This window comes from Manacus vitellinus, unplaced genomic scaffold (genome assembly GCF_001715985.3).
Source record: "Manacus vitellinus isolate BGI_N305 unplaced genomic scaffold, ASM171598v3 scaffold_3_pilon, whole genome shotgun sequence".
Classification (NCBI taxonomy): domain Eukaryota; kingdom Metazoa; phylum Chordata; class Aves; order Passeriformes; family Pipridae; genus Manacus; species Manacus vitellinus.
Genome location: NW_021940535.1, coordinates 42,743,232 through 42,815,320, shown reverse-complemented (window position 1 = coordinate 42,815,320; position 72,089 = coordinate 42,743,232). Strand labels below are relative to the sequence as shown.

At 38.5% G+C, this 72,089-nt stretch overlaps 2 protein-coding genes across 4 annotated transcripts in view; both read right to left on the bottom strand.

Moving 5' to 3' along the window:
• Positions 1-3,767, bottom strand: part of GJD4 (gap junction protein delta 4) — a 4,497-nt gene extending 730 nt beyond the window's left edge. The window contains exons 1-2 of the mRNA XM_008932878.2: positions 3,653-3,767; positions 1-470 (exon numbers count right to left, since the gene is read on the bottom strand). The exon at positions 1-470 is cut by the window's left edge and continues 730 nt beyond it. Coding sequence (XP_008931126.2) covers positions 1-470; positions 3,653-3,716 — 534 coding nt within the window. The 5' untranslated portion in view covers positions 3,717-3,767. The remainder of the gene's footprint in view (positions 471-3,652) is intronic.
• A 14,385-nt stretch (positions 3,768-18,152) lies between these two features.
• CCNY (cyclin Y) lies at positions 18,153-66,793 on the bottom strand. Of its 3 annotated transcripts, XM_018075823.2 has the most exons (10): positions 66,718-66,787; positions 62,184-62,192; positions 60,993-61,027; positions 50,485-50,585; positions 47,313-47,348; positions 43,451-43,508; positions 43,227-43,346; positions 31,506-31,672; positions 26,811-26,973; positions 18,153-20,900 (listed from the first exon to the last, which is right to left on the bottom strand). In XM_018075823.2, exons 1-10 carry the CDS (start codon positions 66,782-66,784, stop codon positions 20,784-20,786), a joined length of 873 nt encoding a protein of 290 aa, XP_017931312.1. In that variant the 5' UTR covers positions 66,785-66,787; the 3' UTR covers positions 18,153-20,783. The 3 variants fall into 3 exon arrangements, with proteins under 3 accessions (XP_017931312.1, XP_008931125.1, XP_017931313.1); XM_008932877.3 differs by lacking the exon at positions 62,184-62,192 and having other exon boundaries at positions 66,718-66,793; XM_018075824.2 differs by lacking the exons at positions 60,993-61,027; positions 62,184-62,192 and having other exon boundaries at positions 66,718-66,793.
• Positions 66,794-72,089: the final 5,296 nt, after the last annotated feature.

Below are 72,089 nucleotides of genomic sequence, written 5' to 3'. Positions count from 1 at the left end.
GAATCCAAAAAGAAAATACTGCGCAGCTGCAAAGGCAGCCTCAAGTAGGGTCCTAAAACAGAGATGAACAGTATATGCCCCAGAAAAATTAAGGACACTTAGGTTCTCTTCATCACACTCTACTCTATTGACAACAGCATTTCTACAGAGCTCCTTCATGTCTTTGGGGCTTGATAAACTCTTATTTCCTTTGCATCCATGCACCAGACAGTGCATTCTTACAAGGTACATAGCTACCTTGTGCAAAACATAAATGCTGAATGCAGCATAAGGTAGCAGGATGGACACAGTCTGAATGAGCCAGAATCTGAAGTGAGATACGGGAGAGAACAAGTCATAGCAAACGTTGGAGCATCCTGGTTGCAAGGTGTTGCAGACAAAGCGCTCCTGCTCATCTTGGTAGAGGGGATAGCCTGCCAACACTACCACTGCCATTCGCAGCAGAATTATTAACATTAGCCAGATCTTTCCTAGAAGAGAAGAAAAGGTATGAAAAAGAGTCAGAGCACTGAAAAGGAAGGCAGGTAATGTAGTGATGCTCTTTCTATACACAAGATATTTGAAGAAATAGCCTCTGTAATCAGTCTCCCATCTTAGTAGATCCTCTTTGGCTTTTTTTTGACTGAGACTGAAAAACATGTGAAAATGTGTAGCTGACACATTCAATAATCTTCATCTTGACTTCACAACGTAGGAGTTTAACATACAATAAGCCATGTCAACCAAAACCTAATGAAAACACTCTGAATATGTCCAAATCTGATAAAAAAAAAATTAAAATTGAGTTAACAATTTCACTTAAAGTTTTTCACTTGCTGTTGGGTTCCTACCCCTGCACTTGAATCTTTTCCTATTTCAATAATATAGGTCAGCTAAGACAGTGTGAAACTCATCTAGATACAAAAGACTGTTCTTGGTCTTGGCCATGAAATTGCATGTAAAGTTTACTACGGTCAACAAAATCTCTCTGTTGTGTCTAGAATGATATTCACTAGCAAGCTAATAATAAGTTATTATTATTTTTATTATTAGTAAACTCATGCAAAATGTTCTACAAATGTACATTTGTGTGTGCACGTATACCCCAGTCATCTCCCTCTATTGCTTCTTTGGTTGCCCCATCTTCATCACGTCTTCCAACCTTCATTCACCTTGGTGTGCAGCTTTTCTCCATTCAGACCCAAAGCTCCCTTCTGTCTTGATATTGACACCAAGTGAAGTCTCACAAGTTCAGCATTTTCATACATTGCTTACTTCCCCTTTTCCTGAATTCTCTCATGTAATTGCTGTGGTAGGGCTTGGTCTCACCCAGCTTGGGTTGGAAAGATCAGGCCTTATCCTTATTCCATTACACTAAGAGCAGTGAAGGATCAGGCGTTGGTACAGTACTTATCATACCTTTTGAACGAGACCGTATTATTCATGACAGTTTCTTGGAGGATATTTGGATGGGGAAGGTCTTTTTTAAATTTTTTTTTGTAAACTTACAAACACTGCTATATTACTGACAAAGTTATTTAATTTAAAAAAAGAGAAGGGGAGGGAAGGGGAGAGGACAGAAAAAGGAAAGGAAAAGGAAAAGGGAAAGGGAAAGGGAAAGGGAAAGGGAAAGGGAAAGGGAAAGGGAAAGGGAAAGGGAAAGGAACAAAAATCCATGTCAGGGGGGTTGGAACTAGATGATCTTTAAGGTCCTTTCCAGCCCAAACCATTTTATGATTCAATGAAAATCTAAATTCTTTTCCTGGGCAGGATAGGAAGGCATAAATATATACTGTTGTATTGTCAAAGCCTAAAAATACATTCTGTACAAACACATAGAAAAATTCAACATCTGAAGTTAAGTTTAAGTTTCCTCTTGAGTCCTGTCACTAGTTACCTACATACTTTTGAAAAAGGAAAAAGGTCCACTTGGGAAAAAAAAGAGGGAAAAAAAACAACAGAGTGATAAGATTAAGTCTGTACTTTAAAGAATGGTTAAGACAACATTTGTAACCACAGGCAGACAAACAGCAAATTCAGTGACTAAAGAGAAGCATATTATATGGAATTAATGGCTGAGAAATGCACTGAAAACCTCAAGTCATTAATAGTGAATGCACATCTCGCATGTACACAAGGTTTTGAAGGCAGTCTCTGAAATAGCACCAAATACACACTATAAAGACTTTTTAAAAATCCAGATCACAAAGCCTTTTACCTATAAAATATAGAATTATTTGTAGGTATTGTCTTGAAGAATTTTCTTTTGTATTTCCCATGCAGTTATTTCCCAATAGTTGGTGTAAACTTTAAATATTCAGATATATCCACAAAATTGTGTGATATCTATTATTGTACTGAACATATAGTTCAAGTGCCCCACAAAAACCATTTGTGGCCAGTAGACTAATTATGGTCTAGAACAGTAAGACTGTAATGGAAAACCAGCTGGAAAAAAGGTTAAGGATATATAAGGTTTATGAGGGATCATCAGAGAAACCTGACGCGCTTGGCAAAATAATATATTATCTAACCATAAATAAATTGAGGCCTTTCCATTTTATCTTTAATTACATGAGCCTTAGTGGTGGTTTTGCCATGTTTCCAGCTTCCTGAGTTTTGCTGGCAGGATGTGCTGTTGCTCACTTTTCGACATAGTGTGGGTCAATAGGAAACACCAGCTCTCCAGAATCAGGAAGCCATGTTTCATCCTTAGGCAGCACTTTTTCCCTATGAGGACCTCAAAGTGTTTGAAGCACATTAGTTAATTAAGCTCAAAATACTACATGCTATTTCACTATCAATTTTTAATTAGAACATGTACAAGAGGGAGTGCTGCTTAAGAAAAATCAATGGCTCCTTAGGAAGTAGTTTAGTATGACATGCATTTGAGAGATAACCCCTCCACCCATCACCTTCCCTAAAGACTCAATCTTGATTAAACATACAAGAACAAGCCCCTCCGCTGGCCCTGTGGGGACTTAGTTGGATGTTCCCTGCAATGCACAACACAAACTACAACTACTGGCTACAGCTGGAGGCTGAGGGTCTTTGAAAGGCCCTTGAAAGTTTTTCTCTGGCACATACTTTGCTCAAAGTAGCCCATTAAAGAGGAACAGCACCCTACTTATATAAGAAGGGTAAAAAAAACCAAACAGTCAACTGTTAGCTGAGGAAAAAAAACAACTGTATTTTGCTTTGTTTTGCCTTTTTTTAAAATGCATATCATCTTTATTTGTTTATAAAGAGTAAAGTGTTGGTAATTAACCACAACAGTAGTAAACCACAAACCTCTCTCTGTAGAAGAGAGGAGGTTTTTTCCCTTCTTTCAATTATTTTAATCCATCACTAAAGCTATTGCATATATTTTACCATTCACTGGTATAAGGTGTTACTTCTGTCTGTTTTCACCATGATCCCTACTTCCTGATGACTGGAAGCTCTGGTATCAAGAAGATGTCAGAATATTTTGCATAAAGTTCAGGAAATATCTATCAGAGAGGGAGCAGTAACAAGAAAAGAAATACATTAACCTCTTAGGTATCGATAACAACTTACTCTAAGAATCAAAGAACCATAGCTAGAAATTAAAGTTGATTATCAGTAGGACACTTGGGTGGCTTCAGGATATGAAGCAGCAAAAGAAAGAAGATATCTCTTTTAAAGTACTTACCTACAACAGTCACATTATAGTTAAATGTGACAATCAAAAATCCCAGCGAGTCCCAGCGCTCCATGTTCGAACAGGCTCAAAACACTCCCAGCTCCTGATGTCCTAACAATTTTGTCATTTCCAAAGGAGGCTAGAACTAGACAGGAAAGAAATAGGGGGAGGAAAAGAAGAAGAAGGAAAAAAAAAAAAGGAAGGAATTTTTGTTAAGGATCAAAGATGGAAATCAGAAACCCAGCCACAACAATGTATCGATGAAGGATTATTTTGATGATTTGAACAGGACTGTTAGATTTGAATGTTGGAATAAATCTTCTTAAGGTTTTAACAGTTTGTCTTGCAAAAGCTCTAGCTTGTCAGATCCAATTGCTCCTACCTCTTGTGTGGATCCTCTGTCCAGACAACTGCAAGTAGACAAACAACAACAGGAGTGATCTCTGCCATTGTAGACTATTCTTACCCTCCCGGGGCATACCAGCCTCCTGGCATTGCTGAGATATTTCAGTGGTGAAAGACAGGGAGAGAGGAAAAAATAGCATAGACCAGGAAATAACGGAGACCTCTCTGTCTCCCCACAAGAACTGTCGATGAATAATGGAAGGAAAGGGGGTAGAAAAGGGTGAGCATCCCTGTGTTTGAAAGGCAATTTCAGTTCACTGGAAGCTATCCCATTGCAATTCCCCAAAACCATTTTGTTTCTAAATCACAGCCTTCCTGACAGAACACCATGGCCCTGTCAATCACAGCCACACCAAATTTTCCTCTGTGTGCTGAGCTAGGCAACAGGCTGAGCCTCCCTGCTGGCACGACATAATACAGGGGAAGCTTTAAACAAATAAACCCAAGGGTGTGGCTGGTTTTCAAGATGCCTCAAGTTGCTTACTTTTAATTTATATCAGTTCTTTCTGCTGAAACTGCTTGGTACTCTGGACATCACTCAAAAGATCCTAGGGCTACCTGACCAGCATTCTGAAACCCCAGCAGACCCTCAGCAGTGATGGAGTGAGCTTCCCCCTTGGAGCAGGATGCCTGCGGGGTCAGCAGTCCTTGAGTGCAAGGTGCAACTCCACAGCATGTCCTTGACACTTTGTGACTCTGCTGTACACCAGGGAAAAAGCAGGGATGAAATAAGACTCTCAGCTTTTCTTTACTCACCCCACTGCACCAAATTCCCTTGGGGAAAGTTATCTACCACCATCTTCCACTAGCTATGGGATTGTTCCACTAACTATGGGATGTTACTCTGTCCTTTTTACTCTGTGCTGTGAGAGGGGCAAACATAATGTGGACACTTAGTCAGGAAATAGTATCAGTCACTAGAAAAACAGCTGAAGAAGGAGTCTGTGTGTGATACAGCAAGGGAGAAAAGTGATGTCATGACATGCTGACACCTGTAGGGTGCCGATAGCTCAGGCACAGGCAAGGTGAGTTGGCTCAGAGCAAGGTGGATGGTGATACTGCATGACTTATGGGCTCTGTGACTAGGCTAAGCTTTATAACTGATCACATCTTACCTGGATAAAAGGTAAAACTAATAGTTTAATGAAGTAAAATATATCTGTACAAAGACCTTCTCCCCAGCTCTCTGCTTCACAGACCTTGCAAAGCCTTGGCAGAACACACTGAGGATCCTTTCTGTAGTAAGCCCCGTCCCAAGGAAACCCTAGAAGTGGGATGTGAAAGGATGGCCCTTAAAAACACTTTATCCATTATCTATGTAAAGAGATTTTTAATTGCAGTAGTAAAAAAAAAAAAGTTTTCTTGGTTTCAGAATTGATTTATGCAAAATATTTACCAACCAACCATTTCTTCTGTTACCAAGTTTTATTTATGGTGTTTGATGATGGCTTTAGCTTCACTTCCCCTCACACACACCCCCAACTCACCCTTTTTTTTATTTTTTCCTTTTTTTTGCGTTCCCTCCTGAGATACGTGTGTGTGAGGAGTATGGGAAGAAGGGAAAGCTGTAGGAAAGGAAAGAGAAAAGACGCAAACGGACAAGATATAAATTATCCTGAGATACGAAGGTATTCCTGGTTAAACATCCTTTGTCAAAAATAAAGTCAGGAATGCCAAGATGGTGGCAGGATATGAATGCTCAGCAGCTGCATCCACACAATAGACTATAAATTGTCTCTGACAATATTGCCAGTTAAAATATCCTTGCTCGTTGTTGCTGTGAGACCTCTACCATTTGTGTAACAGGCATAACAGCTAGGAATTTAAGCCTCCAAACTGTTGCTTGTGGAACTATACCAGTCAAAAACATCTGATATCCCATGGCATGGATGTCCTGAGGTAGGATGGCCCATTTTCTTCTAAAAGAAAGCAAGAACCTTTCAGACTCACAGTGCAGCCCTAGCTTAGGTCAGAAAGCCTGAATTCTATTTTAGCTTTTCCAGACAACTTTAGCCTTTTTCTTTTAGCTTTTCTAGATAGCTCATATCTTACTTGAATCCAAAATTTCTCCTTTCTATGGTGTGTCCTCTACCCAAGTCCCTGTCATCAGTCCCAACTTGGGGCTCCAGGCAGATGTGGTTGTTATAAAATGTTTGGTCTCCACAAAACAACAGGCTTTAGTTTCTTCATCCTTTGGCTCAGCACTATCTTTCAGTTCCCATCTGAAGATATTCACCATACAATTCCCCTTGTTTATTATTTATCTGTAGCTGTTCCCTGTAGTCCATTTGTCTGTAAAGACTGTAAGGAAATAGGGAGAGCAATATTACAGACATGGATGAAATAGCAGAGGGACTCCAGCTCCACAGTGCCACCAGTTGGTTTGGCACCATCTTCCACATCAGAGGACAGGCACGTGTTGCACAGCCCCATCCCTCCACCCATGCTCCAATACTAGAATCTCACAGACAACTCTTCCCAGGCTTTAAAGTTGTCAAATGTGTGAACTTCCACCGGATTCTAATTAAACAAGAGAGGCAGGTAGAAAACACTGAAATGGTTTTGGGTAAAGTTAATTTTTGAAACCCAGCAGTATCTTATCATATCTGAATTTAGGAGGAGCCCTAAAAGCCACTGGAAAGATTTCAGAGACCAACAACGAAACATAAGAAGATGCAATTAAATCTATTTTAAAATTCACAACTGCTGTCCACATTTCTGACCCCTTACCACAGATCTAAGGCTTGATCCTGCAAAAATTTAACAGGTGTGATTCTATCATTGTGAACGACCCACTGAAACATTCTGAACTGCTGGAACTGCACCTCACTGCAGTGTGGACCTCTGTCACACCCCTAAGCTTAGGCCTGCCTTACTTGGCACAAAGCCCAGCAAAGACATTTCAGCTAGACTTTGGCTCAGAATGATATCCAGAGGTAAGGTACAACCAGCTTGAAGCCTCTTCAGGGCTTCCCAATCCAGGATCAAATCAGTCACCTGAAGGATTCCACAATCTACATCACACATCAAAAAAACCCCAGAAACTAGAGGTAGTCCTCTGGCATAGCAAATCCCAACCACATCTGTCTTATCCAGTCAATACCTACAATAATGACACAAGTGGGAGTTACTAAGGGAGACTGCACCCTACAAAGCAACTGACAATGAAGCAACCTCCCTCTTCCAGTTTAATTAATGTTGAGGCAAAACGGGCCACCATAGCAGCTTCCCTTATACAGAAAGGGATCTGACATTTTAGTCCAGGTTCTTTAGCAGATTATTATTTAAGAAATAAAAAACATAGATGCATATCTAATATTTTAGAGTCTATTTTTAAAATCTATTTAGAATTTTTCTAACTAGAAGAATTAGTGATGTACTAGTAAATGATGTATTATTGACAAATCTTGTAGTAAAACTAGGTCTTCTGAAGGTGATCTGTAAATTTGTTGTGGGGGGAATCTATTTGCAAGGGACAGTAAACAGTAAATGGCAATTTATCTTGATGGCCTTATTTTTAAAATTAGAGAAATATGGTAGAAAGGGGAGAGAAAGAAACAAGCTGGACATGAAGGATAGAGAAGTAGTAGGAAAAGCTGTCCAGAATAAATGCTCTTTTTAAGACACACGATACATACACCTGTCAATCTTCAGAGCACACAAATAGTGAAGGAGCCAGCACAGCACAGAAAGCCCCTGCTTTACACAGGCACACAGAGGACTGCACACTTGCATTCCCTGGGACCTCTGTCCAGCTGCCCCTCGGATATCCCTGCAGGAGTAGGTTTGAAAGCATCATCTCTCCAAAACAGCCATGGTAGCTACACAGAGATGGAGAAAGCAAGAAAACTATAACTCCAGTTGTAGGGCTCTAGAGCCTACACACACTGAGGTAGGGGAGAGGTGAGTGTTTTCCATCATGAACTCTTCAGTGGAGAGCTTAAACAACATGCTCCTACTCCCTCCACTGCTCCACTTCTAACCCCTCAGTCCCCGGAGGTGGCGCAGCTCAGGGCAAGGAAAGGAAACTTCCAATGAACTCCCATTCCTCTTCCCCTTCCCTTTCTGTCTGCCTTCCACTCCCAGGAAGGAGCTACAAACACACATGCTCAGATATATATAAATGCCTATGGGTTTATATGCTTGTGTCTGAAACAGTCCAGAAAGACCTCCAGAACAGTGAAGTTCAGCTCATTTTAAACTGCTCATATTGATTGGATTCAATCTTGTGACTTCCACAGTAGCTCAGTCAACTCAGATACATAAGCCTGGTACTTGTAGTGCCTCACATGTGTCGTGATGTCTCATTCTTCCTCTACTAATTTAGTCAGTCTAAAAAAAGACTATGTTTTACTGCATGCTCTTAAGGATTTAGTAAGATTCTCTTACTTTGTCTCAACCAGAGCCCCTTACTATAAATATTTGAAGGTTCAGAAAGGTTTCTAAAGGGAATCTGCTTCTAAGATGACAACAAATGGAAAAAGCAGGCTTTCTTCAGACTTTGGTTCAGCAACATCAAAGCTATTCAGTCAAGAATTTTGAACATTTCAAGACTGCTCCAAAGGAAAATTAAGTAATGGGAAATATTTTCTCATTCAGGAGCTCAGGGCCAATTTCTTCAAAAGTATTTTATTTACTAAGTAGTAAAAGTACAAAGTGAGTCCATGGGATTTTCAAAAGCATATTATTAATATCTGCTTAACTCCCACTGAAATAGGTAGCTACATGAATACATTACATTATTACTGAAATTTGCTCTGCTGTAACTGAAAAAAAATCTTGCATAACAGAGGTTCCAGCTATTTTTTAAATTTTGCACTTAGCATTTGACACTGAGTTTTACACCTACCTTTTTTCACAGTGCAAATGCAAATCTGAAGGTTTGGAAAATTTAAGGATCATATATTTTATGACAGTGCTGGTGATTTCACGTTGAATTAGTGCCCAACATCTGGTTCTTCTTCATTGAGTTCTTCCCTCAATCAGGTCCACACATAGCAATGTTGAGGCAATAAGCACAGTGTGCCGAGATCATGGAAATTGTTTAAACAAGAAAAATGCCTTAAGTAATTGGGAAACAAATTTCATAATAAACAGAGGATGGCCATTATATCTTTGGCTCACCATGCTTTAAATTTAATACTTACGTGCTATTGCTTCTAAGTATGAATATTGCTAGGGCTGTGGAGAGCAAATAGATCCCTGTTCGCAACATAGACAACAAAAGGGGTTACTGTGTCGGTTCTGGATTTCAGCAAATAAATCTGTCATCTTAGATTTAACCTACAGGCAGCTACTGTGGAATTAAAATAAGAGTTCTTTACACCTTCTTGTATTTCATGGCTGATCATTTTAAGAAACAAACCCCATACTGTTGTCTATTGTTACTGAACACAGACACTGCTTTTTCTTTCACCATGGACAGATGCATTGTAACTACATGGTCATTAAACCAAGTCCTGGGCACCATGGGGAAAAGGCTAAACTAACATAGAAATGAAAGAAGGGAGTTGAGAAGAGAAATGGTATTTTTTTTTCCACTTTATTTCACATACAGTTTAAACTTCAGGAACCACTGCAGGCAGTACCAACCGTGGATTTCTTCCCTCATGTGAAGAAATGTCATTTTCAAGTCAAATTCAGGAGTCAAAAGGTATATTCTTTTAAATCTCACTTGCATATTGAAAATATGGCTTTAAATAAATAAAAAAAGCTGCATCTTGTGCATAATAAAGTCCTCATCCAGAAGAGTATTTCTGTCTAAAAAGAATGTGTACTTTTATCATACTGTTTCATAATGAGAAACTTTGATCTTCAGCTGTGTTTAACGAACAACGAAGCGAAAATCTATTATTCCTCATAGTTGCTACTCACAAGTTACTAGAGGAAAAAAAAATATTTTTGCATCAATATCATGGTGTACAACTTATGTATGTGCATCTGGTTATAGGATATCATTTATAGGACAATACATAATTCAGTTTTTACACCTCATCTTGATTTTATGAGGTTTGCTTTGACCTTAAATCATGACCTGTTAACAGTCTGTTTATTAAAGTTTAATGTGACTCTGTAAAAAGTCCTTTAAACAAAGTTCACATAGGCAAACCTTCACAACATAAGGAAAAAACACCCGAACTTTTATTTCAGGATTTGAATTTTGCACCCCCCCTTCCAAACCTTTGCTTTACAATTACAGCCCTACAATGCCAGCTGCCTACAGTTTCCATGATTTCTGCTTTGTTTTCTTCCAAGAGCATTTTTTAATAATCATTGCTAAAAAGCTCGAAACACAGTTGGCAGTACACAAGGAATTCCTTTGTTAAATTGCAATAGTATTCATACTCCATGTATTCTACCAACCAGGATTTTTCATTTTAAAGAGAAGAGCAACATAAACTTCAGCTTCATAGCTCAGTCCTTAATAAAATGAATAGGACTTCAATACATGACTCTCATCCATGCATTTGAAAATTTTTACCATAATCTCAAAATATGGACCCTGAAGGATTTATTCTGATGGTTTAGAGAGCAAAAGAAAACAGATAAGAGTGGAGTTCCCCACAGGACCCATCCCCAAGGCAGGCTGCAGCTGGGAACCCACCAGTACTCCTTGCTGCTCTGGAGCAGCTCCCAACATTGTCCAGATGCAGGGAAATCTCACGTGATAAATACAGATATCAGCAAATGTCATACTGGGGTCAAAGGGCAGAAAGCACAGGGAGAATCTGGTAGGAAGGCGAACCACTGCATAAATGTTCAAGAACACCAATTCAGATCCTGTTTGTTTTTAAACAGTTTGAGTCTGTTTTCCATGAAACAGGAGGGATTACTGATTATGCTCCATTTACTTACTCACCACTCATACAGCACTGTAGTCTTTCTGTTGCCTGTGCTGCTGGCACAAAGACTAAACTACCTCACATTTCTAAACTTGCTCTTCTTAAGCTTTGTTCCAAAGGTAGTTCCCCCCAAGACCTGAGAAACATCTCCAGCCAACCAGGTTTTGCCTCAGCAAAATCTTTCAGATCACCTGGGTAAAGTGAGCCCACTCCAAGATATCAGATAGTTTCCACTGAAAATTCTTTCAGTACCAATAACAGAAATGAATTTTCATTACTATGGTAAGGGAAGAATGCAGCACACAAAGACAAAATAGGACCATTAGCTCAGTCTTTCTGCCTCCTCTGCATTATGACAGATACTTTGCCATTTCAATTGAATCTACAAAATTGCTACCAATTACTGTGTTCCTGACACTATTCAAAACTGTACTAATTCTTTTAACTGGCCACAGATATTTATGGATATATTCTCTGTGACCTACATTGTGCCTCCTAACTGCTGGTACTATTTCAGTTTCTCTATTTTTTTCCTTATTTGTTACATTTTGCTGCTTTTTTTTTTTGCTACCTTCATCCCCCTTTATGGGAAAAAAATATTTAAGACATCCTAAAACTCTTATGAAACACCTGAAAAAACAATTGTTTAAGTACATTAACCCACACAATTTGCCAATGATGTTTTCATTTCTGGGGAATCAATCCTATAAATCCCAAAGGGAATCATGGTATGTGATATAGCTGCATTCCTGAATATAACTGTATTCTCTTATGCACACGACAAATGAAGTTATGTCATGTTTATGTATATCTACAATGACTGAACTTCCCTTCAATAACAAAATCAATTTATATGCAAAAATATAGATTTTGAAATGTTATAGCACCTTACATCTTTGAAAATCAGCATGAGTTTTTCAGGACATGTTTAATCTGCATTCCCCCATAGCAATACTGTGGTTTCTCCACACTTAGTCAGGAAGATAAAGGGTTTGACTTTATTGTTACAGCTACTCATATATTGACTCACCCTCCCTTCAGTGGTTTGTGGCAGAATCCCCTAGATGCCTATTTCTGATCTGCAGGAATTCCTGCCCCAGGTTGCAATGCTCGGAAGTAGGCAATGGCAATTTTTGGTTCAAGTAAGGTGCCCCCTTACCCTTCTTTCCTATGTTCAGCAATTATATGATTCATCCCTCAGGTTTAAAGGTTTCAACTCCTCTAACACTGATGAAACAACCCTGAGTACCTAACAGTGCCTTGGGTGAGCTCGTGTTTTGGGTCAGCTCTGCCTCTGCTCTTGGGGCAGGTGGTTGTTACACAGTTGTAAATGATGAGACTTCCATCTTCTCTGGTCACTGATTTAATACACAAAGCCAACTATATGCACTGTTGAACTATCTGCAGATTAATCAAAGAAACCAGGTCAGGCTGGATGGGGCCTTGAGCAACCTGGACTAGTGGAAGGTGCCCCTGCACATGGCAGGGGTTTTGGAGCTAGATGACCTTTAAAGTTCCTTTCCAATCCAAACCATTCTATGATTCTGTGATTCTATGAAAACCCACTGGCTACCAAGCCTGCTCTGCTCTGAAAAGCAAAAGAAAAGATTTTGCAATTTCTGATGTAGCCTCCAAATTCCATGTTACCAATCTAACACTAAGAGCAGCATTGCTGCTAATGCAAAAGTCAGCTACTGAAGCAGGGAGGAGACTCAATTAGGTCTGCATAAAAATGCCAAGAGCTCTGGCCAGCATGCAGGTCCTGAGACCTGGCACAGCCCATGGTGACAGGTACAGCACAGGAGGAGGCCAGGCAAGATGGGGAGGCCAATGCATCAGATGGATGCAGAGCTGCAAATCTGTGTTAGGTTAGAGATGCACTGGGGCTGCCCAACCATACAGACCCAATTTCACTTCACTGTGTTGTGTACAGAAACTGGTAACACAAACCAGCACGGATCTGCAGAATTTGGTGATTTCAATGCCCAGGAGTGGCAGCTCAGCCTTCAGGCTGCAAGGACGAGGGTAAGAAACCTGTGTTGTGGCCACCATGGGAACCTTGGCCTCCTCACCTGCTTCCTCGGCCTCGGTGCTGCCTCAACCCTTTTCCCCCACTGCCCTGCATTACCATGTTATATTGCATTTCAGCCCAACTTCCCTGCAAGTGTATCTCAGGTCTTATAAAGTGTTGACAGGGTTCAAATCCTGAGCAATCCTGCATTCAGGATAACACAGGACATTTGGCAACAGATGCTGAAACTTTTTGTAAGGACACTTTATGAAGAAAAAAAGTTGAGGGAGACAGAGTCTGCTGAAGAAAACAAAGTCACAGTTTTCTTCTGTTCCCTGTGCCCTCAATCCTCTGAATCTCTGAGTTTATACTGAAAGTATTGGAAACTTGTAAAATTTCTTACAAATATCGGCAATTTGTAAAATGTTCATTGTTCATGTAACACGATGAAGGGCAGGGCCAAAACCTGCAATCTTGTATCATTGAATTTACCTATTCTTAGTAATTCACAGAATCCAGATAAATGCATTCCTCAGGGGGACAAACAACAGGTTCAAATGACATTTAAAATAATTGGTTTTTCTATTAGGAAATGCCGCAGAAATTCCTTATCTGATAAAATTAAAACCAAAAATAAATGCTCGCGTGCACACTCCCATACTTAATTGTCATGGAAAATTTAGCTCAAGCCTGAAATTACAAAAAAAAAAATCCAAAATGGAAAAATTAAGATGCTGATTTTCAATCTATGTATTTCACAGAAGATTTAAAACTGACTTCTTGCCCTGGTTTCTTTGTCTAGAAGAAAGTTGCTTTTTAAAAGTTAAAATGAAAATATTGCAGCTGGGTATCAGACATCTAAGCACACAGATCCAGCTAACACGTGGTTTAGCTATCTGCCTGCTTTAAGGGGCAGAACAACTTTGTTCTGCCACATGCCAGCGAAAGAGAGCAGAACAAAAAAAGCCTTTCTGATGTACCGCAATGACAGGTCACCACAGAAAAGCAATGATTTCATGGTCTAGATTTCTCATAGGTCAGAAACACTGACAGTGTTTTCACTGAGATTCATTATTAAATGGGGAAGCAGAAGAATCAGGCCAGTCCTTTGTTCACTGAAGCTCAGTGTCAGGGTGACATGACCGTAATTTCTCTACATGAATTCAGTACTGTGCCTTTATGCTTTGTAATATTTATTTCTGAATAAATACTTCAGCTGAAGGAATAATTGATCCAAAGTCTTAAATTCAAGCAGAACTGGGCAAACACTTTACCTGACAGTATTCAGAAGGATCAAGATACACCCAACTATTTTCCTAGGTTACAAGAACCATTCCTCTAGTTTCTCAAAGGACAGATTTAGAATGGGTGCCCTATAAAAGACTGCTAGAGTACACATTCAAACTGTGGACTCACTCCTATGGTAAAATGTAAGATACAAACCTGTTGTCAGTAATAAGCAAGTTAAATATTTAATAGTACAAATGCTGGTGGTGATTGAGACATTTAAACCATTTTCACTTCTGTGCAAAGCAACTACATAAATAAGTTGGAAGATAATTTTCCCTCTCTGTTCGAAACTATGCTATGGATAATGCAGAATTACTTAACTACAGTGGACTTGGGTTTGGGTTGTTTTTATTTGGGGAGGTATTGTCTACAATTTTTCTCACCCTCCCACCCTGTGACTTCAAAAGTGTCACTGACAGGTATTGGAAAGTGTCACAAACAGGAGAGTCTCTTTACCCCTCTCTTTACCCAACATTCATAGCAAAGAAGCCCCACAGCAGCACCACGTTACACTCCGCAGCTTTTGTTCTTAACAGGAGCTCTTTTACCTTGTCTTTATTTTTTTTTGGTAAAGTCTACTGCAAATATTACTGATCATATTCTAGTAGTTGACAAAGTGTACTAAGCTTTTGCCTACGCAGGATGACCTTTTCCTGTGAAGCCACAAAAGGAACAGGATCCTTTTATGTAAGTAAGGTGACTGCCAATACTTTCCAAACACTGCTAGATCATGTATCAACACCAAGATAGTTCTGCCTTCTAATGCATGATGTTCATGCATGTCCATCATGTTATCTGGTGTATGCATTTTACAAGTTCTTCTGTGCCATTTTGCTCAGTACAGTCTAGTCTTCCTCCTCCTAGGATCTATGGCAAAACAATCTGCATATCCTGTCCCATTGAAGGAAGACAATAATTCCTTAAGCTCTTTACCCAAGAAATTAAACATCATCACACTACTTTAGGTACATTTCCCCATCTTTATTTCCTGGATTATTTTAAAACAATGCACACCTAGTTGTGCCTCATAACCCTTCTAGCACATCAATCCCCATCTTTTTGGCCTTTCCTTTTTCTACAGAAGAATGCTTCACTTGCCTGAAATACGTGAACAAAAGTATGTGGCCACAAGATGATCTGTATTGTTTCAATATAAGACAGCAAGTGTACCACAGCTGCCAGTTCCCAAGATACTGTTTCCATGGAGAATAATTTGTATTACCATCTAAAATAAAGGCACAGGAAAACCCAGAGGCAGTGAAGCAAGAAAACATGCAGGGAAGAATTAGCTCTAGATTTAAGCATACCGTGGAATTCTTAGGTGAAGGTGATGTCTTACTCTAATGCCTGTTTAGTTAAGCCCTCATGAGTAAGTCTTCATCTGCTTTTTGAGGATTCACTTCACTGCCAGTGAATTCAAAGGGGTGGCAGTGCTAGTTCCAGAGATTTTCCAGCTTCAAAGTTCTACTGCGTTAGTTACCACAGCATCCCAGCCTGTGTCAGACATGCAAGGAAAAAAGGTCTGAAACTAAATTATGTAAGTACATTAAGTAAATTATGCAAGTACATTGTGAAATTGTATTTCACAATATACAATTTCTGCCATTTTGTTGTCATTTGCTGCTCTCCATCTTATAGAGACCATTGACACCTTCCTAAACCATCTATGTATAGGGACCATTGACATCTTCCCAAAAGATACTGCCCAGAGCCTTGAGTGAGCTTTACAAACTCTTTACAGCGATTCTGGACAACTCATACAGGAAACACAGGTATACTGTACCTATCACCACACCAAGGAGCTTGCTTAGAATATCATCACCCAAGAATATCTCCAGCTGTAACAGTTAATAGTCTCTGCTGATAATGCTGAAACATATGGTATAAAGGGCATGAAAAAACAACTCTCTTCTTTCACAATAAATTGCATCAGACCAACTATTCTAGAAGGAACAAAAGAATTGCAGTCTACCTGTACTGCTCTGTCACCTGCCTTTCTTCAATCTGCTATCCTGTTGGCCTCTTTCTTTAATGGGAAAAGCCCAATGATCCAGGCCAGGTAACAGAAGTAAACTCAAGCAAGGCTTTCTTGGCTGTAATCATCATATCATACAAAGGTTTGAGTTGGAAGGGACCTTACAGATCATCTAGTTCCAATTCCCCCACCAAGGGCAGGGACATCTTCCACTAGATCCGGCTGCTCAGGGCTTCATCCAATCTGGCCTTGAAAACTGCTGGGGATGGGGCATCCACAACTTCTCTGGGCAACCTGTTCTAGTATCTCACTGCCCTCAATGCATTCAGTCATTTTCAAGCAGTGGTTCTGCAATTCATCAGTTACTTTTTGTGGATTCTTGTAAGAAGATCCAGAAAAGCAGGTTCACACACACAATTAAACAATCCTTTTCAGCATCTAATCTATGTCTGCTATTGATTCCTTACAATCAGCAGCTTTTCTTCTAAATCTTGTTTCCCTTTTTAAAGCACTTTCTCCAAACACTGGTTGCCACGTATTTTCAATCATTACCTTTAGCTTATGCAAATCAAAGTCTCATCAGTTCTGTGGTTTCTTCAAGGTGGAGTTCAGTTGAAGAGAAAAAAAGAAAAAACCCTCAGCAGAAAGACATAAAGACACTTACTGCACTTTGGGTATAGATACATTCCCACGTGCATCTATGTTGCACTCACATATGTATGTTTGTGTTTATATTTGAGTTGGTTCCTCAGAACCTGTTAGAGACACTAAATGACAACTCCACTCCAGAGTAGGCAAATGTTGTCAACAACTGTCAATTCAAGTGAAAAAAATAAAATTCTGATTACAGAAAAATGCGTTTGAAACAGAAGTGAGGAAAGTGCTAAAAGCTAGGTTGAGTGAATTCCATATGAAGACCTAGCAGGAGCAGAGAGCAATATGAGTCTGCAGTGGATGTGCAGCACTTCAATTAGGAGTTTAAACATGTCATTGCAAAATGCAGTGTTCATTACCAACCAAGGATGACTGTAAATAATTTGCTGCTTCAGCTGTTAAGATTTGAGGGGTTTTTTTCTGCCCTTTCAGTTCCTACACCCCTTCCCACATACTGCTATTTTTATATATAGCCAACACTACCAGATGTCATTTTCTCATCTGCCACCATTACGCCATCACCCTTTTCTGATGAGGTTTTTGCTACTTCTAATCTTTATATTATAGTTAAGGTTTCTGTCATTAGGAAAGCTGGTAAGTAGAGAAAGAGGTGTTAAAAAACAAAGTCTTAGTTCAGCCTCCATAAATGTAAACAGTAACTAAGCCATATATGCTGATCTCTCTCTCTCAAAAAAAAAAACCAAACCCAAACCCAAACAAAAAACAATTACTGAAAAGGATACCATTACTTTGCTATCAGGATTTTGTATGTTTTTAGCAAAAGAAAACGTATATCATTTGAAAGACTGATTGGGTTTGTGGCAGGTGATCTGACTGTTTTATTCTTGTATTTTATCCCATGACTCCAGTGCTCTCAAGTCCCAGGGAACAGTGTCTGTCAGAATGATATATATCACTGACAAACAATAAAATATAAACAGTAAATCAAATATAAACAAGTCTGCAGATGGAAAGAGGAATTAGGGAAACATCTCTGGGCTGCATACAGATGCAATATTGATCCAATTACCAATGCATAAATGACCAAACAAGTGGCCCACTGGCTCAACATATAAAAATAATTCATTAAGACAATGATACTTGAAGGGACAGGTTTATTATATCTCCCACACCTTTTCATTTCTGAGCCGGTGACCAAAGCAATAATGAAAACCTTTATCCAGAAAACATTTACAGCAAAACACAATGTATTTGTGCTGTTAATTAAAATGCTATATTGTTCTCCTCCCTTCTCACATCCAGGGTGATTCTCATACTTTGCAATGGCATTTCCCACACAGTAATGCTTAAAAAACTACACTAAACACAACATAATCCTAAATAATAATTCTTTTTTAATAACCTGGTATAGAATACCTTGCAAACAAAAGACACTCATTCAGATTTAATGACAGGTACTGTATTTTTGGCAACCCTGGAACAAACCAAAGAAAAAGCAAAGAATTATTCTATAACCATGAGGGAAAGAAACATCCATCTAAATGTAGAGGATTCATATGGCAAAACTAAAGAAAAAATCCACACTTACAGCAGATTTTTTTTTTAATTCTTAGTGCAAGAAACATAACCAAGTTAATCACAGAGTCAGTACTAATTAAGAATATGGAAAATTCTCCTATACAGAGGTAGAGTCCAGTGCACAAGGCTAAAACGATATTCAATAGTCTAAACAAGACTGAGCCAGGTTTTACGGAATCCACTTTTTAAAGTATCAGACTGTATGTACATACATACAATAAATAGACTATACAATCTTTAAAGTAGTTTAATAAACTTCACAAAAATTATAGTAGATGCATTGATATCTTTACATAATCCAAAGTTCGTATCTCTATCACCCAGAAATGGATAAAACCAATATTCCTGATATCAAGTTAAATGGAAAATAGTTTAGCAAAGTGTTGATAAATCAAAATATTTTACACATTTTTAAAGCCTAAATTTATGCTTATAAAGGATGAATTTCAAATGCTCTGAAAATGTTCCTTTTGATACTATCTGTAAAGAGGTTTCAAATGCTGTAATTTGTTATAAACACTTGCCTTACATTCCATGTTCAAGGGAAAAATGGACTTGGATACTCACAGTTCTGATGCATTGGCACAACAAGAAGTGACGAGAATTAGATTATTTTAAAGGCCCAAAGGACACCAGGAGAATTTATGGATGAAACCTTCATGTCTCAAACTACATAAATCACATTAGAGAGTTAACAGAAAACTGTTTGGTTTTACTACTTCAAACCTGTCGGTGCCTTTCCGCCCGGAGGCACCTGATTAGCATCGCTCTGGGAGTCAAATGTGCATCTCTGGGCCCCCAGGTTTGCTACAAGCCCATAGGGCTTAACAAAACAAACATGGAATCTTTTATGGGTTACAACAGTAGTGCATAAATCAGGGACGTCTGTTGCCATTCATTTCAGTGATAGTCACAAGGAAAGGATTTCAGGGAACTGAGAGCTTTCCGCTGTATCTTTCTGAACTGTGCAAAAAAAATTGGGAAAAAAAAAAAAATCACCCTGGGGCATTACGAAGCAAATATGCTTCTACTGACAAGTTATTTTCTACAAAAGGTTCTTTCAATTGCCAAGGGGGCAACAGCCACAGTAAAGAGGGAAATAGTAACAACAGTAAGAGCTTAATAATCAGAGTTGGAAATTATGTTCACAGTTCGGTTACTTTTAATTTCTATAAGCACCTACGCTGAAAAACATGAGGGCTTGTATTTTAGCTTCCAAATCAAATCTCCTTGTGACAAATACCTTGTTAAGATTTCCATTCTGCTCTTCTACAGGCCTTCTCATTAGAACAATTTTTTTTATTATTTTTTATTTTATACAAACAGACTCACTTTGATTTAAAGTAAACATATAAAAATCGAGAATATTGCTTGCAACAATGGACCTGGAGGTGAAGGAATGAACTAGTCAGGCCATACAAAAAAAAAAATCTCCCTCAAAATGAATGAATTCTGCTAAACTTCTAATGCTATGAAAATCTGCAAAAAGGATCACAAGATCTGTTGCAAATTTCAGAGATTTGGCCCAAGTCTTATCATCATCATCATCTCAAGACTTTAACAACTGTATCTTTATATTACGGAAAAATAAATGATTCCAAGAACTCAGGAAGGCACACACACCCAAGTATACTATAAATAAAATACATCATGAAATTACCAAGATCTTCTGATCCCTGTACACACTTTTGGTTCAGCACTATGGTCAAGTTCTCTCTTTTGAAATACAATAAAAGGCATACAAGAAATGTAACATATGCATAATAATTAAGAAGAATAATGCTAATAAGACAGCTTACAGAGAAAAGTGCAGTGAAAAAAACCCAATGCTATTTATCCAGGGGCTTGTGCTACTGTAAATACAGACTTTGTATTTCCTGCTGTGCAAGGGGAAGAATTTATCCTGGGAAGCAGCGATGAGGAATGCAAAAAAACCCAACAACAACAACAACAAAAAAGATATTAAGAGAAATCTTTAAGATGGAAATCTCCCAACTTCTTCTCCTCTAGTGCACAGTCTTCTGACTACATGGTTTATTTTCATGCTGCCATTTCCCTTCATGAGTACAGTATAATAGAAAATGGTACAGTTCTTAAATATTTTTCTGCCTCTACTTCATTTTTTTGTTTCTTCTTTCAAGCACCTGATTTGCTGTTTCCTCATAAAAAGTGTAAAGCTGTTAGTGAAAGTGAGAAAAAAACTGTTGCTCATCATCTCTCCCAAACACGGATTTCTCCACTTCTCCTTCCTGTAGGTTTTTCACTCGTGTGCTACACAATGGGGAGGCACTGTAAAGGCAGCTTGACAGATTTAAAAATAAAAAAATCGAAAGTCTTTTTTCTTTATCCCCCCGCCCCCAGCCCACTCTGAAAAAAATGGATGGATGAAACAGTACGTCCGTAGGAATATTCCAGTCTCCTCTGTTAGGAGATAATCGCAGGGGACCATCTAACCACAGTCAGATTGTCAGCACTGACCGACCGTTTCTTTGCAGCTTTCCTGAAGTCCTTGTATTTATCTTCACACAAGCGAGAAATGGCCTGTAAGAGACGAAAAAACCCTCAGTTGCATCGCCCACAGCTGTACAGGTAAAGTAAGGCTAAATGCAGATTCCTACATACAGGTAGAATTAAAAGAAGTCAATTCATTAAGCAAAACACATGAAGGAGTTTCTCCCCAAACCCTCACTCTCAGTTCATTAGTCTTAAAAGAAAGACTTGCATTGCCCTACACTTTCGAAGGACTCAGAGAGCATATCCCAAGCCTTTTCTTTTCAGGTTAACCATCACAAATCTCACTGAGGGAGCTGACAGTGCTTATCCATTGCTACAGGGCAACTGATATATAGCACTTCATTGGTGAAAAATTGCAGAAAAATTAATAAAACAATTGTAGAATATGTAAGCATATTTGGAGAATTTATAAAGAGGATGGCTCTTAATTTTTTTATTTTCTAAAAAGTTTCATAGTGATTTTTTTTTTCTCTATTGAGAAATGCTCTGGCAGAACACTTGCCCTGCTTTGTTTCCAGAGCTAATATTTATTTGCCTTTCGGAAGCAGGTGGTGATTTCTGTGTGATCAGGCTATCCTACATAGTGCCAGAGGAAAATGTAACTCATATTTGGAATACTTTAATTTGCATTACAAATACACAGCAATTTTAAAGCCTTTTAAAGAAAGAGACAAACATTATTCAAGCACTGACTCCTTTTATACTATACTGGATTTAATGTTTTATGTTTCTCCTACTGTTTTTAGTGAAGTCTAAAACAAGTATTTATGATGGACCTCACATGCATAAATATACTGTGCCCTAAAACAGCCTGTCTATTAGAGTTCATATGGCTGGGACAGGCTATGGTTGGCATCAATAGAGATGTCATCTCTGGTGATCAAACACATAGAACTGCAGAAAAAGCTCACTGCAAGGAGTACTCAAGGTCAAATTAAAAAATAAGATGAACTAAAGCAGTATTTTTATTTACTCAGGAATGGTTTCAAGTGGTATCTCAAGATGTTTAATAAAAAGTACTGTACAAACAAAACCAGTACAAGTGTTTGATTATAAAACAAGGCATTACAAATAATTAAACAGCCTGACTCTATGGATCATCATTTTCTTTCTTGATCTTTACTTCTACAGCACAGTGAGTTGTAGCAGTGAAGAGTCCTTTAATTTTAATAGTCCTGCAAAAACCAGAGGCAGGTATGACAGAAGCACACAATTCACATCTGAGAGCAAGGTCACCTAATGCTTTGGTCAAGCCAGCCAGAAAACATCATTAAATTAAAAAATAAAACAAAACTAAAGAAACAAACAAAAACTCCAAAACCACACACACAAAAAACTCCAAACCCCAAACCAAAAAAACTACCACCACCACTAAGAGACCAGTTTCTACTTTTCAGTTGAAAACTGAATTTCCTTTTATTAAGACTACTCTTGAACACAGTTTTCTTTATGGTGCACATGAAGAGAACAAGAGAATAAAATAACACAAATACTCCTATTGCTTTTTAGGCCATAATTTAACTCACTTAAAACTGCTTAATAACATTTTATTTAATTTAACCAGGAACTTAATGGACTAAGAGTTTATGCAATTCAATCAGATTTAAAATTCAATAGGTCAAAAGTGTTTATTCATGAAATAATGTCCCAAGGTATGGTTTGACAGACAGGTACACTGAGGTGGAACTCAGCTTCTTTTTGCTGCCAAATCAGACTACTACTTTAGGCATCAAACAGTCAGAGAAGGTAATCACTTCAAAATTGCCTGCTTCACAGGAAAATTTCTGTTCTGGGACTTGGTCAGACAAAACGAAATTTTGCTTGGAAGTGGCATTTAATATTTTGCATCTCTAGGTTATGCTGATTAATTGTATGGATAAGAAACACAGTGACTCCCACTTAAAGCACTTCTGAACCTAAAGGTGCCTTTTCATTTGCAAGTAATTTACAGAATTGACATTTGGAGGCTATTGGGCAAGGTAGTTAATCAACTTTAGAGTAACATATGGGGAAACAAGACAAAAGCAGAAAACTGTAAATATTTATTATTGTCTTTCAGTTAAAATATATCCAGATAGTTTATAAACACCTTTCTGTCATCTGATTTCTGCTGCTTTTATTGCTAGGAAAAAAATATTTTTTGACAGTTGCAAGGGACCATTTCTCATATGAAATCAAAACATTATTTAAAACAGCAACATTATTCCATCAAGTGAAATTTTGTTGGAATTGACTGAAATATATGTAATCAGCTAGAATGAATACATATATATTCTTCCATTATATACATGTACACAGAACTAAACTCAGTTCCTCCACTGAGTTATGTGAATCTAGATGAGAATTTGTCACTGGAGAAGGGGACAAGCAAGGTGAAAGAAGGTGGGAGAATGGCAGTAGTAGCAGTGGTAGTAGTTGTAGCAATTAGTAGTAGTGTAAATATGGGCTGCATGCCTGTTTGTGTAGGGTAGGAAAGCAGCATGGCTGGCTGTGGCTTCACTACCAGGAATGCACAAAGGCACACAGCTGTGAGTGCTGCACAGCCTCCACTAATTGACAAACCAGAGAAAACAGCAGGGACAGGCAGCACCACGTCTGGAAAAGTTGTATATGAAAAAAATGTATTGTTATGATGATGGTTCTTCTTAATTTACAGAGCATGAAAGAAAAAGCAATTGGTTATTCTTAACAAAAGAGAAGGCAAGTTTTGCTCTGTTTTGCTTTCCCTTTGCTTCTTGGATAAGAGGGATCTGAACATACAAAACACACAAGACTGCAATCAGTCACTGTGACACTGCGAAGCTGAAGATATAAAGACACTTCTCTCCTTGTAACTTACATATTTTTCTCCCTTTTTTGTGTCTGTTTGATCTATAGAACTGTATCTCCTAGGGCCAAGACAATATAGCATGTATTTCAAAGGGTTTGAACTATGTGCTCAAGTACCATCCTAACAAATAAATAGCTCAGACAACATACAGTTAAACTGGGAGGGCACTAATAAATGCTCTTACAAAATCCAGCCTTGAAACAAGCACAGTGCTAAGATCACAAGCAGTAGTAGGGTAGGCACGTTTTGTGTACTTACCCCAAAGAGGATAATCTGACTCATATTTAGTTCAGCACATGGGATAATAACCAAGTGTGAGAGTAGGAAATTACAAAATAGTGGATTAAGGTTGGACATCCAAAACCTTCTTGGCAGAAAAATCTCCCATATTAGCAAATAGTCCTCAGGAGAAGCAAAGGAAGCCTTGACATTTGACATAATTAAAAGGAAGAAGAAAACACACTACAACATATGCCAGTTGGAACAAACTGCATTGGCAGGTGGACAGATTAGATGATGTAATAAAAGGTTATTTGCCATTTTTAACTTGCTTGATTCCATACAACAGGAAAAAACCCAAGAAGGGTCGTAAAAATGGTTTCTGACTACTAGGTGGACTGGTGTAACAACTCCAGGACGCTTTAGTCCACAGACTAATGAAAGGTAAGAAAAAAATTACTGTCATTTAGTCATTTAAAAGACAAAGCTGCTTCTTAAGCGACAACTATAAGAACATAAATAAGGAAAAGCATCCACTGCAGATGCTTGAGAAAGCAATGTAATTTTTAACAAGTATTGTAATGTCTCATAACACCTCTAAGCTGATGGATCTTTTCCAACATTTCCATTTGATGAGGAACAGTATTCACTAGCACTGCCCTTGGTCTTCTGAAGGCGTTTGTTGGTTTTTTTTATCACAGATGTGTTTGCATGTTTATCACTCATGATGTCTGCAGAAATTGTAATGCAGATTCTGCCATGTCAGATCTAATACTCTTGCTTTAGATACATAAAATAGCTTTAAAATGCAAAAGTAGCAAAAAAAGCATAATAATATTACCATTTCTCCATGCAAGACCTTTTGTGATCTCCCATGCCAGTAAATAAGTTGCTTTAAATCTTAGGACTAGCAAAGGTCTTTTCAGTTTACCAGACAGGGCAAATCCTTCCACTGCATGTGTACATTTGCTACAAGGCTGCTGTCTTTCATCACAGACTGCAGCTTTTCCCTCAGTATCAAAAATATCACAGCCTGTGTGGTACTGCATCTACTCCACTTGACAATCCAAGCAACTGTTTTAAAAACAGAGAACTCTGGTCTGAACAGCACACAAGAGACCTAGAGAAGTGCTGCAAATGCATTTTGATAACTCTTGGCAAGCTAAATGCTTAACTGTGTTCAGGGAACTAGGCTATAAATTATGCTGTCAAGTAGTTTCAAGGGCACACTAATGACAACCAAGTACTGCCAGGGAACAAGGCAGTTCCCTCCCTTCTGGCCACAGAACAGAGGCAAGGAGGTGGCAGACCAAGTTGGTTTTACAGCAGATACTCTTTCTCTGCCCTGAAGACATTCTCTGATTAGCAGGGTTATTTACAGCCAACTTCTGAAGGCAGCACAGAGCATCCTCAACATGGGGAAATTAATAATAATAGAGGTTTATTGAAAAAATATTCCATTAATTCTTTTTAAATATGCCTTTTCTTTAGTTAGTACAGAAGAATCACCAGTATTCTCTGGGTATTTACATTCATTTCCTATTTTTCTTTTCTTCTAAGGTTTTAGGAGCTATCACTGTCACCTTCATTGGTAACTTGCTATTATACACTGTATGTGATATAGACTGACAGTGTTAAGAAACTGTGTGCTAAATCAAAAAGTAATTAATTTAATTTTAAGATATGAAATGGCATTTATTATCAAGACCCCCATGCCTTAGTAAATCACCTCTCCTCTTTTTCATTTAAGATTACAATCCAAATTATTTTTTTTTAATATTCTCTTTAATTTAAACAAAATCTGATGCAAATTTAGATCACACTCCATACACAGAATTAAGTTACATTCTTATTGGAGCTACCTGTGAAATTAAGAAAGAATATTTAGAAAGAATCAGAAATCTAGTGAAATTTGCTTTGATTCTGTCTCCAACACTTCTTGTTCCCACTGAAGTCACAAACAAGACAATTAACATTCCCACGCACCATTTCCCCCCACAAAAATGTGCACAGTACTGCCTGCTTGTTTTATAGGAGCACTAGGAATTTCAGAGCATGCAAAGCTCACTCTAAACCACAGGTAAACAACCTCTAGTGCAAAGATGTTATGTAATTAAAGACGTGTTATGTTAAAAGCAGCCAGCATCTAATGAAAATCTTCAAAATTAGTAACGAAATGTGCACACACTCATGCAATAATGCACTTGAGAAACACACCAGAAAAATCAGGAAAAGTATATTCCAGTCTTGCAAAGGGCCCACAATTAGCTGATGATTTAAATTCCTCCTGTGTCTGTGGGTATTCTGTATAGTGCCCAGCATTTCACACGCCTAGACCAACATAGTGCTTTTGGCATATGGTATATTCAGGTCTCATAAGCATTCATGATTTATTCACTAAAGGCATGTGCTCATTTCTCTTCTGCCATTACTGAGAGAAACACCACAGGAGATAACAGGCTTGGATCCACATGAAGTGAATCAGTAGCAGATAACAAGAACATGGAATAGCTATTTGCAGCAACACTTGTTAATATTCTGTCCTTTAAGGTGGATATTCGATTTTAAGAAACCAAATGAACACACAAAACTAGACTGTGAATGGTTATGATAAAACTTGTGGGTACTTTCACAAGGCCAATACAGACAACTGCAATTGAAAAAGAAATGGAAAGCAAGACAAGGTATGAAGCAAATTCAGTCAAGTGCTGTTCCCACAGCCAGCAATACTCAAGACACTAATAAAACCATGATGAAAATAGGGCACAAAATACTCTAATATGTCATGGTAGTATCTGGGAAAAGATGGAAGAAGGGAGAAACAACGCAGAAGTTCCAAATCCCCCTATATATTTAACACTGAGCATCTTAAAAAGAAAGTGTCTTACCTCAAGTTTATATGCCCTGTCTCTGCTGAGGGGCTCCAAAGGAAAACTCAGGTTATTTGCTTCTGCCAGGGAACGCAAATCAAAATAATACTTGGCATAAACACTGGAGGGAACATTAATATTGAACTGTAACAGTTCAAGAAACTGGCGTTCCAGCTCATTCCTGTAGAAAGAAGATAAATGTGAAGACATGTTTCAGACTAAGCATTCAGAATGTAATTTTACTTTAAATTGCAAATAGTATAAACCAAGTTCATTTCTTATTCTTGCCAGATGCAATTATCCCAGCCTAAGGTTTGACCTACCCTACCAAGTTCTATTGGCGTATGTATGCCAGTGAGGAATAGGAGAGATGCTGCACCTTGCAGCTGCTACTGTGATGCCAATCAAGTCCAGGCACAGAGTTTTGCTAGTGGAAGGGGCACCTTTATCAGTTTAGCTAATACAGTTTGGGAAAGAAAATCTAGCAGGAAAAAAAAGTTCTCGTAGTTTCTGCTGTACCTCCACTAGGTGGGTCTGCACACACAGCTATGCCAAAACAACACATACACATGCCCTAAATTTGTCAGACATGTCTTATAAATGCTGCACATTTTTCTAACACCTAAATTACTGGAGAACTTATTTATTCCCTTCAGCCTTTCATAATCAATCACTTAGAATTAGCCACAAGAAACCTGAATTATTCAGCATACTCTTTTTATGAATTTTTCCCTTAGATGCAGAACCAAAATTCACAGTGGTGATTATTTCTTTTCCAGTACCTAAAACAAATGTGTTTGTCAAAATACCTTATAGGAAGAGAGGTTTTACTTGAGCTCCCACTCTGTAAAGCTTTTGTATAGCAATATGTTATTACCTACACCGGTACCTTAAAAAGTATGTTGAGAAATAAGTCAACCAACAAAATTAAGGAATGGAAATTTTCATCAATTGTACAGTAACTAGATATCCTACATAATATTTATGCAGTGACATATGATACATTTAAATCAGTGACTTCAAGATATGAGAAATAAAAAAGATAAATGGGCGCTGAAAGATGTTTGCTGAAGAGCAGAGTGACTGCACAGCTCTGTTACCAGCAGGCATTGACTCTGATATTGCTTTTAAGTTACATTTTGACTGCTGTGTAAGTGTGCAAGGAATGTGCAATAGAGGTTGCACAGCTGGCAATAGAAGAGGAAGGATCTGAGGATAAAAAGTACTGGCACAGTAGTTTTTCAATATTGAATGATTTTTCTTCTTCTCCCTCTTTACTCTTATATCACTCTTACATCATAATCATTGTCCTTCTTTATCCTCACTCTCTCTCTGCCAAAATTCTATGTTTACATAATGATAAATATTAATTAACATTAAAAGACTAACTAAAAGCTAGATAGGGACTCTTTGGCATGAATTCACATTGCTGAAGATTGCAGCTTTTAAAAAATCCAAATAAAAAAATTACATTTTAAGATGTCTATGAACAAATACAGAATATTATCTTTTATACTGCCAAGATGGTATTTTCTGCAAGTTAAGCCTAAGGGTCTACATTAATGGATAACACAAAGCCTATTTTAATGGCGAAAGACATTGGCTGCACCTCTTTTGAAGAGCACCCTCAAATCTGTAAGGAAAATATATAGCCTCAGATTCTTACTATCCCCTAACTCCCAGATCTGAAAGTCAGTAGATTAACTCCAGTTGAGAAAGGAAAAAAAACCACAAATATTTTTTATTTGAACTAATGTAATTTAACTAACTACCATATCCTTCTTCCACCATACACCTACCTGAGACTGCTTTAGCATGTGCTTTCTTGGGGCACTCCTCAAATTCACACAGAAATTCAATGTAAAGTTACATACAGGACTACAGATGCCCACTGCATTTCAGTACTCCCAAGTTCTCTACTAGCTTTTAGGCACAGTCCACTGTACTGATGCTGACCTATAAAACACTGAAAGGTCTGCAACATGTTTTGCAAGATACACTTATGCTGAATGATTCACAGCAGCTGAAGATCTTGATGTAGAGCTCTTCTTCTGCCTTAATAGTACAATGAAAGGCCCCCTCTTGCTTAGAGCTAGACATTTCAAAATCATCATACTGTACTGTACCAACTACCTGAAAAATAAGAAAGAAGGAAAAAATCCAGCACACCACAGATGGGCAGGGGGAAAAACTGGAAAAACTGGCAGCAGAAATATAAACACCAAGTCAAGAAGCACCAACATCTTTGCTGGGGGAGTCACAAGGAGACCTAAACATAATGCCCATGAACCAGATCACCAAGTACCATATAGAGAGCTCAGGCTCCCCCAAGGCTTCTGGTTCTGCAGTTTGTGAGAACCCCAAAATCTTTAAGAAAAGGTTAAGAAGCTAAAAACCTTAAGGACAAGGACTTTGGCTTAGGTGCAGCACAGAAAGAGGGTCGATGTTAATATGGGTCTGCCACGTGAGTAATGGTGTTATATAGCTCCAGTGCAACTTATAACAGTAGCACCATCACATGTGTTTGTCAAAAACAATAACCTCTTTTTCTGTTTCCTTTCACACCACCACAGTATGACTCATCACCTGCCTTCAAGAAAAGTCCTGAGAATCAGCAATTTCAAAACTCACACTTATAACCATTCTGATTAATACTGTCATATGGCACAGTCTAACCTGCCACTCTGCTTCAAGCTTTTCAGCACTTCAGGTCATGTCCCAGCTTCATAAATACTTTAAAAGCAATGAGATTGCCTTGGAGGAAGAGCGAATGGAGGGAGACTCTTACTGCTATTAAGAACTCAAAAGCATGAAAAGGACCAAGGGAAAAAGTAATTTAGAAAAATCATTTAGGAAACAAACAGTCAAGGAAGCATTATCAAATTATTCTACATGGAATAATACACACAGAAATGCAAAGGGCCTGATTTTGGTTTTTGTCCCTATTATCTCCCTCTCCCCCTTTTATTCTGTAAACCTCACTCTGTATGGGCTATGTCAGAAAAGAAGCATCATCAATCATTCTTAAAGTAGCTTACATGTTTTAAAAGATACTGAAATGGCATTACGTGGTATTTCCTACCTCTATCTGGAAATAAGCTTTCCCCCAAACTAATGAAAGTATCTACAGCATACCACAGTAATGCAAGTGTTTTGCATTGTGTTTTTCATTTTGACTCGGGGAAAAAAACCACCCACCTTATTACAAATCTCTTGTTAATACAAGATTTAGAGATAACTTTCCTAATGCTTGAGCAATGACAGCTACTCAGAATTTATAAGACTTATCTAGCAGTGCATGAGCATGCTTAATTTAAAACCATCATCTGACTCCTAACATTCAACCTTTCCCTTACAGATCATTTTTAGACCAGCTATAAAACTGACATACAGCAAAATATTAAGAAATTAAATTAGGGCTGCTGTAGCAGAAACACTTGGCCTTTCACTGCTCTGAGATTGCAAACCGAGATTCAAAAAACATTCTGTCAGCATAAACATTTCTTCTCATGTACTTCCCTCCTTACCCTCCTCCCAGAGGGGTTATCCACAACAACCTCTCTCCATTGGCTGTGATCCTGACTGAAGTGAGCTAAAGCACAGACAAGTCTCTATAGTTTTCATTACAGATACTTAGCTCTGCTTCAAAGAGCTCTGAAACACGTAGATACTGTACTAAAACATATTTTTAATAATTTTATTATTACTGGTTCTAATGAAAAAGGGGTGCACCAGTAGACTGGAAACATCACTCTCTGAATACACAAGCTGCAGTCGAGGGATCAGCCACCCCCAGCACCATCCCAGTGCCAATTCCAGCTGCAGCCCTTCCAGCACTGTTCTCACACACAAACAGCTCAGGTGAGGGCATCTCAGAAAATGTGCACAGCCTGTCACTCAGCCCTGAATGTGCACATGATTCAGACCCATGGCCCTTCAGCCAACATATATAACACCTGCTAACCCACCAAACCAAAAAAGCACTAGACTATTTACTGAAGACTCATTCTAGTATTTGTGAACATTATGATATTAATTGTATTTGTTCTTATTACAGTTATTTTTCTATTGCTGTTGGAATGTACCCTCAATAAGTCTGGAATATCCAGTCACATGTCAGAATTCTCTATGCTGTTAAAGAACACACTTAAGAATGCCATCTATTTAAAAAATGGAAAAATGGAATTTTTTCCCATTTGCAACTTAATGTATTTCTAACACCTTGGAAACTAATCCAGCAGAATACAGGAGGGAAAAAACCTCAAAACCCAAAAGCATCAATTTTGAAGAACGGCAATAAATAAGTGGATTATCTAAGGGTCATTAGGATCACAATTTTTTTCCTGCTTTACATGTTTGTCTATTGTCTGTATGGAAAATTAGCATGACCATAAATGATGCTGAAGTGAATAAATGCAGGCCTATTGGACGTGGGGATTTTTGTCAAATCATACATTTAAATATTCTGCAAATCTGTCTTCATTACTGTGCATGAGCATCCAGTGGTAAAATACACTTCAGCCAGAAAACACAAATAATTCACGTCTTTCATGTAAGCAGCTGCCAAGCAGACCTCATGCCATCTATCAGCATTTACCATGTTTAGATCAACACAAATATACAAACTTCATATAATTTATGAAAGAACTTCCTGTCACCCTCATACACATAGATCTTGGCATTCATTGACAAAGATAAACAAACTGCACTCACATGTCTTCGACCGTGATATCTTTCAGGATCTGGCAGTAATCCACATTCCACACTGCCTGGTCGTCCCAAACTTTGGATGCCAGCAGAATTGCCCCCAGTACAATTCGCTTCCAGTTTGCTGGACAAATATCTATCTCTGCATAAGTTAAAAGTCTTTCAAGATATACCTGTGGAAACACATTAAAATCAAGACTTGATCTACTTTGATATTAAGTATAAATGGATAAGAAAACTATTCTCACAAACCCATAGTGGTAATTTTAAGACAGTAATCCAGTCTCAAGAAGATTCTTTTATTATAAAAGTTGTAAGTTTGAATGTATACATTATGACAAGCTCACAACTGGATGTGATAAATCCATTTTAGTTGGCCTTTGCTTTCTGATGCTATTAACCATTTCAAAAGGCCAGGTGTCAGACTCCCGAATACAGCATTTCTTCTTTAGCTGTGACTTGCTCCTGCCTGCCACCCTAATGCTGAAGAAAACCTTACCATTATCTTATAATACTGTAAAACAAAATATCACTAATCGTTCAAAAATTTCTTTTTCTTCGCAAGGAAGGCAAAACAGAATTTAAGCACAAAATTACAAGTTCTAAACTATGTGTCAAGCCCATTACTAAAAATGGAGGTTTGTCTTTTTATTTAGAGCATGACTCTGAGAAGTACAAAATTTGGTACTGGGAGACCACATAAACACAATGCTCAGTAAAAAGGTGGCACATGGATCTCCCCAGAGTCTGCACTACCTGAAGGTTCTGTGTAAAAGGTTGCCTTTTGTTTTCCAGGCAGCCTGTGTAAGCAACCCCCTTACACTCTATATTGCACCAAATAACTTGTAATCTTTCCAAGCAAAACTGCTCCTTGAATTACAAACAAACAGTATTCCTTGGAAAGCAAAAAACTTCTTTAAAGCAAAACACTGTGCTAACACAGGCAGCGTCATAAGCAGAAAGCCTATGGAAGCCATAATATCATGCCACTCAAATTAGGAAATAAAATTAATTTGCTTCACAATAGTGCAGATTTTGACTTCTTACTGTAAATGCAAAACCTTTTAAATTTCAACTTTTCACATCCAGTTTTAGTAGATTTTTTTAATGAATATTCCACAACTACAGATACAAAAAACGTACAAAAATCAGAAAATAACATCCTTTCTTACATGCAGCTCTAGCTTAGAAAGAGAGAGAAAATAAGAAAAAAAAAAGAAAAAAGAAAACGAAGTAAGGATTTTGTGTGGGCTCAAATTCAAAGGCATTTAGCGAAAAAAAGTAAACAGATGAGAATTATATTGCAAAGAAAGACATAGAATCACAGAATGGTTTGACTTGGAAGGGACCTTTAAAGGTCATCTATTTCCTATTCCCTGCTGTGGGGAGGGACACCTTCCACTAAACCAGGTTGCTCAGAGCCCCATCCAGCCTGGCCTTGAACCCTTCCAGGGATGGGGCATCCACAGCTTCTCTGGGCAACCTGTTACAGTGTCTCACCACCCTCACAGTAAAGATTTTCTTCAACAAGGCCAAGTGACGGGTCCTCCACTTTGGTCACAACAACTCCCTGCAGCACTACAGGCTGGGCACAGAGCAGCTGGAAAGCAGCCAAGTAGAAAGGGACCTGGGAGTTTGGATTGACAGGAAGTTGAACATGAGCCAGCAGTGTGCCCAGATGGCCAAGAAGGCCAATGGCATCCTGGCCTGGATCAGTGTGGCCAACAGGTCCAGGGAAGTGATTCTTCCCCTGTACTCAGCACTGGTGAGGCCACACCTGGAGTGCTGCGTCCAGTTCTGGGCCCCCCAGCTCAGGAAGGACATTGAGGTGCTGGAGCAGGTCCAGAGAAGAGCAACAAGGCTGGTGAAGGGACTTGAGCACAAGTCCTATGAGGAGAGGCTGAGGGAGCTGGGGTTGTTCAGCCTGGAGAAGAGGAGGCTCAGGGGAGACCTCATCACTCTCTACAACTCCCTGAAAGGAGGTTGTAGCCCAGGTGGGGGTTGGTCTCTTCTCCCAGGCAGCATCAGTAAGACAAGAGGGCATGGTCTTAAGCTGTGCCAGGGGAGGTTTAGGTTAGATATTAGGAAGAAATTCTTTACAGAGAGGGTAATCAGGCATTGGAATGGACTGCCCAGGAAAGTGGTGGATTCTCCATCCCTGGAGGTTTTTAAGATGAGCTGGATGTGGCACTTAGTGCCATGGTCTAGTAACCACAGTGGTAGTGGATCAAGGGTTGGACTTGATGATCTCAGAGGTCCCTTCCAACCCGGCTGATTCTATGGTTCTAACCCTACCCTCTTTCAGTTTAAAGCTATTTATAGCCCTTGTAGTATCACTACAAGCCCTCATAAAATATCCCTCTCCAGCTTTCCTGTAAACCCTCTTTAAGTACTGGAGGTGCTATAAGGTCTCCCTGGAGCCTTCTTTTCTCCAGGCTGAACAACACCAACTCTCTCAGCCCGTCTTCACAAGGAGAGGTGCTTCAGCCCTCTGATCATCATCATTACCCTTCTCTGGATTCATTCCAGCAGATCTATGCCCTTCTTCTGTTGGATACCCTGGAGCTGGATGCAACACTCCAGGTAGGGTCTCACCAGAGCAGAGCAGAGGGGCAGAATAACCTCCCTTGCCCTGCTGGTCACACCTCTTTTGATGCAGCCCAGGGCACATTTGGCTTTTAGGGCTGTGAGTGCACATTGCTGGGTCATGTTGAGCTTCTCCTCAAGCAACACCCCCCCAAGTACTTCTCCTCAAGACTGCTCTCCATCAGTTCTGTGCCCAGACTGTATTTGTGCTTAGGATTGCCCTGACTCAGATGCAGGACCTTGCACTGGCCCTTGTTGAATGTATTTGCACAGGCTCACATCTCAAGCCTGTCAAGGTTCCTCAGGATGGCAGATGAACTTACACCTCAGTAAAAAGGGAGCATGAACTTGCCACTATTTTCGCATCAGTGCATACTTGAGAAATTAGCTTTAAAAACTAAATAGGAGCTTGATAAGACACTATTCCTACACCCCCTTCATTACCATATTGATGTATCTTCCAATAGCATGTTGAGGGATGTGAATAATTGCTCTTGCTTCCTTGGTGAGAACTTGGGCTTAACTCCAGATATACTGTTTGCTGCAATGAGGCTCTGTATCATCCTTGGATAAAACTGAAGATGATGAATAGCTCTCCAGCAGAAAGGCACTTAGCGTAACTTTCAACTCCTTTCTTGTAATTACTAAAAGAGCATTTTCTTTTGTTCACTTGCTGCAGCCTCCTTGACTCAGGTTTTAAATGCATGTGTTCAAGTAAGAGAAGATAGAAAAAGCTAAGACTTCTTCTTGCAGCAAACCTTCAGAAAAGTTTATCAACGTCCTCAGCTAATGTGGGAATTCACTGTAATCTAGGACTTGTGACAGCATCAGTGCTATCTTTGAGACATTAGTGTATTTCTTCAACTTTCAAACAAGCTCACTCAGCCCCACACAGAGTCTTTGTTCTAGCTCTCTCTAGCTGTAGTTTGGAGAGAACCCACCGACTGCAGACAGGGATATTTAGGCTGGTACATACTTGAGCTCTCACCCTGCTGATGTAGAGCAACCTTGTAACAGCAGCATACACACAGCCAGGTGAGCTCTGTCTCTGATGCAGATGTGCCAAAGTTCATTATTCCTGACAAATGGAGCTCGACTGCTGGTTTCATCTCGGAGCATTTCAACACACGAGGCCCTAGTGGGATGTAGTATCAGCCCAAGCACCACTGATGGGATATCAGAGTAGGACAGGCAGAGTCTGCCATGCACTCACTACTGAAGGGGATGCTTCTGGTGCTGCAAAGATGTGCTGAATCAGTACAGACTTTTGGAGAAGGGCCAGGTGGCTCTCAGCCTGTTTGAAGAGGAAGGCTGGTGGGGTGGTTAGTCACTACGCTACTCATCCCAAACAAACTCGTGGCTGGTGGGAGAACACCACCTGCTTTTGCTGGCAAAAGCCAGCCAGTCTTCCCACACATGCAGGCAGACATGCTCCATCTCATTTAAAAAAAAAAAAAAAAATCACTGAAAATGTTGGCCCTGTAATGGTAAATGTGAGATGTGGAAATACCATTTGTAATGCAATTATGTCTACACATTGAATAGTGTCTTAAACACAGGGGTCATTTTCTTAAATATGGGGTTTGTGTCAGACTGGGATTCTGAGTGTACTATGTGGTTCAGTGTATTTGCCTGTTGTAATGAATTTCACCTGCTTAATTTTCAAAAGTGAAACACTTTCTACATTCCTTTAGAACTAGATGCCATGAAGTCATATAATAATGTAAATTTTAAAAGATCACAGTAGAAAAGAATATTACAACTTGCATCCCAGAATGCTACAAAAAATTTACTTATATGTCAAAAGACAAAAAAATGCAGAAGAAACAGTGTGAGAAACACTTTTTTTTTCTTTTTTTTTTTTTTTAAACAAAGTCTGAGGACCTCCTGTCTTCTGGATTATTTTGGCAGACATTCCTTTACAGAACTAGAACTAATGAGCTTTTAGTATCTAGAAGTTAAAATATGATTTGCCTCCACCCACCTTTAACAGCTCTATCCATGCCCAAAAATGGAACTAAAGCTTAAAACAAATTGAAGCTGATCCAACATTTTTACTTTTCTTCAATTTACTTCATCCTTTGCAGTGCCTGGAAGTAAGCTTTTGTGGCAAAACTTTTCAATACTGCTCTATTAAACATTCAAAAGCTGAATTCCCAAAAGACATAGATTTATGCTGCCTTAATTCAACAGCTACTTCTGCTCAAACACTTCAATAGCATCCAAGACCCATCTTCATCACACTTATCATTGCCCACTAACTTCTATGACTATATGTTTATATAACTTTTACAGAATGGTAACAAGACTACTTATATAGACTAAAGTTACTGATGTGACATTAGCAAAAACTTTCAGTGGCTTCAGTCAAACAACATATCGTTCTGAATTTTTCCCAGCTTGCAAAGAACAAATACAACCCAGTGTTAATATCAACAACACTAAAATATTCAAAACTCATTTTTACCACAATTCAATTCCTAGGTGAAATGAAAATGCAATTCTGATTGGGAAAATGCCAATGGACATTGGTCTATCAATACATTTTTACTTACAAACTCAATATCTCAGTCTGATACCTCCATTATTAGTCTACTGCATTTGGAAATGAACCACATGGTTCTACATGACTATCAGTCTAACAAGCTTTGATGGACAACAGTTGCACCTCATTGGAGACATTTTAATAACTGAGCACAGGTCAGAAGATACAGTGCACAGAGTTAAGATTTCAGAAGAGCAATACTGGATTATTATTTTCCATCTCTTCCCACAGACTCACACCAAGATTTCTCAATTACTGACTTTTATACTTGGAGTATCAGCAAACTATTATTTAATCATAAGAGAAACCAATTTGGTGATTTGCCTTTGTTAAGAATTCACTTACCTGAATGAAAAAGAATTTATTTCTACTAATTAAATAAAATTACCACTCCATGGGTATAGATAATCCCAAACTGGTTCTGAGTTCACTGAACTCTGGAGAGGTTCATTAAGATGCAGCAGCCCAGGAATGTAGTTGAATGGCTTCCAAAGCCATTTCAGACCCAGAGGTACTGAACTAATTTGTTTCAGCACATACCTTGAGCTCATAAATCTTCCAGACCTGAAACAACTCTAGGCTGACCTAGTTTGGATGCCTCTGATCCTGACTCCCAGGACCTGGACTTGCAGTGGTATGATGGAGAATGGCATCTAGCCATCCATTATAACCACTAGTCCTGGAAGGCTTTTTTTTATCCAAACACAGAACTGTAACATGGCACAAACTAAAAGGATCAGCAAGAGCATCCAAGCTCCAGCAGTGATGTTCCAGCAGGCCCACTGCTAAGCCTGAACTAATCCCCAGGGTGATTATTTGCAGTTGGATGAATCCATCCTGGACTAATAACATCTAATAGTAACTAACCACAGTATCCAGTGTCGTCCCAGTTATCTAGGATGTCAGGCTCTCCATGATCCTGGATAGCAGAGTGCTGGTTACACAACATCCCAATCAACAGAACATAAATCTTTTGAAGAAAATGAAAACTAAAGATAGCACTGAAGAGTTCAGTTTTAATTAGTGTGAAACAGCATCTCATGTTTCCCATCTCAGAGGGCATTATAGCAGATTTTGGATATTATATAATACACTCAAGTAGAAAGAAAAGTTAAAATATTGGAGAAGGTTTCTTTCTCTTTTTTTCCCCTTCAGGAGGATATATACCGATATGAAAGTGTTAAATCATTTCACCTCAATATTTCACAATCACAAAAACCACTCAAATTTTATTAAAACCTAAGGGGTTCTTATAGAAGTTTTGCATCTCTTTGCTACATCATTTTGAAGTTCTTCAACATTAACTTCCAACACCCTACTTACCACACTGGAGTTGCAGTCTAAGCACCCCAAACACCATTATTCTTTTTTTAGGCTTCTCTAAAACAATGGAGAAGGTTTTCTGTGGAGGTTATGAAATTTCCGTCCTCACAGAAACTCAGAACTCAACAGGTCAGCCTGAGCCAGCTAGGTGTGCTTCGAGAAAAGGCCAAACCACACATGACCCCCAGAAGTCCCTTCCAACCTAAATTATTCTGTGATTATATCTGTCTGCAGTACTAGAATTTCCTGTGGTGCCACAGGAGAGGTCAGAAGTTGTGTGTTGCCTCCAAGGAGGCTGACAAGGAGTCTCAGCACACAGTAAGTGGGCAATCACTGAAGAAAATCACTGACATTACTAGAGTAATTCTGAATTTTGAGGCAGCAGAAAGAGCAAAGCACTATCTTCTCTCATGTGGTTTTTATATGGCTTTATGTCAAATTCTATCTCTATTTTACCAATAAAACTCTGGTGGCTTTAATTATTTCTCACTTGATTTTACACTGACAGAAAGGAGACAATGTTTTTTGTATTTTAATTACCATAACGGAGAATCTACAAATGAGTCTGTATTTGCAAAAACCTCATTCCCTCCCTCACTAGGTAACCCACATTGTAAGTTGCAGGAGCACAGAGTAACTAATGAAGATATTTCCATCCCAACAAATCATGGAGAAATACACAGTCCTCTTGCTTTAATGAGAAAACTTCAGTGTGTCACAATGCCTTGAAACTAAAACAATATCTATACAGAAAAGATTCTAATTGGTAGTGGGTCTCATATAGTCAAATCATGGCTCTAATCCAATCACTAAATTGCCATATGCTCTGTTTTATGCAATCAGCCAGTTCCCTACCACGACTCTCCAGAAATAACTGTGCTTTGCAATTGCCCAGCTGGGCATTTAAAATGTTCCACAAAGGCCTGGTGCCATCCATTTGGTGGAAAAGGACATCACATCATCATGGTTCTTGCAAATTCATCCCATTTCTATTTTTGAGACCAAATGGTAAAAAGAAGTAACAAAAGCAGTCACAAAATTCTGAAAAAATGTGAATATCTGCTAAGTACCATTGTAGATAATTACAGGAAACACTAATGGAATTGAGAGAAAGGTCACATATCTCCAGGTTTGCCCCGCAATTTACTCATTTTAAGACAAATATCTATAATACATATAAAATGCACTCAAACTATTAGGCCTGGAGCTACAAAGCCTTTGTTCCTCTTGGCCTCCTCCAGAATGTCCCCTGACACATGTCCAGCTGCCCAGGGGCTCAGGATTGACACCACAGATGGAGGGACCTTCTCCAAGTGTGGCCAAGTGCTGGGCTTCAGCCACCTCTCAGGGAATGCTTGAAGCCCAGGACAAAGGTGGACACCAATAATATTGGATATACACAACTCTCCTCATGGGTTTCTTACACAGGACAGAGCCCAGCTTCATTGTTCTGCCTTCCTCACCACCCATGAACCCTTGTGGTCACTGGATGGAGAGTGACAGCAGCACATCAGGCAACAAATATTACTTTGCATTGTACTCCAAGGTCTTCAGAGGAACCTGCACCTTCCATCAGCCATGTAAGGGCTGATGGTTCTATTGGGCCACCCGAAAAGGACCTCTGCTGCAGATCAAGTATCTCTATGGACTCTGATCCCTTCGTTTGTGTTCTTGTTTTCTTTTAGAGAAGTAGCAGATTTTTTTATATGTCGATTGAAATAAATATTTTTAAAAAGGTATTTTATCAGCATTTAAAAGTAAAAATATTCCAGTGAAAGGAAATCAATAAAAAACTTTTTCCATTCCTCTAAACACAGAAAACAAAACTGTCCTAAATACAGTAATTTTCATAACACAGTTCAAGAGTATTCTCTCTTTACCTACTTGCCAAAAATGTGACCAAAGATTACAACAGGAACTCAGGAACATCTGGCTGGATTAATTAAATCCCTATTTTGCATAAGGAGAATTTATTCTTACATACTTCAAATTTCAGATTTCCCAATATCAAATTCCCTTTAGTACAGTACGAACTTTGTACCGTATTTCAAAAGCATTATCCTCTGAACTTCACAGAATAATTTAGCTCAGGTACTATATGTATTTACATATCACTTATCTGATCAGTCTATAGCATACAGACCTAGCATATTTGCAAATGCAAAATGTGTCCTCTCTGAAACTACTACGGACACGGAAGTATATTAAAAGAACCTTAAATCTGACCTATTTGCAAAAAACTCAGAAAGTCATGTCAAGGCAAAGCAGAAAACCTGGACCATTCTGCACTTCAGGTCTAGTTCATAGGATTGTTTTCACAGAACAAAACATAAATATTTAATTCTCCTGACATGCAAACACTGTACTGTTTTTCTGTTGGTACACTCCTGTTCACATTTTTATTTGCCATCCAATTAGCAGAATAACATAAGTACAACTCGCCACCTGTGCACTTAGAGAGATGGTAAAGAGGAAACAGGCATTTCTCAGCTTTGGCAAAGGTGAGAATACTCTGGGGTGAGGGAGACACACATGGACATTACTTTCCTCATGAAGTCAGGTCACAAAGTATAGTTCAGCTATTGTCTGGGACTAAAACCACTATCTACAATGCTTTAAATTGGCAACATGATTCTTAAAACTGATTTTATTCTTATGGTATTATTTTATAAATAAATAATGTGAATTTGTACTTAATTGTTTCAACCTGAGATTTTAATTTTCTACCTATCAGTATGGGAAATCTCTTGGCAGCTCTGGAGGCTGTGTGAAAATTAAATTTTTTGTTTAATTATAAATTGGTTTTGCTGTAATAGTGGAGGCTTTAATTGAAATATTTTAATTAAGTGCTTGAAGCAACACAATGCCGGTTTTTTGCTGGAGACTGGCTTATCTCGCAGTCTGGAGTTTCACATTTACTCAGCTCCTGTGCTGAACACAGACTTACTATAGAACTAATTGTTACTGCTGCTTCTACCTGGCTAATGGCAGGTACAAGACAAACAGGGAGTGCATTCAACCACACACCCTGGGCCACCTTAATAGTGTGGGCAGTAAAAAGGGGTGCTTAGGACTGTTTAAAAATAATTAGCGTGAGTGAAAGAAAGATAAAGCTGTAGCATCTTGTTCAAAATGTACTGTGATCCCCACAGATACACTTCCTGCCTTCTGGCAACCCTCCCAGGGGGAACAAGTGGCAGACAGAGCTATCAGATTGCTCTCTGACGGGTGGCCAGACTATGGCAAAACATAAGCTCCAGCAGGGAATGCTGATCTCTTCTCCAGACAGGATATCAAAATTGAAAGCACTTGCAAGGTTCATGAGTAGCAGCATCAATACTATCAAGATTTCAGGAGTGTGCGGAGGGGGGAAGGGTTCATTGCTTTTTCATAGATTAATTTCCACATTTGAATATTTCAGAAACAACACAATCTGTGTCTGGGGCCCCTCCTGATGACACGAACAAAAATAGAAATGGAATCTACAAGTACAGAGGAAATTGAGAACAGCAGCAGCAGAATTTCATACTTGTAAAACATCTGAAAACTTTGAAGGTCTCTGGAGAGACAGGTCAGGTAGGTGCTATTATCCTGAAAACAGGGGCAAGAATAGCTGAACAGTAAACTCTGATTACCTTCACCAAATCTGTCTGTAAACATCTGTATGGCTGCTTTGAGAACTAGGCTGTAATGCACTTTCCTGTTACCACTGTGCTGGGTAAAAAAACCCAAGTCACATAAGTTTTCAAGCACTAACAACTATGGAAACTGCTTCTGTAATAAAACAAATGAGTTAAAAACATCTGTACTTCACTGGAAGTCACACCAAAAGAGTTACTTACAAGGAAACCAGGCAAGAACCAGAAGTGGCAAGGAAGAAGTTAAAAATGAAAGATACTGAAATCTTTGCCTGGGTTAACAAGATTTGCAGCAAAAAACTTTCCATGCATTGCAGTAACAGGAAGATATTGCTACTAAAAAAAAAAAAAAAAAAAGCCCCCCTCCTGTTCTACTACACAGTGCCCGCATTGATCAAACAACCTAAGATTGAATAACAGATAAACTACAAGACTGAATTTGACAGTGGATTAATTAAATTACAGAAGAACATACTGATTCACACAACATATCTTGTCTCCAGTAGAAATCATTTAGGAAGAAAAGGAAGAAGGACAAGCACTTAGTGCAATTATGTAAAAGAGACAGGCAAAATGTCATTTCAGAAAACAAGTAATGGCTGGGTCAAGTAACTAGGTAGAGTAATACTACAAAATGTAAGGGTGGAGCACTGCAGGGTGTTTCTTGCCCTATTTCTCTCATATTCCTGTTCTGTACTGGCTAGTGCAATTCATTCTGACTGTCTGAAGGAGAAAAACCTGCCAACTAATCTTAGAAGCCAAGGGAAATAGATTAACAGAGGAAATGAGTAGGCCTGGGCTTCAAAATCCACCTTCTCCTATTTCCCCTTCTTCCATCTAAAGTGCATAAAAAAGCTGTTATGAAACCACATGTTGTAGTAGTAAAAAACCATTTTATTATTTTAAAGTCTCTAAGTCAAGAACATGGCCAAAATGGTGCCTGAAAGCTGAAGACACTTGTCAGAGTTGACAGGATAAAAATTTCAAGAAAATTAAGAAATTCCCAGCTGGTGGAGATCATTTTAGCTCCTTCAATCCACATTGCTATGCTGATCCACACCAGCTGAAAATTTGAACCTTCTTTTGTGTTGTGCTATTTTTAAGTAGCTAAACTTCAGACCTGAATACAATTGTTAATCCCATGACAAGTATAGTGGAAGTAAAAAAGAGCCATCACCAACATACCCCAGTCACTCACTGAATCCTTCATGTGCCTGTCAATTCTTATTAGTGCTATCAAACTACCTACAGCTGTTCCTGAGTCTCTGCTGAGAGCTCCAGTGACACACAGCAACCTCCCCAAAAGTTGAAGCCTTTCTGCTTTTAACATTCCCTCCTGTTCTGACCAACTATGCCACCTGCATTTTCTAGGAGTCACCTTAGCAGCCTGTAACATTATCACTCTGGTAGGGCACCCTGGGTTTTGCGTCACATGCTACCCAATCTCTTCTTCCATTACTTACTCTCCCCAGGAAAAATGAACTGTATTATCTCTTCCCATCAAGAAATCTCCTTGGTCTCCATGGTGAGAAAAAATTCCCTGGCAGCACCTAGATCTATTAAATCATACAAACCCAGGCTTTGAGAACAAAACTGGGTCTGTCAGATGGCTGATGTCATCTCTCAGACACTCACCAGGGTGACAATGGCACATTCAGCAGTCAGTTGAGCAGCACTGAACAACGTCCGAACAAAGCGGTAAATCTGTTTCTGCTCCGGGTCATGTTTGTCATAGTCTGGTGGCACTTCGGATTTCTAAGGAAGAAATACTTCCAAATAGGTGACTGAAACAAAACGAAGCAGACAGAAAAAAAGAAAGACAGTTCACATGAAAGGGAAGGAGAGGCAGGAGAACTTACCGAAAGGGGATGAAGGTTTTCATCAAAAATATCTAAGAGCATTCTTCCGTCTGTGTCCCTAAAAAGCATTAAAACCAAAGCAGTGTCATTATCTGAACACAACAGCACACAGCCCTCATAGACATATGTATTGTTAAAACTCCAACACACCCCATGCTGTGGGGTGTTAGAAACACTGACGAAATGTGATTTTCAAATACATGTTGGACATATTCTGCCATAAGGTTTCTGTGTAATATGAAATTCCTATTACAAAGTACACTACAATATTCAGCTTTCAATGCCCACGATACAAAACTTCTGTGGTCTTTACTGGGAGGATTAAGAAGTACTACTACAAACTTGTGATAAAATTATCCCAGCTTACTCTCCTTTTTTTAACTTCATAGTCTCCACCCTTGCAATCTCTTAACTCCTCCTCCTCCTTTATTGTCAACATTGTGAATGCTTACCAATACGCAATGCTATTTTTAGAGTAATCCTTTAGTTAATACATACATACTTCACTTTTTACTTTTTTGGAAAACCCTATTGTACTAATAATTTCTGACAGCAAAAAGAAGCACATACAAAACATTCAGAGAAAATAATATTCCTCTTCATTGGTTTTCTTAGCTATTTTTCTCTCTCAAATCCCTGTAGCTCAATATCAGCAGGCAAGTTGACGCAACTTCGCAAGTCTAACATCCAGGATGCAAGATAAGGTATTTGCTGTCTGTAATTTTGGTAGGAACATTAACAATCACAAAAGCAAGTGGTGTAACAGTACCAGTTAGAACTGGCACTTTCTGGACAGATGCATCCATGTGACCTACTTATTACAATCCCATCTTTATTTTTAGCATCTCTTGTACTCTGGTCATAGAGTTCTTAAGAGAGAAACCACTGAATATGTCTTCTATCTTTACTCAGCAGCACATGTCTCTCAGAGCATGCAAACCACAAGTCTTACAGTGGCTTCATGTCTGCAAAATGTATTTATTAGCAGCTAACATTTAAACCTCAATATCCGAAGGTGGTTTTTTATCCTGCTAAAAAGTAAGCTAATGCTGCAAATAAACACTTTAAAAAAAGAGTACCTAAACTGAAACAAACAAACAAAACCCCACCACAGACTGGGATAATTACTAGAAAATTCCTGATCAGCAAGGATTTTAGGCCACACTCTTTTGCCCCTACATAAAAAAAGGTAGTATCTTAATGCAGAAGTAGTCTCCTTGGAATCACTGATGTGCTACAGTAAACTATGGTCCTTGATAATGAGAAGAGAGAAAGAAATAATATCCTAGTTTTAGGATAGCTGCTGCATGCAGCTATGAAGGCACATTTGATTGCCCTCAAAAATCTGTTAAAATAAAAGTTGAGATATTTTCAGCTTCACTACAATTCATACTGTCCTCTTTCAAAACTAGACCATCTACTGATTGATCTAAGCATTCTTCATGGTTAAATTTGATGGAGTTTATTTTATTTTGTTTCTTTATTTAGAAAATTCACCAAGACTTATGCATTCCTTTAAAAACAAAATGAGTATAGTTTTTTTACCAGTTGTTGAATAGCTAAGCACAACAAAAGCTGCAGAAAACTGATCAGTATAACTATGATAGGGAGGCACTGGGAAAAGAAGGAATGATAACCAGAATGCTACAATCAAATGAAATGTGGGAAAAATATGAAGAAATATTACATTTCACATACAGTTTCTCAAAAAACCCCGAGATTGGTGAGAGTTTAAAATATTAGGAAGTAACTTAGTTTAAGCCTCCTGTGCAGAAGAAAAGGAACAACTAAATACTGTCAGAAAAGAATTCTCTGGCAGAGCAGATGCTTGACTCGTCTTCTGTCAAAATCAACCTTGAATCTCTGTAAGAGTTACATACTCCCCACCCCCCACAATCTACCACATACGTCAACAACTTCCTTTTCGCCTATAATAGCAGGAAACAGAACATATGTTTTGCTCTTGCTGTTTCAGCAGCAAGTACAACTGAGTGCTGTTATCACGTTGTCCCTCCATTCCTAAATCAGAGACAACCAAAGACAGAGCAGTCATTCCACATCCTTCGTTTCAGAGTTGCTAATTGACACACACGTCCTGCTCCAGCATCACTGCCAAGACCGCCTGTCTCAAGAGTGTGCACGGCACCTCCCCACCCCAGGCACATTCTGGAGGAAGCAGCAGTGACCAGTTTCCTGAATAAATCACCTCTCCACCCCACAAGTGAAAGGACAGAAAGCAACTTTCCCAAGAAGGTAACATTCAGGAGGCATTTGTTTTCAAGATGCTGACATGAGGCTCTTTATTTTATAAAGGTTTGGTCTCTCTATCTAGTAGTTGTAGGTCAAATTTGCATCAAGTTCTGCAAGCCCACAAATGGGCATATTTTACCGCAGGCAGAAATCAGCTCCATGGCAATTGGCATGAGATGACACTGCTGTTCTGTGGCTCTGGATTCTTCCTGCTCACCTGTGAGCTCTTACTGAGGTTTCTCACCCTTTGTAGCTCCTAATGTGCCCCATTCTCCCAAGCCTTTCACTCAGCTGGCACGATACTTTAACAAAGCACTTAATAACTTATTTCTACAAAACTCTGGAATCTGATTATCTTTGAGATCTCTGTTATTTAGTTGAGCATAGCAGAAATGGACTAGTTAGCCAAACTAATCCAGAGATCACGGAGAAAAGGTGGAAAAGGAACCACAGATGGATAAACAAATAATCCAAGCATGACCACTCATGCCTCATTTCCTGGGAAATGAGATTAAAAGTTTGAGAGAAGATTTCACTCCAACTTTTGCTTTATATATTGCCATGTTTCAGTCCAAGGCCCACTGATGTCTTGGAAAGCCTTCTAAGAGCTTTCAGCGGGAATCAAGCCCTAAGCCTTTCTGCCCTTGTGCACTTTTAAAGATTTCTCTTGAGATGTCAGCCCTGTTTTAATAAGTGTGATGGGTTCCAGTGACCTGAAACATGGTCCCGAATGACGTACCAGCTGAACTTTAAACTCATGAGTAACTCCTTTTGTTCTAGTTGGACTTCTTATAGTCCACAAGGAAAAACGTCTAAGTGGCTTGTTAGATCAAGATCTAAACCAAGTTCTCTGAAAAGGCCAATTGAAAAGCCATGCACACAAAAATCACTTAAAGTATTTATACAATCTCTCCTTAGAAATGTCAGGAAATATTATTTTAGGATACTGTGACATATCATGAGGACAGGGAATTTAAGATACAAAAGCACAGTTCAACTTGAAGAAAGCTCATTTATGTGCCAAGTTACTTTTTAGAGGACCATTTTTCTATTCAATTTCAATCAACTGGACTGAGTTGAGATCTAAAACATACTACACCAGAAGAGATAAGCCAGAACCTGCTCTGTTTCTGAGGACTCTTGAATTACATCCATTCACAATGTCTCCCTTACTTTATAATTCATGGTTTTTCTTTCAAAATCCATTAACTAACTGGTCACTGATATGCACAGTTAACTTTACAAAGGTGTAGCTAAAAATATAAAACTGAAAGACACTATTCAGATTTTTCTATATATATAATTGCAACTTATAGCAACAATGCACAAGTGCCCAATGCACATAAAATCAAACACTGAATCATCAAAGTTTTTCAATGCTGAACTGTACTTCCAGATCTTCATGGTACTTAATCCTCCAATTTTAATTTTCCTCTGTAAAATAATATATATAAATAAAATACATATGTTTCTTATTTCTAGCATGGGAATCAAGGAAACTACTATTCAAAAACATTTTAAAAGAAAAAAAAAGCATGGATTCTTAGGGCTTGGGCAGTCCATTTGTTACGATAAAAGATATTTTCAGTACAAGATTCTATTATTCACATACCTGTTTTTGATGTGGTAATATATTGCAAGAGCTACGCTGTAAAGAAAAATACAGAGTTAATATCTCAGGACTGTCAAATGATGTTATCAGTCATATTAACATGTAAATTTACAACCTAGCACAACACATGACAAACAGTACGCTCAACAGTCTGTTTTCTTTTGTTCACTGTTAGATACCAGGAAAACTGCTGTAAACAGACAATTTTATAGTATTTGTTCAGCACACTTCAAGTGCGTGCATCCTTTTTAGTGGTAATTAAGTACCTTACAAAAATACTCATATTCCACATATCAAGTTGCACATAACTTCCCTACTCCACTACGTTAATGATAAAACTCCTACTGACTTCCAAGGTTGAAGATAAAGCATCACAGGCTAACATGAAATGTTGTCTGTCTTTCTATGTACTTATTCACATAGCAGACTCAAATAGTAGGTTCCTGCAGTTTTATGGCATCAAGTCACTTATTTTAACTCAGGAAAGCTGACTCCCTGAATAACTTAGTGCATTATGCATTTCTCATGTTCTCAACCACACACCAAAGCATCTCTGTTTATGTTCTGCACAAAGACAAGAAGTGTCCTTATATGCACAGAAAGCTAAGATTTTGGTTACATACACAACGAACTGATCTCATTCACATTTGAGATGGAAGGAAATTAAGGCATGGATTCTCATGGTTATCCTCCAGTTTCCAAGTCACAACTCATGCTCTACTCTCAATATGGCTTTACTGAAAGACAAAGCCAAGCCAGCACCCTCCCTACTTACTCCAGCAGCATTAAACACAGTCAAAGCTAAAGGGGAAAGAGGATGGAGCAGGGAGTTCACCAATTCTATTTGTTGATAATTTGTTTTGTCAGTGATTCATTGTAAGATGCTTATGTCTCAGACTGATGCAAAATTCCCCCCTTTTCTTTTCCATAAAAGGCATTTTAAAAGAGTCAATTTTATTGAGAGCAATTTTATTTAAGAGTATTTTTATTCCAGAATTTTTACATGAAAACTGAGATAATGCATGTTAGGAAAACTATGTTTGAGCTACCTCATTAGTAGAATTTTAAATTATTTTAGGTTTGGTTGGGGGTTTATTTTGAACAGCCACATAGGGGAAAATATTTTTCTCAGTTGACAGTAAATATATTTCACTAAACTTGTATGAGCTTTTACCTGGCTGCATTTTAGATCCTAAATACCTTCTAAATTTTACTTTTTTGCTATAGATACATATTTAAGGAATTAAGAAATACTGAGTACCATGGACATTAAAGGACACACTTACTACTGAACACAAGAAAACCCCACATTTATGAATGAATTTAATTTGACTGAAAGGTATTCCCAAAGGGAATTAGTCCTAAAATCTAATTTTAAATTATGCCCCTAGGAACACGCAGTTCCAATTCACTTTATGAAAGCAGATGCAAGAATCTATGGGCAAAGCTCTGCTTGGTGACCATATGGTTGCCTTTGTAACAAAATGTCAAATGTTTAGAAAATATTTATTATTTAGAAATCTATCAGAATCTGAAAGTCCTTCAGAGCTGTAACAGATTACTTCATCCAAGTTTCATTTTACTTTTCATATGCTGGTTCAGCTGGCACTCAGTGCGCAAGAAAGATGCTTATGGAGATTTCCCTCACCCTACCCCTTCGATGCTGCAGATCTCCAGCAGAGACATTAATATTTTAAGCACACCAGTGCAAAATATGACTCAGAAGAAATAAATGAGGTGGGCAAAATACCTCCCTCACAGATTTACCTACATGCAATAGTCCTTTACCTGCAGAGACTGCCAGGATTGGGGCAAGAAATGAAGTTGTACTACAAAAGCAATAATCCTACAATCTCCCTACCCTTCATCCTGTTAAATGTGCAGCCAGACAGGAGAGCCAGAGGCCTTCTGGGCCAGAGGCCAGTTTTTCACCCCATGTAACCCCTTTTCAAGCCCTCAGACCCCTTGGGGACTCCCTGAAAATGCTTCTTGGCTGCTGCAGCCAGCTGAAACCACTTCTTCCCACAAGCAGTCTCAGTTCTGATGCAAAAAGGATCCCAAAACCCATGCAAAAAGCTGCCCTTACAAAAATATGCACACAAAGGATTTTAGACCAGAAGAGTATGAAATTCCAGGATGAAAAAAAAAAATCACACCAAAAAAACAACACCCCAAAAATGAAAAACCATTTTCCAGCATTCATCAGAACTATTTTTAAGTTACTAATTACAGAAACTTGACAAAAAGCAAGACTATCTTTCAGGCAAGAATAGCTGATGAAGAATCAGTCCACTTGACTGCAAAGCTCTTCTCCTTTCCCCTCCTTTTTCCTTACACAGAAAAATTAAGAGCTGCCTTAGTGACCACCAACATTACAAACTACTTTGTATGTGTTAGTCTGAATATACTTGTCTGTCATGTAACTATCTTTGCAACACAAATATTGACTTAATAAATTTTTGCACTTGAGTACACCAAGGTAACCAGCCCACAGACAAGTCAAGCGAGGCTATCAGTAACTATGAACAAACAGCATAAAATGCCTGAGAATTTGGTCTCTCTTTTTTCCCCTTACTGTACAAAATGTAAAGAACAATACTCCACAAACATCAATTTAATTTCTCTGCAAATGTAAAAAAGGCACCAGTGAAACCTGAAATGCTCATCTGAGACATTACCCAAGGGTAAGCCCATGTGTACATCACATACAAAGCTCCTCACTGCTCTGTAATAAATGTCCAGTGCCCTAGTATTTAATAAGGAAAGGAATCCAGAGGCAATGAGTTTCCATTTAAAACAGAAAACTGAAAGAGAAGCTAAGCAAATGAGTATTTTCTCATGCAAACTCTTCAATTTCATATAATTCCAAAATTCTGAATAAACAAGCACACCAAAGTTTTTAGGACTCCTCCAAAGCATTGAATGCTGAAGCACAAGGATTTCAGCTGCTGAAATATGAGATCCTTAATTGCTGCTTTCTGACCTACCCTATGAGTAATATCCATTGCTCATACTATTCACTAACTCGAGCATGACTGATTAAATAAATTTACTACTTCAAAAACTAAAAACTTTGAAGCTTGCTTAGTAATGGTTCAGAAATATATATACATAAATATATAAATGCATAAATATTTTGTTCTAGCAAAACCAAATAAATTGTAAAACCCACCATTTGATGGTATACTTGAGGTTTGGTTGACTGACTGTGCTGTCATCCAGGAAAATAGTGGAGCAGGAACTGTACTTCCTTCTCAACTGCCCAGGAGGATGCTATGAAAAACATGCAAAAGAACAATGGCAATTATGTAATACCAAAGCATTTTTCTAGGGAGATGTAAGAATTAAATAAAGACAAATTTCTGTCTCTCACAATGATGCACATAGTAATGTGATCGCGTTTTGAAGCAGTTCAGAAAGTTCAGAAATAATCACCATTGCAAAAGTCACAACAATTCCTGCCTGAGACTTGACTAATGCTTTCAAGTCCCAAACTCCCCTCCGTCCCTCCTTCCCCAAAACCATGCAAAACTTTTTGTGCAGAATTACTCAAATACATACATACACTTGGAAAGCAAAGATGAACAAGACCTATGTTTCTGTCCTCATTCCAAAAGAGTAAGTGGAAGAGTGAAAAAGAAATCGTGTTAGTAATGAACATTGATTTAGCAACAGATATAAAACCATGCTTGGAGAAAAAAAAAATTTCAAAGCCCCAAACAAACAAGTCCTAGGGAAGGTTCAGGAAAAAATAATTCATCGATAACAGACTGTTATCGGAAAGGAAAGAAACTGATCGAAGGATATAAAAGAAAGTGTATAAAATAGACAAATAAAAAAAGAAAAAAAGAAAGGTATCTCTTAACAGAAAAGGTTTTCAGTATATTTTTTTCAAATATATTATTTTCAAAAGCTTTTTCTGTACTACCGTAGGAAACACTGGAGAACTCAGCCAAAAAAAACCTGGCATTTGACAACACTACATATTTCTGAAGATTTTTTTGCTGAAAGGGCTTCTCCATCAGCTGTTTAGAGCAGCCTGCACTCCACCAGTCTAATGAGAACAGTTTCATCACATCAGCTAATACTTATCACAATCATTAACCCTTTTTGATTTTATCCTTGCTTATTCCATCTACACTAGTGAGTAACTTGACCAAGAACCTATGTCAGGAATGTCGAGACCAGTCAAATGACACAGTTAACTTGCAACAGAAGAGGTTTAAAATTCAGTTGGCACATCAGCATAGAAATTTTGTCGTACAATTAATGTTGTTTCCAGTGTTTCAGTGGAGAGACCAATGTCAATACCATCAGTGGAACTCACAGGCATTTACTAGCCCAGAGCAATTGGGTATCTAGGATACAACACTATGAGTCCTACCTCAGTACATCTTCCCCTGCCCAATTCCCAAAACAGATATTACTACAAGTGCCAGCATGCACCATCTCACTAACTCCATTTTCCATAGGCAGCAGACTTCTTAACGACACTCATTACACAGAGAGACAGGCTTCTGGTAAAACCTACATGCATCTAATTCATCTTTCTATATTTCCCAGGTATGAGTAAAAAACCATACAAAGTCTTCTATTAATTGAAAAAATCATTATCTGAAGCTGTCACAATAGTAGAAAAATTACATTCAAATTATCTGAAAGCTCACCAACAAATCCTATCAAAGTCCCTCACGTGACAAATAAAATTGTAGGTTAAACTGGGTTTTTTTTGAAGGCAAAAAGTTTACCAAGAAAATTAAAATCATCCCCCTTCAAAATTTCTCCAGGAACTTGGAAAGATACTTTGCAGTAATTGGAAGCTGACAATCTATTTACCTTCCAACCTATTATATGTTAAGCAAGGCAACCAAGAGAAAATTTAGAAGCACTGGAAACATTAATGACATAAAATGTATTATCTAGCATGATGCATACAGACAGAATTACTAGGGCACTGGTGCTTTATAGCTTTTATTCTACCACAGTTTAGTTCAAATTTTTGGATTCATCTGTTGAGTACCTTCCACAGGCAAGATAAAGGCAAAGTAACTTGAAACCCAGTGAAAATGAGACTGTCTAGCGTTTGGAAAAAAAAGGGAGCAGTACAGACATCCAGTACTATTATTAAAAAAAATTAAAAAAGCATATGGAAAGTTTTCATTCTGCATTTTAAGTGTCAACATGTTTTAAAGTTTTAGATAAAATTTAAGATAAATGGACTGGATTCATTCAAGGGAAGCATAAGTGAAAGACAGAAAACTCTGTAGCAACACCACTATCAGATTTAAATTTTCTTATGTAAACAGCACTCTAACATTTGACACATGTCGAATTAGAGCCACACACCTTATTTCTGAAACAAAACTCTTTGTGGATTTTCAGCCCACATCACACTTCATTAGGCTTAGAACTTTTCACACTTCAGGAAAATAAGTGGCCTCTCATGCCTCACTTTCTGTTTGTACCAAGTTGGCAGGAAGGAGCACCTCTCCCAGCCTGAAGAATGGTGCCAAATGTAAAGTTGCTCTCTTGGGTATATATACACACATTTGTGCCATGCAAATAACTAATGTATCGATAGCTCAACATTCCCAGCTTCTACTCTGATGTCCAACTGCAGTCATTTGGTGCATCAGGTAACAGATTTTCTGCCTTCTCCTAATTACTGGAAAGCACCCTCAGTTCCATATTCTAGCTTGACTAAGCTGGGAGACATCTGAGGTCCCACAGTTCAGTCAAATAGGCTTTCTTTCTTCAACCTTCATAAAAATGCTGCTCAGGAATCTTCTCCATCCTTGCGACGGACAAAAGAGGTGTCTAAGCATCACCTCAGTATTCAGCACTATCCCACAGACAAACTCCCTTCTGTGTCCATTTCAATGGGATAAGTCCACAGACAAAACTGTACAGGAGCTTAATGCCTTTGTATTTCAAATCCATCACATCTGATCACAAAAATCTTCCATTTAGACAATCAAAGAGGCTCTAACTGAGAAAAATCAGGAGAGCTGAGAAGGACTGTAGAGCCTTTGAAGAAATTAGCAAACCCTCTAACATTAATGGGATTCTTTTCAGGTTCTATCCCACCATAAGGCTGACACGGGAAAAAGAAACAACTGGTATAGCTCCTTTTGTAAACCTTCATATGCAAACAGAAGCATAGGACACATGTGGAGCCTTGAAAATCTCTGCTATTACAAATATTCACAAATCAAAAGCGCCTCATTGATTACGAAGAAGGATTCACTTTATACATACTTTAAGTTGCAGTAGTACTATTTTTGTACCCAAGCTGAGATTCCATAGATGTTATGTCTAACGACTTCAGCAAGACTTCCAACTTCACCGCCCATAAATTCCCAAAGAGCAAGCCAAGGAAAACATGGCAGGTAAAAACTTCTTGGAAAATTATACCCTGGTTACCCAGGCTTTGCTTGCAAATTGGAAGGCTGAAGCAAGGGACATTCCACAGAGGTTTGGTCTACTCAATGAAAAATATTGAGTACAAACTTTGATAACAGTATCCAGGGTTTTTTATTGAATTTGCAGTTGGCATTAACTTTCAGAGGACACTTTTCTAAACAAAAGGAAAACATAATTTAATATTTATAGAGTTACCATGTATACAACAGGGTAGTGTGCATGTCCACTCTGCTCAGCTGGAATTTTATGCGCTGTTTTGAACACTGTATTTCAAGAAAGATGAATTGATTTCAGAGAGTCAGGAGGACAGAGAAGAAAGATTAATCAGAGATTGGAAAAACCTGATTTAGAAGGGAAAGCTAGCAGACTGGAGAGGTTTTCTCCAGGAACAAAGCAACAATAATGGTCTTCAGTCACTCAGCTCAAGGGAGTTTCAAAGAAGAGAACACTGTTCTTCATGACCATTATGGATGGGATAACATAGAGCAGGTTTATATTAAACTACAGAAAATTAAGACTGGACATGAAAGTGTGAGAGGAGGCAATGGCAAGAAAAATCCCAAACCATCACCTTTTTCTAATAACAGAGAAAGTTTGAATGACTTCAGCAGTGATAAAATCTCCCTCACTGAAAGTTGTAAAGAAAAGGTAAAACAAACATATGCCAGGAATAGTTTAGCCACAGGTTTCTCTGCTCTTAAGACAAGAAATCAGACCAAACAACCTCTTGAGACGAATTCTGGACCAATTTTCTATCACTGGTGATTTCTTTTGGTAGAGAGGATTTGTAGCTCTTTATTCCAGAAGCAGTTGCTATTTTTCTAATTTCAACCAAAGACATTCACTAAGAAATGTTGACATTATAGGCCAATAAAAATAATGGGTATTTTTTGGAATTACTTCCATAACAGGAAAGGATGTATAATAGAAAAAGTTACATAAAATGCTCTAAGAAATCAAGACAATGTATTCCCATTTAAAGCCAGGTGTTTCTAGATTCCAAAACTTGTAATTTTCCCCCCTCCTACAGCTAGTACTAAGCAAACATCACTGCTTTATTTTTCTTCCAGCTTCATGCTGAAACTTACCGATTTTCCAAATCCCAGTTGTTTTAAGATGTTTGAAGGATAGGGTTTACTTGAAATTTACATAAAAAACATTTTATCAGGAATTGAATGGCTTAGTTTGCCATTAAAATCACACAAGCTCTGCAGAACTGCTTCTATGTACCTGCTGTGAAAGGAATTACAACAAATTCCTAATTTACAATGAGAATACACAAAATACACTTAGAAATTAAATCTAAATTTGTGGGGAAGGACAAAACGTTACTACTTCTTTTGTTAAAGTAGTCATTTTGGGGAGGTTGGGTAGAAACACCTAGCAAAGGGGTGCATACTGACCAAAACCCACACTCAGAACTGACCAGAAGGGGTACTGGCCAGCTCTGTCCTCTTTTGCAGCACTAGGAAGGTCGTGGCTCTCTGCCCTGGTGCTCAGCAGGATTTGTTCATTTGGGCATAACAGTCCCCTAATGAAGCTACACAGCTTTTGTACCAGTGCTGGCCTGCAGCCAGGCAGCTTCCAGTTTCACAGAGGAGCTTCGGCCTTTTTCCAGTGCTCTTTTGCACTTGTCCATCAAAAGATAATTTGGAGCTTCTGCACTAAATAATGACAGCACTGTCTCTTCTTCCAGCAAACCAGGTGTAAGCTACTGCATGATTTTAAAAGGTACTATTAAATAATACTTCCTCCATGGAACAATTGAGGCTTGCTTGCACCCATTTGTGGAGACATGCCCATTAGCTTCCAGGCAGTAGGGCCTGATGGTAGGGCCAAGATGTTAAAAGGCAAAACTAGCATATAAAAGTACGTATGAAGCCAAATTACAACAGCAAGCAAAAACACCAGGACTGCTTCTGACTTGGAAAAGGGAGGTTCCTATCTTGAAGATCTGTTGCTTCAGGACATGATTTAGTTCTGACAACATTTTTCACAGAAGGAACATGATTTTACAGGTCAACAAAGTGCTTCCAAAATCAAGCAAGCCATGCAACACAATTCTCTGCATGGCTCTGCAAAGCTCTGCACTTATTTTCATTTTGCATAATATCAATACAGCAAAATTGTCTAAATTTGGTGGATATATTCACCTGAACAAAAGTAATAGGAAATTGCACCCTTGTATGCTCACCTGTCTCTGCCAACAACTACAATTAAAAAAAAGATCTAGTCCAACCACTCTGAAGTAATACCCCTTGTACCTCATGATTCAACTTTGTCCTCAGTTGATTAGTTTCGCAAATGTTTGCTAATGTCCAAAACTGATGGCTTAGACTAGATCTGCACTTGCAAGGTTTTTGCTCTCAAAGCTTGTCCTTACTCATGTCAGCTACAGAAAACTCTGTCAGTGAACAACTGAGCTCTTGGGGAGCTCAGCAACCATTGGTAAACCCTTGTGCAGCACACGCAGGCCCTACTTAACCACTGATAAAACACCCTGCTTTACAAACCTGAAGGATTAAATATTTCTTTGAACACTAAAATCAGCTCAAAGGCTTATATTTACAAAGCATGTAATTGCTAGTGTTGTGCAATTTGACCAGAGGGACTTTACTATGCTTCCAGCAGAGCAAGTATTACACAGCACCTTGTAAAAGAACTCCCCTGCATGTTCTGATTCTACCTTAAAAGTTATCTTTTGTTCCTCCCCTTAAAAAAGTTTGTCACTTCATACAACTTATTGCCTTGAGGTTGACAGAAGAAGTAAAATTTTTCACCCTGGAGGACAGGAAAAGGAGCAAGGAGCTGAAAGACATTAGAAAAACACATTTCAAACAGTATGTTTAGGTAAGCCATTAAAGAAAACCTGTTAATTCTAGCTTACTAGGTGCCTGAAAAAGAATCTTAAACAGCATCTATTAGGAATGGCATCAGTACAGGGAATCTGTGACCAGGTGATCTACAGAGGTCCCCTCTAGACCTGTTTTTCAGTGATCTTGCAATGAAGAGGGGCAAAGATCACAATAAACAGTCTCTAGGAGAACTTCAAGAGCACCTGAGAAGCCTATAATCTATCTTCTCATTTATCCTGTTCTTCTCTCATACTTTGGAATGTTAATTAAAATATCTTAAGGAATTTGACAGCAATTATAAGCCTTTACAATAGCCAGCCTTGGGCAGTCCACTCGAAAACAACATTTTACATTTTATGTTGTGCTTTGCATTTTTCATGGATTAAACTACTTTTCAGACTACATTTCCACTTCAGCAAGTATCTTATTTACTCTTTAATCACTAGTTGAAAGTGTTTGATTATCAGTCACATGCCTAGCAGTTTTACAATAGGGAAGCAGACAGCAGAAGTCATGTCCAGATCCCTAAAAAAGACAATGCAGAAAAGACGCTGTTGCTACAAGGCTAGTGAAGAGTCTCCAGAATTAAAAATATGTGAAAGTGAGATATTACTTCCCTTTATCTTATCTCCCTTTTCCTACCCTTTATCTTCCTTCAAAAATATTCCAACAGGCAAAAAATATCCCTTTATTTTTACTGGATATTACTGTTTATAAACACAATTTTAAGAGTGTATCTTGTCAAGAAGAGAAGAAACTACTTGCGCTAACAGAGCATTTTCACCTTATCTGAAAGGGAAAATTTCTAGAAAAACTCGAAGGAGAAAGCAATCTTTTTTCTCCCTGCCCTGCTCCTTTCCCCTGCAAAAAACCAATCACCCAGTACGAAGAATTAGATACTGCAATCAATAATAAAAGATTCACTCTTTCTCCACCACCTCCTCAAAAAACATAAAAAGTCTTCTTGTTTGCTTTCCTTGTACAAGCAGAGATACTGATGCAATCTCTCTTCTCTGAAAAAGGAAATGCCTCTATCTCAGTCTGATCTTTATCCCCCTCAGTAGCTTAACTAAGCAGATTAAAGCACACCGAAGCAGGATGAAAAGCACAACAAAAAACAGTAACTGCCGGTGCAATGGGGAAGGGAAGCAGAGTCTGCTGCAACTGCTTACAGATTAAAACAGTCTGGAAGAAAGCAAACAGTAGGTAGGGAACTCTGGCACCCAGAATGGTGCAAAGGATCCAGCACCATTCCCCAACCTGTCATCTGTCTCCTTGGGCTCCGTGGGAAGACTGAGATGACAGCTTCTCCATAGCACTCTGTCACCCCGACTTTCATTCCTTCCCCACCCCCCCCCAAAAAAAAAACAGCTGCTGGCTTCTTCCATCACACCTACTGACAAGGTGAATCTGAAACAGGGCAACTGTCAGCCCTTGACAAAGCATAACAAATCAAAACAGGAACCCACTATTTGTATCTGGGGATCAAAGGAAACTATTCAGCCAAATAAAATGTCTACAAAAAAAAAGTAAGTAAGAAAGGAAAAGAACAGTGGTGTGACTATGCTGAGAAAAAAAAAATTTTAAATGAGGAAGAGTCAATATTAATTATTTTTTTAATAGGTAATACTTCAAAACTGCTCTTGTATAAACTACTGTTTTCATCTGTTACTACACAGAACTTGGCAAGGAAAAAAAAGAAGGGAAAGAAAAAGTACAGCTTTTCTTGACAGTTCTCTTGATAGCCATCCATCCTGATCACTCGGGAGAAATACAACTCTGCCTGCAAAATAACCAGTTGTGCAGATACTGCAGAAAAGGATAAAAATATTTTGTTGCTCATCTTGGTTATTTATCACAAAAGGAGAATAAGTATAAAAAATAACAACAACAAAAAGATGACGCTATGGAAAAACCACAGAAAAGTGCTGCATATTATGATGAGGAGTTCTTGTCAAAGAAAGACAAAAACAACACTCCAAAATTTATGTCCTCTGGCATGTCTTCTCCAGAGCAGATGTGAGGACTAAGCACTTCACATCAACAGGGAAACAGATGAGTAGCAATAGCTTCTGTTACAAATGCATTAGCACACACTGAGTAACAGTGGAAAAGCACTGATCAACCAATAGGGTATTATCACAAACTCACCATGTAAATACAACCCATCATTTGTCACATACATTTGTTAAATCTAAGTTATTCCTTAAATTTCTTCCAACAAGGTGGTCTAGGAAAATGGTTCCCTGAAGTCTGAAAACCTAAACACAGTTGCCAGTTAGAAGCCACAGCTACCCCTTCCAAAAATGATCAACGGTTTGTGCATTAGCTTTAGCAGACTGAAAATTTAGGAGGTGCTGAATGAATACTCTCAGGTGTGCTGAAAGGACAACTTAAATATCACAGGTCACATTTGAAAATACAGTTTATCTATGAGTATGGTCTAAAAAACTTAACTACCTTGTAAGGACACACACAGAGAAGGGACTTCAGCTTCATAAAGGTTATTTTTAGCTTTATAATTCAGACGAAGTACTTTGTAAGTACAAAGAAGCGAGACTTAAGGAAGCAGTAAACCAGAGTATTGAGGGAAGTTCACACTACTTAAACCTCAGCCAATGCTTTGAATTACACTTGGGGAAGTGGGGGGAACCAAAAAAAACAAACAAACCAAAAATTAAGAAGTACAGTGCTTAGGGTATCAGCTGCATAAGCTGCTACACTGAGCTCCCAACAACATGACTCCTCAGTGATCACCCTTCCCTTTTCTGTAACACGTCCAGCATTGCCTAAGAACACCTTATACTAGGGTTTGCAATAGTGTGCTTCCTGCAGCATCTGCAATAGTCATCTTTGTTCAATCTGCTGGAGGAATCCACTCACAATCTGCCTAGCACAGATCACATCTTTTACATATGAAATGATTCAGGACACATGAGAATTTCATCCATGACAGGTGGACTGTCACAGAAACTCAGTTAATACCTTGCTTTGCAATGTCTAAAGACTAATTTATTTATTTTTTTGCATATAAACCTTCAAGTCTGAGGGTTTTTTTAAAAGTATGCTGGAAGTTACTGAGCACACATTATTAAGTTTACAGGAACCCAGTGCATTAGCTTTACAAGTAATTTTGTAAGAAGAGAATTGCTCTGCAAACCACCCTCACATGCATTATAAACAATGGAAATGTTTTACAGGAGAATAGAAGATAAGCACAAAAAATATCTGGTAACCCAGCGGGGCCAACTTTAAGGCTTTTATAAGCCTCACAGTATCTCATGACTTCTCAGAATCTTAACTCTTGGGAAACTGAAGATCTATGCTTGCTTTTGAAGCCAGGCAGTAGTTTCAGAAACACTCCCCACAAACCAGTTCTGCCAACAAATGAAGCAGTCCTGCCTTCTCACCCCACTCAGCAGTTCATTCCTGCCCTCACGGCTCCTTCCCTTTCTGCAGGTGCAAGCCCTGGAGCAAATCACATTTAGGAGCCCCATTTCAGCTTTTAGCTGAATCTACCTGCATTTGTGTTCCAATCCAGTTTACCTGGAGCTAGACAAACATTTGCCCCAGCACAAAGGGATGAAGAGGTTATAAACCACATCTGTTTGTTTCAGCGGCTGCAGTGGCTTAAAAATTAAAAGACAGTCTGTATTTCCAGATAGAGAGGAACTTAAGAACTTCGTTTCACCTTAAAGGCAAATAGCACCTGGTAGACAACTAGTTATTTCCCTTCTCACTTTTACTGAGCCATGACTCCAGATATTTCAGTACAAGGCTTCACATACTTGGAACCACCCTGGTTCCAAGTAGCTTCAGTAGTACAAACAATACTAACTGAGGCAAAGGGCCCGGTCCTGTACCCAAAACAGGCTACAGGGGATTTGCCCTCAGCTTCACCAAGAATTTGATTCAAACAGAAGAGAACTGAATTGAAAAATTCCCAGGGGTATATAAGCATATCAAACCCCCATCTTCATTCTCAGCATGTACCACATGTCAATCCACATTTACATCACATCAACAATGATCAGGCACTTCAGAACAACTGTGTAAATATCAAATGCTGCAGCTCTCTGCCAATGCAAACTTGCATACAAATGTAATCTAAAGTTTTGAGAGTGTCTATAATAATTTTAAAAATCATACTAATGTGTGCAGCTCTTTTTCCCACGTATCAGTCACCTTCATACACTGGTTGTGAGCATGATACTGTCTTCAAACCAACAGATTTGCTCCACTAACTCAATCCCTGAGACCTATACTTCTGGAGCCTGATGCAGAACAAACATGTGAAGCATCAGCACCCGCTCACCGATATGGAAATCATTGTCAAAACTCTTATTTACTGTATAATATAGACAACAAGGAGAAAGCTGCATAGCGAGGCATTTTCACTTACGTGGTTTATATAGAGACTCTTGCGTTTTTCTCTCACTGCAAAAACACAAAATATGATAGAAATATTACATGACTATTTTTCCCGATTAAGCTTCTTATACACCATTTATAATAAAAAGAACAGGAGACTATCTATGTGCAACATCAGAATTGCTTTTGCACTAACCAAGTATATTCATATAGCAAACACAGAAGGAACATATATTTGTATGCATAAAGGCGTTTGTGCTCACTAGTGTGGTGATGGGTTAAAATTCTCATCCATTTGGGTACTTCACCAGGTGCTGGTCCGCATGGGAAAGTTAATATGCAGTGAGCTACAGTCCAAGCTAGCAATGGCTTAGCCATCCTTCACCAGCTCTCTTTGTGGGTACTCCTGAGCCACCAGTGTTTTCATGCAAGGTACCTTGCTGCAAAGTGGCCTACGCTCCCTTGCAGGTATGAAAACACCTAAACAGCTACACCACGGAGTTAGCAAATTCTCATCACAGCTTACTGTGCACTAACTCCCACGGAGGGGCCTTGAAACCATATGTATTACACCACTGTCTTCTATAATGATCAGGTGCAACCCTGAAACTATTACTCATGTTGGATGTAAAAATGAAAACGTATTAACTTTGGTGAGCATGAACCAGTCACCACAAGCAATGGTTGCAAGTCAAAGCCACAATTAGCCAAAATAGTCAGAAAGTAAACAGCAACAAAAGGGAGATAGATATATAGAGCCTTAACTGTCAGGCAAATGCTTATTACAGCTGATTAAATATACTCTATTTAATTTTTTTTAAAGCACTTCCCCAGTTAACTCACCCCATAGAGGGCCTGCAGAGCTCTGTTCCAGTGAAAATACCACAGCATTTAGGATACAAGTCTGGAGGCAACTAACACATAAATCAAACTGCAGGATTAAAATAATAATGGTTTCATGCTGTAGGTGATTAAATGCACTTTGGTGCACCATGATTTGAAAGCTATGCAACCCAATACACTTAGCAAAAAAAGAGTGTTCATAATGGTGGGATAGCCTGTCCATTCCCTGTTGGATGCAAAGCCACTATTTGTGATTTATTATAAGCAAGCAATCTCACACAAACAAGGCTCTATGTGTGAATACTGTGAAATAATTGTGTTTAATGCAGACATAAAATGAAAATTAAAAAAATAAGAAAAAACTTTTAAAAATCCTTACATAATTTTCCTCCCAGGGAGCAGAAAGGAGAATCACACATGACAGATGTTAGCCATGTCACTTAGAATATGCTCAGATCCACAATTACGGACATTGTATAAGAAACAGAATTAAACAGGAACAGTGGAAAAATTCTGATAATCTAGTAAATAGTTAAACTGCTTGAAATACTGCTAAAACACTGCACTACACTTAAGTTCCACACAGTGCATTTATCATCAGCAAGAGACATAAGTCATCTAAGAGAAACAAAAAAATGATGGTAGATACTCCTAAGAATAGCCAAAGTATTTGTCTAGTATCACATATTGCAATGTACAGGAGTAAACAATTCTGATAAGCTGTGTGCAAACCTAATATAGTATATAACTCAAAGTTAACACCTATGGACTGTGAAATATTGAACACAGATAAGTATTTAACAGTGTTTTAATCATAAATAATTATACCTCATACAAAGTTCTTATGGACAAAATCCTATAAAGACAGCCTGCACATACACTCCAAATTCCACTTTAATTCCCTTTTTTTCTCTTTAGTTTTTTCTTCTGTATTTGGTCTTGTATCCATTATTCAATTCCCCACAAAAGTGCAATCATTTATTTCCCAAAGTAAGCATATTACTCACAGCTCAATCCCATTTGCTATTTCCAGTCTCCAGAAGAATATGTTAACATATTTATACACATCCCTCACTTCTTCCTGCTCAAGCATTTCTTGTGCTGCACATCCTTCCAAGCATCATGCTGACCTCCTTTCCCTATTTTCCCCATATAACAGAAATCCAGTTAGCCTGGATGAGGGACTACAAGAAGGCAGCTGTGCTTCTGGCTCACTCTGCCACAGTGTAGGGCTCAGCTCCCTCCAGAACATTTGCCAGTGGGGAACTGGGCATAGTAGAAACCCATTTGGTCACAACTACTCTCTTTCGTGACCACAACCTCCCCTTTAAACAAGGGCAAGCCAACTATTGCCCAAGGCAAAAGGCTATTCCTGCCAAGCTAAAATGACTGTAAAGAGATAATTCCACTGGCTTCAGTCAGTTCAAAAATGCTTTGCACTGCTCACGCAGCTCAGTATGGTCTGCAGCAGAACAGACCTCTGTGTCAGAATTAACCAGCATTTTGCAGCACAAACTCCTAACTGCAACTCCATGCTTTTGGGTTTTAGGTATGGAGGTTTGATGACACAGAGCTGAACAGATTTAAAGTCAGTTTAAACGATTAAACTTCTACTTTCCTTTTAACATTTTGAAACTTGAAATTTGGAATGGAACTCTTCAAGTGGAGCCTGAGATGCTGCCAAATTGTCTTAGTTTTCCTCATTCTAAGGTCAATGACCTGTTCCAATTGCTGCAGGCACTTTCAGCTGTTATTGTTGAACTTTCACAATAGTAGGAAAGTATCCTGAAATTACAGGGAGCGAGGGAATACACACACACACATACATGCACGTGTGTGTATATGCACATATGTATGTATTTTTCATTGAGCTGTAATAAAAACTTTCTCTGTACTACCTTAATGTTAACCCAAAGACAAGAGGATTACAGCAATAAGAATGTCTCACATTTTGGAGCTGGTAATTCATTTCTTTTTGTTTTATACAAGGAGACTGGCCCTAGTTAACATTAAAGAATAAGTGCAGTTTACTCCACTTCTATCCACCTACATAAACACAATGTCTGCAGCCCATTGTTGCACTGATAATGCAAAATTTAGCCAGTACACTGAATGTGTAAAGGCCAATCTAAGTTAGGAGAGATGGACTTCTGGAACCCATCGACAGGAAAGATCACTACTAACACCCTGGAGGAGCAACCATTGCCTCCTTGCCATCATAAAGGAAAGGAAGTTACAATGTTGGAGTGCTAAGGTTTGGAAATCCTGGTTTAATCACAGCCACTCACTAAACAGTGCATGGCTTTCCAGTTATCTAGACCATCCAGTTTACAGGCCACGCTCAGCAAATGAGGGAGAACTTGCATAAAGCACTCACAGAAGTTAAAGACATAAAAGGTTATATTCTTTAATAGCTCCCTAGAGAGGGAGAATTCCTCATGTATGATTCAGCACCTAAAAAAATTCTCACAAAGAGATGGAAACATTTAGAAAAGTTATTTTAACTAGGAAAGGAATTCATATTTATTGTGACTTTACCTTTTCTACAGATTCATTGAATGCTCAGGTAATTAAGGATGCATTCAGACTATTGACTAATAGGGACAGGACAGTTTAGATGCTTAGCATGGCATCCAGGCTACACAGCACAAAGGGAATTGGAGACCACGTAATAAACAGAGCTGTCATGTCCTGTCTCGCTATATTTGGGGTAATCAGCTTGTTGCTCTTCGCTTACATGTTGATCACAACCAGGCCAAGCTCCTGTGACAGGACACACTAAAAGACTACCAGTGAGGTTGAAAGAGTACAGGGCTACTAGCAAGCCAAACGTGGAACTGCCAGAAGGCAACGCTGCCAAGTCCCTCTAGCTGGTAGTGATGGACTTGGCCATTTCCCACTGTGAAACCATGTGAGGCACACTCACAGTCACAGCCAGATCCTGGATGAAACCTGGAATCCTGATGCCATTGACTCTCTGTGTATTTTAGATGTCCACAGGTCTTATCTATATACATATTTTCACTTACAGTCAACAGGGAGGTTTACCAGTCCAATACTATACAAGTAATGGAGTAAGGTAGTTACATGCCTTAGTTAGGTGTTTTCAACATTACCAGCTCAGCTCTCCTCCTCTACATGGTCTTAAGAAGTCTTGGGGGTCCCACAGACTCCACAGGAGGCTGTCAGAATACAAGCCTCCACACCCTAAAAACCCCTTTTATTTTCCCTTTCACAAGCATTGCACTGGATTTTGGTGTTAGGCAACATCCTTGAACAGTGCAGTAACTCCTACAGCTCAGCTGGTTCAAAAAGGGGACCAAAGTACAGCCAAGCAAAATGCTTATGACTGAGTTGTCCCACCAGAACGGGATGGTTCTTGGCACTACATCAGTAGATAAATGTTTGCAGAATCCTTTTTCTTTTGTACAAACAAAATAGCCTTTGTATTTTTTCCAGTGTGATCAAGGACAGCTGAACAGATCTTACACTCCCGTAGATAACATTTCTATAGCGCTTCACTAAATTCATTGTTCTTACTCAAAAATATGTTATTCATATTACTTAAACTAGAGCAAAGCTTCATAGACCAACTCTAGCATGAGTGTAAACTGTCATTTTTTATAAAATGCTTAAAATTAACTCCATACTGCAATAAATGAACCACTAACACTACAAGAAAGAATAACCATCTGGTCTGGTCAAAATTTTAGTTTGTTGGACTTGGGTACACCTTGTCCTTTCTTTCAACAAGCTGTAACAAGAAATAAGTAGCATCCATATGGGATTAAATAGTTTCAGAACACTGCAAAATCACTATAAAACAGACATCAATCTTCATAATACAAGGTACTATGGAAATATTATCACACTCATTTTACAGACTACCAAACCAGATTAGTATGGTAAATCACATCCAAAACCATATGATGAGGCACTGACAGAACCACGGCTGAATTCAGAAGGACAGTCTGAAGGGCAAAAGAGGTACTCACATAATCAACTCTTCAATTAGGGCCTAAATGTATATCCTCTTTGTTCTAGTCATGCTCAAAAATTAGTAAAAAATATACAGTAAGTGAAAACTACATTATTTTTCAAGTGTTTGACACTGCAATTTACTATGTAAATCAAAAGCGGCATTTACAGGCAGCAAAAAGGAGGACAAAGAATTCATACTGAACAGTCAGGATTACAATTCAGAAACTGCTTTGAAAGTCTTCACAGAAAATAATGTGTTTTGCATCGATTATTCATCTACTTCTAAAACAACATGTCACACACGTCCAACAGGGAACGAAAGAGCCAGAATAAATGGCTTCTATTGTACTGACTCTATCAGGAGGCTCGTTTGGCAGATGTAATTTCAGAGCGGTTGTTTTGTCCATATATAAAAAAAAAACAACCAAACTCCAAATATATAATTATATCAAATCCATAATGAAAGAAGAGAGAATGTTTGGGCAGGATGGGAGCCATTTTGTTATTAAAATCTAGTATTGAGCTCATTTACAGTATCACCTATATCAGAGAAACTCTGGACTGTCTTCTTCACTAATGTAAACAGCTATTTGCTCAATAAAATACTTTCCTCACCAGATGCTTGCCCTAATGTTCAGAGTTTACAAAATTAAAAATAAACAAGCCAAGAAACAGATACACAGAAAATTTTTTATTTAGGGAAAATATTTTTTCAATATAATTATATTAATCTTTATCCATATTTGTACTATCGGTCTGACAAAACAATTAACTAAAGGTGTGACCACTTTAAACTCTTAACATGATGCCTCTAAATGCCTCTTTTTGGGGAGGAGGGGACAATTATATATTAGAAGACTATCACATGCATGCTAAAAAAGGCTTTACAGATAACTGCAATAGCAAATACTGTAATAAATTCAGTAACCTACCATCTGTTTGTGATTTACTGAGAAATATTGTACTGGCCCGTGGATGATCTGATGGGTTGAATTCCATGTTCAAATCTGGAAAGAAAGAACAGCACAAAAACATTTATGATTATCCAATGGCATACACAGACTTTCTCGTTCTTTTCAATAAGACCAAGTTTACATACTTAAGCAGCTACTGTAAAACAAAATCCATCTTGAGGCCCATTTTTTTATCCTTCCTCGCACAAGTGGTTCTTTTTGGCATGTAAATCAGGAATTTCCCATTTACCATCTTTTTCTTTCCACCATGCCCCAAAGCCATTGCTTAGCACAGGAACACAGCTTGTTGTATGTAATTATAGAAGAATTAAGTATTGCAAACAAATGCACAACCCTCTAAAGATAGACAAGTTTCCAAGATTAGACAGGATTAAAAGAAGTAGTTATTGCAATGTAAACAAACCTAGGCCAGGGTGTTTTAAATGGTCAGGGTTAGAAAAACTTGGAACTTTCACAGATTAACATATTCCTTGCTGTAACAACTTAAAAACAAAAAAAAAAAAAGAAAAACACAAACAACAACAACAAAACACACAAAAACACAACTTCCCCCACAAACAAAGAAACAAACAACCCAAACAAAAACAACAAATCATTCCTAAAAAACATTTACAGGCCAAAAATTGAAATCTATTGTACACTATACAAACTTCTATGAATGCTATTTTCCCTATCAAGGATAAAATCCACTGAATTTACTTATTCCCAAATTCCTCTCCACTACCAGTTTGTCAAAGCTTACATGCCTATATCCACTGGAAAACATGCTACATAGTACATAATCTTTTTGCATCTCTTTGCTCTCCCAGTGTTGCTATCTCGACTTTGGTACTCTAACATTCTCTTCATCTTCAAATACACATTCTCTTGCATTTGATGCAGGCATTTATGTGAGATCACATATGAGCACTGTTATGTTTCTCTTCTGTGATTATCCCAGGCTTTCTAAAATTCTCTCACTCTCCTTTTATATCTCTGTAAAAGATCAGCAAAACAGGAAATTAATCCCCAGGTCTTAGGAAAACAAAACACAAAGTCTTTTCGTCCAGGGGTCAAATCTCTTTGTTCCTTCACCATCCATCACCATACTCTGCTCTCCTTTTCCCTTTTATTTAATAATTTACTAGGTCTTCCACTTCCCTGCTTTTTTCTCCTGACCACACACCTCTCTACAAATGTGCTTTCTGTTCATATTTTTCCCTTTTATGCTCCCTTGGTTTTCTTTTCATCTCCCTGCATTCTTCAGCCCATGAGATGAGCAGCCTGACATGCTGCTGCTACCTGGGCATAACTTTTGGAAAAAACATTATCTTCTTTCCTACATGGAAGAACCCAGAAAGACAGAAGTAAAATTCCTCAGTTGCAAAAAAATCTTTTTATTATTATTATCATTATCATCATCATCAGTGCCACAAAAGAAAAGAAATCCAGGAATTTCAAGGGAAAGCCATTTTGATACTCCCAGAAACCACAGACAAATCTGGAGAAGATCCTAGGAATGTCATCTTAAGCTAGGAGTTCTGACTTCAAAGGGCTGTGAATTAGAATGTTTTCATGTTACTCACTGCATCTCACTTAGATATATAGAATTAAAAAATAATCACCCACAGAGATAGTGCTGGTAAAGACTGTTTCCCATTTCAGGACAGTTTTTCCATTAAGCTGAATTCAAGATGCTTTTCATTAAGTGAAGAGTAATCAGCATGTAAAATGCAAAATACATTGTCTTTTATCATCGTCGTCTTTTATGAAACAGCACAATACATCACAATAAAAAAACCCACTTTTAAACCACTACAGATACTTTTTCTGCAAATATTTCGAAGTACAGCAGTGCAAATTCAGTCAATAAAATAGGACCAGCAACATGAAATTGAATCCAGCTTACAAAACAATGGAAAACAGAAAAGCACTTTGTTCCTTCAAGCCTAGAAAATTATCTGTTCAAGGAGTAATAACAACCTGGTACAGACTCACAGTTTGTTCGCAGGGCTGAAAAGAAAGAAAAAACAATTGCTACATCTTGCAGTCAAGTTTAATCTCTTTTAAGATTCCTATGCTACAAAAGGCTATTTTGCAGAAGCAGTAAACCAACAGAGGACTTAAAAGTCTGTCTTTCAGAAAAACTGTTAGTCTTCTGACAAGAGCTGAAAGAAGGTCAGCAAAACCCCATCTCAGCAGCTGCAAGAGGCCAGTCCAGGGATTTTGAACCATCTCGGGAGAGGCAGCTGCCCACAGCCAGGGAGCAACTGTGGCTCTTCCCCACCGCTGAACCCCACAAAGCACCACATGTCCTCTTCCTTCCACATCCCTTCTCTCACATCCTCCCCAGCAACAGCAACCACCAAACACATCCATCTGCCTTTCTCAAACTGCCTGCACAAAAATCAGAGGAGGAGAACATGGGTAAGGGGAATGATAAAGCCTGTTTTACCCAGCACAAGGTGGTCAGAAGAGGACAGGTGCTGCCGAGAGAGGCTGGCTGCCCACCTCCCTCTGAGGAACAGCACAGGTCTCGTGGGTTTACAGGCAGAAGAAAGCATTGTTAGGTGTGTATCTGCAACTCAGCCACTCCCAGCTGCTCCAAGGACAAGCGTTAGAGAAATCCAAACACCCCACAGGCCACCAGTGAGACCATGTCACTGCAGGCCACCACTGCTGGCACACAAGAGTATTAGGATGGATGAATTTTCATAACATGTGAGTAAGATTTCAGTCTCTGGTTGTTCTTACATGTCTTAAATCATTGCACAGCTTGAAAACAAGTGTCTTTTTGAACGTGGCAACGGGTTCTTACAGATCTGTCACTAGAAATCACGTCACAGAAGAAAAGAGATCAAACTGCAGATATACAGATATCTGAAGCTAGTAACTCATCACCAAAGAGCATTATCCATCAAAAGGTTAATTCCATCCTAAAGAAAATAATATATTCATACTGCTTTAGTGTTACTAGTATCTCTTTCTAGTATTTGAAAACTACCATGAAAACCAGCCATAATAGGAAAGGTTTACCCATTTTGTAATGAAATAGTCAGAGATTTAAACTCACTCAAGCAAAGCTCAACTATTCAAAAGAAAGGAAAACGAGAGGCAGAATTTCAATTATTGAAATCTGCACAAAAATGTTCTCCACTGCTAGCAGTCTGCTCTGTAATTCATCATAGCCCTCAAAGGAAAGACTTACAGTGAGTACTACTCCCAGCAGTTACCCAGCATGCCAAAATCAGCTTTTAAGAAAAAGCCACTGTTTCATAGACAGTCCAAACCTGAAATCTTTCACTGTAGATCTTCTTTCAAGTTAAGCAGATTTGGAATATTTTTCTACATCTCTTCCTAGTTCAAAGATCAAGTTTTCTTTTTTTTTTTTTTCACTACTAAAAGATTGTAAGGTTATGCAAAATATAACTTACTACCTGTAAACATCTAAACAGTCTGACACCCCATGAAAATTTCAGGGGTTTTGTCTTCTCAATATTAGGAACCAAAGGTTTGTGTATATAAATACATGTATACATACACATGCAAATATCTACAGATGGATAGACAGACAGATGTATATTTAAATGAAACCTCATTTTTGGTTAGCCAAGGCAAAGTCCAACTCAGGTACACTTCAGCTAAGAGAGCATGTGTCTAACAGAATTCACACAATTTTGGAGGATTTGGGCAAGAACAGTTACAAATGCATGCAAATATACTTAAGATTGCATTCTCTTATTTGCTTAGTAGCAGCCAAAAAATCAGTTATTATAATGGTCATTATGATGCATCACATCAAAATAAATTCACTCTCCAAAGAATAAAAAGAGTAGATTTTGCATATGACTTAATTTGGTACATAACCATAGTGAAGTTTTAAGACAACCACCAGAAACACAATGAGATTCACCCTGTACACTGTGAGAAACTTAGTTCCTAAACCTACAGCAGCTGCATTCAAATATGGCCATAAAAAGAAGCAAACTGTAAAATAGTTCGGTTTCAGGCTTGGGCTAAAGCCCAGGCAAGATTTTAAATCTCAAAACAAGATCTTAAAAAGTATTACTGAGACCAGAAATACTGAATACAGTCTCAGTTTGCACTTTTTATAGTGTAAAAAGGGTAAGAATAAAGTTCAGATGAGTATAGAGGCAAGCTACAAGAATGGCAGACTGCTGAAAATGCCTTCAAATGAGAATCTGAGTTGAAACTGTTTTGCTGATGAAAAAGGAAAACTAGGAGGCGTCTGCAGTTCACATGTAACTTAGTAAGTACTAAAAGCTCTCTCTAATCTAGCACACAATATAACAAAAACAGTGGAAAATGAAAGCAGAAAGAAAGATCTTAATTATGACCCTGGATGAAAACAGAAAGAGGATAATTAAGCACTGAAGCTCCACACCCAAGGAACATGCACTCAACTTATCTTGATGTTTTCCCTCTCTAGAAGATTGCTCCAGCCAAACATCTTTGGGCTTTAGTCCAGCATGAGTATTCAGGCTCAATTTAAGAATAACTTATGCAAGTTACTGGCTTATGATTCATATGCAGGTCAGATCAGATGATCCCATGGGCCTTGAGCTTAAGTTCTATAAAATCGTCAGAAATAGCAATATTTAAATTATTAAGTACAAAACCTCTGCAAATCCCAGTGGCACATCTGTAAACTTTCTAAAACTGCACCAAACTCTGCTGCAATTCTTCAGAAAGAGCTACATTTTCAGGCTTGTGGTCAGAATACATTATGCAAGATAAAAAGTAAAAGGATGAGACTAAATCTCTCATGGCAAAATTTTAACAAAAAAACCAACTGCTTCTTAAACTCATGAGTCTGCTGTGACAGAAACAGGCATGACAGGAGGATGAAGGATGGGTGCTGTAGCAACTAACTTCCGACCAACACACATCAAAGCTTTTGTCATGACACAAACAGGAAAAACCAACACAGTCGCTGCTTTTCCAACACTGCACGTGAGCTGCAGCAGGTCTGAAAATGTGTTTATTCTGTCAGAAAAATAAGATGTTATTTCCTTCCTTGTGAACAATTAAAGTCAGGTAGTTTGCACTGCCAAAGCTCTGATGCTGATTTGATAACAGACTAAAGGCTAAACTGAGTAAAACACTGGGTTTAGACTTACACAGTTCTGAAGTAATCTGGTGAAGCTGCTTTCTTTCCTTCCCTTCACCCCTGGGACCACAGGCTATCACTGACACTGCACAACCACCACTATTGTTAAAGAAAGAGACAGTGTCCTGCATCAATGGCCCATCATACGCCTGAAAATGAAACCAATCCATGTTTCTTCATCCTGTAAGATTATTTTTTTTTTAGTCATGTAAAGGGACTT

Excerpts from the sequence above, each read along its gene's own strand:
- CCNY (XM_018075823.2), bottom strand. The coding sequence starts at position 66,784 with ATGGAATTCAACCCATCAGATCATCCACGGGCCAGTACAATATTTCTC. Across the intron at positions 50,586-60,992 it reads AGAGTCTCTATATAAACCAC|CATCCTCCTGGGCAGTTGAG; the intron begins GTAAGTGAAAAT and ends TGTTTTTCATAG. Across the intron at positions 26,974-31,505 it reads GATATCACGGTCGAAGACAT|GAATGAGCTGGAACGCCAGT; the intron begins GTGAGTGCAGTT and ends TTCTTTCTACAG.